Source organism: Triticum aestivum, chromosome 2B (genome assembly GCF_018294505.1).
Source record: "Triticum aestivum cultivar Chinese Spring chromosome 2B, IWGSC CS RefSeq v2.1, whole genome shotgun sequence".
NCBI lineage: Eukaryota > Viridiplantae > Streptophyta > Magnoliopsida > Poales > Poaceae > Triticum > Triticum aestivum.
Window position 1 is genome coordinate 11,533,243 of NC_057798.1, and position 72,089 is coordinate 11,605,331.

General features: G+C 45.4%; 2 non-coding genes and 1 pseudogene across 2 annotated transcripts; 2 read left to right on the top strand and 1 right to left on the bottom strand.

Annotated features, from left to right (window-relative positions):
- The first annotated feature begins 20,124 nt into the window (after positions 1–20,124).
- LOC123038733 (uncharacterized) lies at positions 20,125–34,741 on the top strand (annotated as a pseudogene).
- A 24,026-nt stretch (positions 34,742–58,767) lies between these two features.
- TRNAN-GUU (transfer RNA asparagine (anticodon GUU)) lies at positions 58,768–58,839 on the top strand. Its single transcript has one exon. It is a non-coding gene; the product is annotated as a tRNA-Asn (tRNA).
- A 632-nt stretch (positions 58,840–59,471) lies between these two features.
- Positions 59,472–59,545, bottom strand: TRNAD-GUC (transfer RNA aspartic acid (anticodon GUC)). Its single transcript has one exon. It is a non-coding gene; the product is annotated as a tRNA-Asp (tRNA).
- Positions 59,546–72,089: the final 12,544 nt, after the last annotated feature.

Sequence of the window (72,089 nt, forward strand, 5' to 3'; positions counted from 1 at the left end):
AGTGAGAGTGAGAACATAACGAAATCCTCCGCGAGCCTCAACGCTCATTGGACCGCACACATCGGTATGTATGATTTCCAACAAGTTGGTTGCTCGCTCCATAGTTCCGGAGAACGGAGTCTTGGTCATCTTGCCCATTAAGCATGGTTCGCACGTGTCAAATGATTCATAATCGAGAGACTCCAAAAGTCCATCAGCATGGAGCTTCTTCATGCGCTTGACACCAATGTGACCAAGGCGACAGTGCCACAAGTATGTGGGACTATCGTTATCAACTTTACATCTTTTGGTATTCACATTATGAATATGTGTAACATTACGCTCGAGATGCATTAAGAATAAACCATTGACCATAGGGGCATGACCATAAAACATATCTCTCATATAAACCATTATTCTCGGATTTAAATGAGTAGCCATCTCGTATCAAACGAGATCCAGATACAATGTTCATGCTCAAACTTGGCACAAAATAACAATTATTAAGGTTTATAACTAATCCCGTAGGTAAATGTAGAGGTAGCGTGCCGACGGCGATCACATCGACCTTGGAACCGTTCCCGATGCGCATCGTCACCTCGTCCTTCGCCAGTCTCCGTTTATTCTGCAGCTCCTGCTGTGAGTTACAAATATGAGCAACGGCACCAGTATCAAATACCCAGGAGTTACTACGAGTACTGGTAAGGTACACATCAAATACATGTATATCAAATATACCTTTAGTGTTGCCGGCCTTCTTATCCGCTAAGTATTTAGGGCAGTTCCGCTTCCAGTGACCCTTCCCCTTGCAATAAAAGCACTCAGTCTCGGGCTTGGGTCCATTCTTTGACTTCTTCCCGGCAACTGGCTTACCGGGCGCGGCAACATCTTTGCCATCCTTCTTGAAGTTCTTCTTACCCTTGCCCTTCTTAAACTTAGTGGTCTTATTGACCATCAACACTTGATGTTCTTTCTTGATTTCAACCTCTGCTGACTTCAGCATTGAAAATACTTCAGGAATGGTCTTCACCATCCCCTGCATACTGTAGTTCATCACGAAGCTCTTGTAGCTTGGTGGGAGCGACTGAAGAATTCTGTCAATGACCGCCTCGTCCGGGAGGTTAATGTCCAGCTGGGACAGGCGGCTGTGCAACCCAGACATTTTGAGTATGTGCTCACTGACAGAACTGTTTTCCTCCATCTTACAACTATAGAACTTGTCGGAGACTTCATATCTCTCGACCCGGGCATGAGCTTGGAAAACTAGTTTCAGCTCTTCGAACATCTCATATGCTCCGTGCCGCTCAAAACGCTTTTGGAGCCCCGGTTCTAAGCTGTAAAGCATGCCGCACTGAACGAGGAAGTAATCATCAGTACGTGTCTGCCAAACATTCAAATCGTCTTGTAGTGCTGGGAGAGCAGGTGGGTCACCTAACGGTGCTTCTAGGACATATGCTTTGTTGGCAGCTATGAGGATGATCCCCAGGTTCCGGACCCAGTCCGTATAGTTGCTGCCATCATCTTTCAGCTTGGTTTTCTCTAGGAACGCGTTGAAGTTCATGTTGACATGAGCGTTGGCCATTTGATCTACAAGACATATTTGCAAAGGTTTTTAGACTAAGTTCATGATGATTAAGTTCATCTAATCAAATTATTTAATGAACTCCCACTCAGGTTTGACATCCCTCTAGTCATCTAAGTGTTACACGATCCGAGTCGACTAGGCCGTGTCCGATCATCACGTGAGACGGACTAGTCATCGTCGGTGAACATTCTTATGTTGATCGTATCTTCTATACGACTCGTGTTCGACCTTTCGGTCTCTGTGTTCCGAGGCCATGTCTATACATGCTAGGCTCGTCAAGTTAACCCTAAGTGTTTTGCATGTGTAAAACTGTCTTACACCCGTTGTATGTGAACGAAAGGATCTATCACACCCGATCATCACGTGGTGCTTCAGAACGACGAACTTTAGCAACGGTGCACAGTTAGGAGAGAACACTTCTTGAAATTGTTGTAAGGGATCATCTTATTTACTACCGTCGTTCTAAGTAAACAAGATGCATAAAACATAATGAACATCACATGCAATTATATAAAGTAGTGACATGATATGGCCAATATCATATAGCTCCTTTGATCTTCATCTTCGGGGCTCCATGATCATCTTGTCACTGGCATGACACCATGATCTCCATCATCATGATCTCCATCATCGTGTCTTCATGAAGTTGTCACGCCAACGACTACTTCTACTTCTATGACTAACGCGTTTAGCAATAAAGTAAAGTAGTTTACATGGCGTTCTTCAATGACACGCAGGTCATACAAATAATAAAGACAACTCCTATGGCTCCTGCCGGTTGTCATACTCATCGACATGCAAGTCGTGATTCCTATTACATGAACATGATCTCATACATCACATAATATCATTCATCATTCATCACAACTTCTGGCCATATCACATCACATGACAATTGCTGCAAAAACAAGTTAGACGTCCTCTAATTGTTGTTGCATCTTTTACGTGGCTGCAATTGGGTTCTAGCAAGAACGTTTTCTTACCTACGAATAACCACAACGTGATTTTGTCAACTTCTATTTACCCTTCATAAGGACCCTTTTCATCGAATCCGCTTCAACTAAAGGGGGAGAGACAGACACCCGCCAGCCACCTTATGCAACTAGTGCATGTTAGTCGGTGGAACCGGTCTCACGTAAGCGTACGTGTAAGGTTGGTCCGGGCCGCTTCATCCCACAATACCGCTGAAACAAGATAAGACTTGTAGCGGCAAGCAAGTTGACAAGATCTACGCCCACAACTAAATTGTGTTCTACTCGTGCAATAGAGAACTACGCATAAACCTGGCTCTGATACCACTGTTGGGGAACGTTGCAGAAAATTAAAAATTTTCCTACGGTTTCACCAAAATCTATCTATGAGTTCATCTAAGCAACGAGTCAAGGGGTTAAGTTTGCATCTACATACGACTTGTAGATCGCGTACGGAAGCGTTCGAGGGAGCGGTGATGATGAAGTCGTACTCGACGTGATTCAGATCACCGATGACCAAGTGCTGAACGGACAGCACCTCCGCGTTCAACACACGTACGGTACGGGCGACGTCTCCTCCGTCTTGATCCAGCAAGGAGGAAGGAGAGGCTGAGGAAGACAGCTCCACCGGCAGCACGACGGCGTGATGATGGTGGAGAAGCAGTACTCCGACAGGGCTTCGCCGAGCTCACAACGGAGGAGGACAGGTGTTGGGGAGGGGAAGGCTGCGCCTTGGCTTGTGGTGCGGCTGCCCTCCCCTCACCCCTCTATTTATAGGGAAAGGGGCAAGGGGGGCCGGCCCCTCTAGATGGGATCTAGAGGGGGGGCAGCGGCCAGGGAGGGGTGGCTTGCCCCCCAAGCAAGGGGGGTGCGCCCCCCTTAGGATTTCCCCCCAACCCTAGGCGCATGGGCCCAAGGGGGGGCGCCCAGCCCACCAGGGGCTGGCTGCTATCCCCGTGCAGCCCATGAGGTCCCCCGGGAGGGGTGGCCCCTCCCGGTGGACCCCCGGAACCCCTCCGGTGGTCCCGGTACAATACCGGTATGACCCCGAATCTTTCCGGTGTCCGTTTGACAACTTCCCATCTATAAATCTTTACCTCCGGACCCTTCCGGAACTCCTCGTGACATCCGGGATCTCATCCGGGACTCCGAACAACATTCGGTGGTCACATACAAGTCTTCCTAATAACCCTAGCGTCACCGAACCTTAAGTGTGTAGACCCAACGGGTTCGAGAGACACGTAGACATGACCGAGACGGCTCTCGGGCAATAACCAACAGCGGGAACTGGATACCCATGTTGGCTCCCACATGCTCCTCGATGATGTCATCGGATGAACCACGATGTCGAGGATTCAATCAACCCCGTATGCAATTCCGTTTGTCAGTCGGTATGTTACTTGCCTGAGACTCGATCGTCGGTATCCCAATACCTCGTTCAGTCTCGTTACCGGCAAGTCACTTTACTCGTACCGTAATGCATGATCCCGTGACCAGACACTTGGTCACTTTGAGCTCATTATGATGATGCACTACCGAGTGGGCCCAGTGATACCTCTCCGTAATACGGAGTGACAAATCCCAGTCTCGATCCGTGTCAACCCAACAGACACTTTCGGAGATACCTGTAGTGCACCTTTATAGTCACCCAGTTACGTTGTGACGTTTGGTACACCCAAAGCACTCTTACGGTATCCGGGAGTTACACGATCTCATGGTCTAAGAAAGAGATACTTGACATTGGAAAAGCTCTAGCAAAACGAACTACACGATCTTGTGCTATGCTTAGGATTGGGTCTTGTCCATCACGTCATTCTCCTAATGACGTGATCCCGTTGTCAATGACATCTAATGTCCATAGTCAGGAAACCATGACTATCTGTTGATCAACGAGCTAGTCAACTAGAGGCTCACTAGGGACATGTTATGGTCTATGTATTCACACGTGTATTACGATTTCCGAATAATATAGTTATAGCATGAATAAAAGACAATCATCATGAATAAGGAAATATAATAATAACACTTTTATTATTGCCTCTAGGGCATATTTTCAACAACGCTGCCATTTAAAAAAAATCCCCACTTCATCTAAAAAATATTCTAAAAGCTTTCTTCCCGTGGCCAACTAGCTTGCGTCATGTGGCATAACTGGTTGGCCGCCCTTCCCATGACGCTTAATGGGTTTAATGTAGAACGAAGCGAGACTTCCTTGCATACACAGAGGTGTTCCACTCATGTCTTGCCAGCTAATCTGAGTGTTGTATCCATTGGTAATAGTTTTGTGCAAGCTTTTATGTACTCTGCTCTTAGTCTTGCTCACACTAAAGTCATTTTGCTCTGTTCTCTGCTCCTCTTTCGAAGATACTCCCTCCGTAAACTAATATAAGAGCGTTTAGTGTGATCTAAACGCTCTTATATTAGTTTACGGAGGAAGTATCTTACAGCTACTACATGTCTAGCTAGCTATCTGTTCTGTTTTTTTAGGTTTGTTTCTATTTACAATTTGTTTATATTTAGCTAGCTAGCTTTATTAGTAACCCAGGGTGAAGAATAAGTAATTAATCACCCCGGTCCAATTATCCCCCGTGATGTAATTTTACGTGAACGTCAAGAGCCCATTCCGTCCCAAGAGGGAAAAAAAGGCCACTCCCGAGGTGAAAAAAGGGCCAACTCTGTCATCCAATTCTAATCTGGGGTGAGTCATCTCAAAAAAAATCAGGGGCGGAGTGGATGAGGGGTGCGAAGGCCGAGCGGCGGTTGGGCTCCGGCGTCGTGGAACACAACATGTTGTGACGTCGGTAGTACTTGGCGTCAGGGCTGCTTCATGATACGGGGGCTTCTCCCGTGTGGACGGGGCCTCGTCGGCCGAGTTGTCGGCGACGAACACTTGGCCGAAGACGGGCCCACTCCATGAGCCAGGGGCTGGTGGAGTCGTTTCTGCTGCTTGAAGAGGTACTTTGATGCTCTCCGATAGATGCCCCAGTCCCAGCGATTCGCTTCAAGATCCAGCTCTCTCTGTTTGATTCATTTTGACGAGAGTTTTTGTTTGATTCCTTCATTCCTACAACTTCTGTATAGATTGCTTTGTTACGCCCGACTACTCGACTAGAAGGAGATCCTGCCAGTAATTCCCAAAGTAAACAAAACAAAAGATTGGGCATAAAATTAATTCCCTTGCCCAAATTGCCACCCTGTCGTTAGGTGGACGGCCGGCGGCACGGGGACATCGTACCTGGACCATCTGGGTGAACTGGTAGCGTATCTGCAGTGGCTTTCGCACTATGTTGCCCCGCGCCTGCCGCTGCTTCCGCCGCTCGACATCTCTGCCAGTGGGAGAGGGCTCGACGGGTGGTTTTGGATCGGGTCGCAGCGGGGTGTGTGGTGTGGGGGGATGCCGGGAGCCGCCATTACTCGCGACCTCGGTAGCCGATGGGACACACCATCAATGGTGTCCCCCATTATAACCGGCGCGCAATACACCGGTTGGTGTGTACATACGGCGCGTGCGGGCGTTCACATGGCGGGCTGTACACTAGACAGCTGGGCAAAACGTACGGCGCGGGGGTCGGGTATATACGCCGCGGGGCAGGTGGGTGTGTAAGTTTTTAAATAAGACCATGCTTTTTACACTGATGAGGTATCGGCTAATCTCAGACCTCTGTTTGTTCAGGGGTTGTACCAGAGAAGAAGTGAACTATAGTACTCCCTCCGTTCTGAATTACTTGTCGTAGAAATGGATGTATCTAGATAATTTTTAGTTCTAGATACATCCATTTGCTGCGACAAGTAATTCGGACGGAGAGAGTACATGATACAGTGAATTACAAACAGCCACTCGAACGATAAATGGTCAGTCCCTCTGGAGATGATTGTGGTTGTGGATACCGCAGCAAAAGACAAAGACATGATACCATAAGAAGTAAAACTGACTGATAATACATATACCCTTCGCTAAATGGATTAAGGCCCTGCTTGGATTATCGTTTCATTTCAAAATACACCTGTAAAACTTACAGACGACCTATGCCCGTCGTTTTGATTTCCGGCTAGAAACAGCTGTTGGCCGGTAAGTTACATTTGTAAGGATAATACACACCCGTAATCAATTACACCGATGCCAAGCGCGGCCTAAATAGTACACCCACAGTAGAGGATGATTGCCCATTTGGGGGCAATATGTTGGAGCTTATGCTTTGGGGTCTGAAGGTGGAAATCCTACCATTTTGTCACCTGATGTAGTTTCCATTGAAAATGGCAGTTGACAAAAGCCAGACAATGGTAATGAACTCACCGCCATTGTTGAGCTGCCTGGCGTGTGAATCCCTGCTGCAGTGGTGCGCCGCGTAGCACAGCATCTCCACCCACACCCCAAGCAGTACCGTCCCGACCGCCATGTTGTCCAGGTCCCGCGCATCATTATATATCAGCCTTTCAACAATCTCGGCTCCACGGACTAAGGCGGGTGGATGTAAACGTACCGAAAGCAGGTTCTCCTTTCCTCTCTCCAGCACCTGCACCTCCTCCCTTATTGTTTCCAACTCCTCCCTTATTTTTTTCAGCTCTCTAGCATGCCATCGATCCCTCTTTGTTTTCTCCAGCTCCTCTCTTCTTTTGTCCAGCTCCGCCATTCTTGTGATGCGCTTAATAAAGGAACCCACCACACAATGCAAATTAAGCTTTTGATATGCTGCTTCAGCATTGGCATATGGTACGGGGCGAACAGGGCTAGGCAGCATGTACGGACGTTCCAAAAGGAGGAATATCATGTATTCGGACAGCGTATCGATTGCCTCCACAACTGGCTCTAGCTGCCTTGGTTCCACGTGAAATTGGAAGAACATTTTGGTGGCAAAGTACCAGGCAAGGATTTTGTCATCAAAATCAATGCCAGCGCGTGAGGTGGGATCCTCAAAGGTTACCTGCCATCGACTCAGCGCGCACTGACCACTGTAACTCCTCATGACATCCTCTTGGCCATGGCATTCCTCCACCATTCTTGCTACATGTCTCATCACCAACTCCTTAGTACCATATGAAATGACAGGTAAGGAGCGGTGCAGCTTCTTCCACAAATCTTTGCAGTGCTTCAATTCAAACCACTTGGCAACTTCCCGGGTCCAGCCACCCCTGTCCTGTCCATGTCCGATGCCAGTGGACGGCCTGGGCTGTCCAATAAAACCTGACCATCTTCTATTTCTTTCCGCAGCCCTGACATGTTGTCGAACAGATACGACCATGCTATGAAGCCGAACCCATCTTCTAGCACGCAACAATGTGCATGCCCATGTTGAACCCATTGCCTTCAACAATGATGTCATCTCTAGGAGGACAGCCCCAGCTATTAAGATATATGTGACAATGATATCACCTCTGCTGAAGTCATTCTTGCCAATGCTTGATTGAAATAGGAAGAAAGCACTGATGGTGGCAACCAATGATATCGCACGGATGGAGCATCCATACCATGTGAAGACCACCGCCGCCTTGGTGTACAGGACGTCGTGCATCAAGGAGAGCTGCATCTCGATCAGCTCATACAAGCACCCCTTGCGCTTGAATCGGCAGTTGGCTTGAATCTGCAACCGGGACGGCAAGAACTTATAATCGACAAACTGACCCATGCAAATGGGTAATAGATCATGTGCTCCCTGCAGTACTTCTTCAGAAGCTAACTTATCCTCTTCGCCCCACTGTGCAGGCAGAGGGTAGGGCCGTTCTTCTTCTCGTTCAGCCTCCTTCACCACCCTCGGCTTCTCAACCTCATCAAGGAACTTCCTGATGCTGTCCAGCTTGGAGTTCCTGAGCGCCCATACTCTCTCGCCATACTTAAGAACACCGGCCACAAATACCAGAGCTGCGGCTGTGAACAAGGTCCAGCTACCAGCGACATACTTGTAGAAGACATAACCTACTCCTAATGCCTGCACCACCAGAGAGAGCAGGTGGCGCGGCCACAGCTGGTTGTCTTCTATGGAGTAGGCGGTGATGGTATCCTGGCCACCGAGATGCACCAGCAAGAACGGCGCCCAGAACGCCATGAGCTGTTGCTTCTCGTGGGACTTGCTGCAAATTGACATGTGGCCGAGTATGTATATCACTGTGGAGTCAGCCAGGAGGTATGCTAGCCATAGGAGGGTCCGTGGGACGACGGAGATGTTCTGCCGACGCCTCCCTGCGAATAGGAGCAGGAACACTTGCAGCATGAAGCTTGCAAGCATTAGGATTTGGACCTCCCACTCGTTCCATAGGCGCACCACTCCAGCCATCAGTGACCACTGAATGCACACGAGAGGATCACCATATATTACAATCAAATTAGTTGAAGTAGATACATATATTTCCTTAAAAAGGAGTACACATGCAATAAACCATGGGGACAATATCGCAACCAACATGGCAGTCAAACTAAGCCATTAAAAGTGACCACATACTAATAATCGAATGTAAATGGTTATACAAGTTTCTACCACGAAGGTCGTTAGGGAATCCACTCTTTGTCGAAAAATGAAGGTCGTTAGAGAATCTTATCTTCTTAGAACTACCTAGCGGAAAATATGGTCCAGGTGGGGTGAATTAGTTGCTGGAGTGTACATGCGGCAGTGTTCGGGACTCATACTCTTTAGCCATTTTCAGAGGAAAGCCCTGTACGTACTTGATCCGATCTGAAAGTAACAGAACACGAATTCATTACCTTGCTTGGTTCAAATTCAATAATACAGCAATCCAGACTCCACCAGAGTAGTAGATGTCGAACAATAGCATATGACTGAGCAGCAACTCTCCTCCTCCAGATCACAATCTTCTTTCAAATGGATGCAGTGACAACACAAGGCAAACCGGTAGAATCGAGCGCTGAATCACAATAATCCACGCATAAAAACCACAAGAAAAGAACAATGACAAAAGGTCGCCCTGAAAGGAAAGAACTAAAAAGAAAAAAGAGTTGTGCACTGGATAGATCGAAGGCAAACGGCAGACAGGAGATGAGTAAACTGTAAAAGAGTACCTTTTGCGCAGTCGCTGGTGCTCGAGCCGCTGCTGTTGCGGAGGAGACGTGGGTATCTGTATTTCTAGTCCTCTTGGTCCATCTAAATTATACTCCCATCTCTAAACATTTTATAACATGACACCCTCGTAGAATACACTTTGTTTAAACGCTAATGTCACTCCTATTTCACGTTCACAAGATGTCCTCGTATCAGCCTAGCCAGCATCATGAGGTACTCCAACGGAACCTTTTTGCACTGTGCGTGATGCAGATTCAAATTAAGCAAGGAACTGTTTTGAAAACAACTGTCCCTTTTCACATCCCCATGAAATTTTGTATATGGGATGCACGACCTTTACTGTAACCCATCAAGGAGAACTCCATTGAATACCACCCTAACCTAACCAATACTAGAAATAACTATCATTAGCCTGTAAGGTTAAAAGGCTAATTAAGACCGGCCAGCTAAAGGCACAGTGGTGTGCAATTGTTTGCGTCAAAATCGAGTACCTTGATTATATGTCGTCGACGAAGAGAACATGCCCCATCTCTTCCGTAGACACCGGATGAATGTGTTGTGCGGCGCAATGCTATTTCAGTAACCGAGATAAAGTAACACTTGCCACATATTTGATTAACAGACTGGAATGACTGGATTGCTAGTGGGAGAAATTAAACTTCATTTGATGGCAGAAGAAATGAGAAAGAAGAACTCTGTTGAAAGAAACAAGAAACTCAATAGGAAAGCATCATTAATTTCCTCAACATTTTCCTTTCTTTTATGAATGAGCGGAATATGGGACGGTCAACAACGAAGTAGATGGTTATAATTAACTGAAAATTTTATGCACAAAGGTTCATTGTTGATGTTATCACTAGTACTAGACAGTCAATAGGAAAAGGAAAAAAAGGAAAGAGGTTTTTTGCTTCGTGCTAGGAATCTGCACCCATGCCATGTGCAATGTTTTTTGGTTATATTTAGTTCCTTGTCCCCGGTTGTGCTTCGAGGGTGCCAGTTTGCAGATTGAAGCTAAACAATCCTAGTACTCCAGCTGGTCTGAAAGATGGCCTCGTTGACCGTGTACTCTTGTCTTCTCACTCTTGCATGAGCATGACCGGGCTAGTTTATGATCCATTTTCTTAAGTTATCTCTTGATTGGATACCGCACAATGAGTAGGGCATATCCATATCTTGGATGCAATATGGCTGTTTCGTTTGGGGATATAGGATGACTAAAGAGCACTGCTACCCTCCTTTCACACCTCTCCATCCCCTACAAGTGTACCCTTAATGGTACACTTTCTTGTAATACTAGTGGTTTGGGCGCCACCATCTGGCGCCGCTTGAGAGAAAGTTATACTCATGTTTCCATCTCAAAAAAATACATAGTCCATGCCTCCGTCTAGAGAAACATCTCAGAAAAAAATCCTCACCTGCCTGCCGCCGCTTGTCTCACCTTTCTGAGCAGGATACAAATCCTAACAAATCTCAAAGGAACGACTAACAACGCAGCCCTCCCGACGGTCCTTACCAGGATCCACCGCGCCCCCACGGCCCTTACCAAGGTGGCCGTTGATGCTGGCTTGCCACACCCCTCCCGGCGGGCTGAACCCTGCGCCGTACGTCACCGTCGCCACCAGCGTGGCTAGCATCAGGAGGTACTTCCGCAGGATGTACTCTGGTGGAATCTTTTCGCAGTTTACTGCCATTGCCACTACCTCAGGCGAGCTTGAGCTTGATGCCAATCCCTCAGCAGTTAAGCTACCTAGTGCACTGCTACTACTCTCAATCTCTAATGCCATGAAGAATGTGAGTGCCAACTAGCTTATGCAGTACTAAGTACTCCCTCCGTTCGGAATTACTTGTCTCGGAAATGGATGTATCTAAAACTAAAATACATCTAGATACATCCATTTCTAGGACAAGTAATTCCGAACGGAGGGAGTAGTACTGATTACGCCGTTCCTCCACCTCGCGTGATGCGGCTTCAAATTAAGCACGGAGCTGCTTAAAAAACAAACTGTCTTTTCCTCACATCTCGATGAATTTTTAAGTGGGCTGCAGGCAAGTGTTGTAAGTCTGTAACCCATCAAGGAGCACTCCATCTCGGATACCACCCTAAGCAATACCAGAAAACTACCAGTAGACTGTAATAAGATTAAATGCTAACACCGGCCAGCTAAAAGCACTTTGGTTTGCCATTGTTTGCCCCAGGATCGAGTACTTTGATTATATGCCGAGAGCGGAACATAGGCCCAGTTCTTTTGCCAGAATCCGACCCTACCCAGTTTCTCTTAGAATCTTTGAGCCCTATTCGTTTTCCAATCCTATCTAGTTAGACCCTAACTAGATAGGATTGTAAAATAAATGGAGCTCAAAGATTATGGGAGAAGCTGAGTAGGGGGGTAGATTCTGAGAGAATCCTTAGATTCTGGTAAAAGAACTGGGCCATAGACTCCTATTAAAAGCTTGTATTGCTTTGTGGCTGGGCTGTGACACTGCGGGCCTGTTTGGCTACCTGCATGATGCTCATACAGGCTCCAGAGGGCCAAGTTTTTGCTGTTTGCTTACCCGCATGCTTGCCTGCAACTTTTTTTTTGAAAAGAGGGACTCCCCGACCTCTGCATCAGAACGATGCATACGGCCACTTAAATAAATAAAATAGGTTCAACAATGTTATAAAGTCTTGAAATAAAATAAAGGCGAGCTCACAAAGAGCCTCGATGCCAAAACAAGAAAAGGCCATAAAGCCACAACCGGCTGGCAAAATAAAGATAGGAAAACTAATTGTCTATCCTATTACATGACCGCCATCCAAACCGGTTGAAGATATCCCGCGCTACCATCTCCCAGCGGACAGATCCAGTAACCAAATGCTCCCTGGCCTCCGTCGGAGTGAGTAAGGACCACATACGGATCAGCGTCGTAGCACGGAATACAACCTGCAAAAAATGAATAGTAGTTATTCTGTTAAAAGCCAAATCATTTCTGTAGTTCCAAATTGCCCATAACAACGCACAAACTCCTACACGAATATGTCTAGCTGTATCAGACTCTATCCCATCTAGCCACGTTCCAAATAACGACCCGACAGAACTCGGAGGAGTAATGTTAAAGGCAATTTGCACGGTGCGCCACAAAATTCTTGCCAACAGACAGTCAAAGAAGAGATGCTTAATGGTCTCGTCCTGATCACATAAACTACACCTAGTAGATCCTGTCCAATTGCGCTTAACCAAGTTGTCCTTTGTTAAAATAACCTGTTTACGGGCAAACCACATAAACACTTTAATTTTCAAAGGAACTTTTACTTTCGAAACATGTTTGGAACTAGAATGACAGTCGAGTTAATAACATCGATGTACATCGACTTAACAGTAAATTGTCCAGACCTAGTAGTTTTCCAACACAACTGATCGGGCTGATGAGCTAGCTGGACTTCCATCAGTCTACGCACCAGATGAAGCCAAGCTTCCCATCTATTACCAACAAGCACCCTCCGAAACTGAATATTAAGGGGAATGGACTGCATAATCGTTGCAACTAGCGCATCACGTCGCTGGACAATACGATACAGGGTTGGGTACTGTAGTGCCAATGGTGTATCGCCCAGCCAAGTATCCTCCCAGAACCGTGTATCATTGCCATCACCGACAATAAACTTTGTTCTATTAAAGAAGGCTGCCTTAACTATCATAAGCCCCTTCCAAAACGGCGAATCAGTTGGTCTCACTGTCACCTGTGACAAAGTTTTTGAATGCAGATACTTGTTGCGGAGAATCTGCGCCCAGGTTGCGTCAGTCTGAACTGAAAGTTTATACAGCCACTTACTAAGCAGACATCTGTTCTTGACCTCAAGATTCTCGATACCCAAACCCCCTTGGTCCTTTGGTCGACAAATAACATCCCACTTGGCGAGTCTATACTTTCTCTTAAGTTCATCACGCTGCCAAAAAAATCTTGATCGGTAGAAGTCCAGCCTTTTCCTAACCCCCACTGGAACCTCAAAGAAAGATAGTAGGAACATCGGCATACTCGTGAGCACCGAATTAATAAGAATTAACCGGCCTCCATATGACATAAGTTTGCCCTTCCAGCAACTAAGTTTCTTTTCAAACCGATCTTCGATGCATTTCCACTCTCTGTTCGTTAGCTTACGATGGTGAATGGGTATACCTAGGTAAGTAAAAGGTAAAGCCCCTAATTCACATCCAAACAATTGCCTATAAGCCTCTTGTTCCTCATTGGCTCTACCAAAGCAGAACAACTCGCTTTTGTGAAAGTTAATCTTTAACCCGGTCAATTGTTCGAATAAGCATAACACCAGCTTCATATTTCTCGCTTTTGTCAGGTCATGCTCCATAAAGATGATTGTATCATCAGCGTACTGCAGAACGGACACACCCCCATCAACTAGGTTGGGCACCAAGCCACCCACCTGATCGGCCTCCTTTGCCCTACCTATGAGAATTGCCAACATGTCAACCACAATGTTGAACAAAATAGGGGACATTGGATCTCCTTGCCTCAGGCCTTTGTGTGTCTGGAAATAATGCCCTATATAATCATTTACTTTAATTCCAACACTCCCTTTTTGCATAAAGGATTCTACCTGGCGTCGCCAAGCCTCATCAAAACCCTTCATACGCAAGGCCTGTTGAAGGAATGGCCATTTGACTTTGTCGTACGCTTTTTCGAAATCCACTTTGAAAACAACCCCATCCAGCTTTTTCGTGTGGATTTCATGGAGCGTTTCATGAAGGACCACTACCCCCTCAAGGATATTCCTGTCCGGCATGAAAGCAGTTTGGGTAGGCTGCACAACAGCATGCGCGATCTGTGTGAGCCTATTGGTCCCGACCTTGGTGAAAATTTTGAAACTAACATTAATAAGACAAATTGGCCTGAATTGCTCAATTCTCACAGCCTCTGTTTTCTTAGGAAGAAGGGTGATCGTTCCAAAATTGAGCTGAAAAAGATGAAGCTGTCCAGCAAACAGATCATTGAACAAAGGCAACAAATCCCCTTTAATGATATGCCAGCATTTCTTATAAACTCCGCTGGAAATCCATCGGGGCCCGGCGCCTTGTTATTTTTCATTTGCGTAATGGCCTCCAACACCTCTTTTTCGGAGAAAGGGGCCGCAAGAATATCATTCTCCACCGTAGTGAGTTGAGGAACATCCTCAACCATGGACTCAACCAGCGACACACGGTTCTCTTCTGGAGGGCCAAACAGCTGCTTATAGTACTCAGTAATGTACAATTTTAGGTTTTCCTGTCCTACAGTTGTACCCTCATCTTGCTCAAGCTGAAAGATCCTCTTCTTTCGATGCTTACCATTAGTGATCATGTGAAAGAATTGAGTGTTCGCGTCCCCCTGGACTACTCGCCGGACCTTGGCCCGCAACGCCCACTTCAACTCTTCTTCCCTAAGAAGTTCTTTCAGCCTCAATTCCACATCAAGCTTGGCATGAAGCTCCGTGGCCGGCAGCATCGTGGTTTCTGCTTTTACATCCAGGGAATGAATAAGGGAAAGGAGCCTTTCCTTTTCGACCTTATAAATCCCGCTAAGATGCTTAGCCCACCCAAACAGGAAACTCCTCAAATGCCTAATCTTATTCTGCCAGCGCTGAAGCGTAGTCTTCCCTCCTGAATCCTTAGCCCACTCTCTGGCCACGAGATCAAGAAAGCCTTCTCGTTCAAACCAAGCCAACTCAAAGGAGAACACATTTTTGCTCCCCAGGTGGGTGGGCTCACTAGAGTCCACCAATAACGACGTGTGGTCAGAAATACCACGGGACAAGGCCTGGACTGTTACTAGAGGGAACTTCTGTTCCCAATCGACACTGGCCAACACTTGATCCAACTTCTCATACGTCGGATTTGGCAGCGTGTTAGCCCAGGTGAATTTTCTACCCGAGAGCTCAATTTCTCTTAGGTCCAAACTTTCAATGATAGTATTGAACATGAACGACCATCTGCCATCAAAGTTATCATTGTTCTTATCCTCACGCCTTCTAATTATATTGAAATCACCCCCACCAGGATAGGCAACTGCTCGGAACCACCAATCCGAACGAGATCAGCCAAGAACTCGGGCTTGAGCTCGGGTTGCGCAGCACCATATACTGCAACCAGAGCCCAATTAAACCCATCTTCCTTCGACCGCACCCGAAACTTGACTGCAAAGTCACCCATAACCACACTGCAAACCTCAAGCGCTTCGCACCTAACGTCGAGTAAGATTCCACCCGATCTCCCTCTCGGCGGCAAGCAATTGTGAAAACCTCCTCGCTGCCGATGACCCGGATCAGAAGGCCCCTCAACGAAGCCGCCTGAAGGACCCAAGAATGGCCTCTCAACTGACCCATCACTTTGCCAAGCATAACCACGACCGTCACCCGTGGACGAAGAGCCACGGTGCTGGCCAGTCCCATAAGCATCGTAGCCATCATCCCCCCATTGACCTCGGGGTGCAGCCACAAGCGCAGTCGGCGGCGGCCTCGGCGGAGCAGCACTGCGCCCCACAGCCATCGGCAGAGTAGCAGTCGGCGCCGGCGGCCGGAGTCCTTGAGCACCACGCCCCACAGCCATCGGCAGAGAAGTAGCCGGCGCCGGTGGCCAGAGACCTTGAGCACCGCGCCCGGCGGCTGGCACGGCCCCCACTGCCTTTGCAGGTCTCGGCCCTGGCGGGGTGCCTCGTCCGGCCGCAGCCGTAGGTCGCGGCCCCTTTGGCTCACCACGGCCAGCCGGCAGCACCGGACGCTGGCCTTGTGCAACACCGCCTCCAAGGGCCGCCGGTGTCACTCCGGCGAGCGCCTGCATGTTGGGGCCGGAGGCCGCAACATCCCCCCGTCCCGCCATCAGGGGAGGGATCCGAGTCGCCCGGCCTGGACCACAGCAACGGAAACCTGCTGAACCCTCGCGACGCCTGGAACTGCATGACACGAAGCTCAAAGCACCCTACGACCAGGCTTTAGAGAAAAGCCTAGATCGATCATTTTCTCATATGCAGACTCTTCTACTGCAATTTACACTACGAGAAGGATACGATTGGGGTAAATGTAGGCAACCAAATAGGCTCCACTGGGCTGAAAGTATGCAGGTAACAATACACCTCGAGGGTGAATGTGTTGTGTGGCGCAGTGCAGACTGGAATGCTGGTTTACCAATCGAAACTTAGGGACAACAATAGTCAGTACTCCCGCTCCCCCGCCCCCTAGGGTTCCCCGCCGCCGCCGCCGGCTCCCCCGCGCGGAGCCGCCTCCGCGGCGGCCGGAGCCCGCCGCCGCCGCCAGCCCCCTCCTTCCCCCGTTCCCCTTCCCCCCTCCCTCCTCGCCCCTGTACCCCCACGCCGCCTCCCCGAGCGAGGCGGCCAGGGGCCCTGCCTCCGCGCGCATCCCTCCCCCCGCCGCCGTCAGCCTGCGCCGCCGGCCCTCGGCCGCGTGATGCTGGCGGCGGTGGGCTTGCCCTTCCCCGCGCGCGGTCCTCCCCTGCTCGGGCGGTGATGGCCGGCGGCGGTGCGCTTCGGCCGGTGGCGGTCCGTCGTCCTGGTGTGGAGGCCGGCGGTGCTCGCCTTGGTGGTGCCGCCTCTTGGCGGCGGCGTGGTCCGGTGGTGCTGGCCGGCCGGGGCCGTCCCCGGTCCAGATCTGGGCCCGTAGGGTTCCTTCTGGGTCCTTGCGGGTCGGTTTCGGCGCAACCGCGACGCTCTCTGTATGAGGAGGCTGGGGAGCGGCTTGGACTGGGTCAGCCACGCCGGCGGCGTACCAGCTGCTGCGCGGAGGCGGGAGCTGTCCGGGCCTTTGAGGGCCCGGCCGGGCCTGTGGGGCCACGGGCCCGGTAGGCTCCTGCCATGGCGTCCGGTCGGCTACCGTCGTGGACGGTGGAGGTGGGGCCCTCCCGTATGCCGATGGTGCTGTTGCTCTAGTGCCGGCTCCTCTTCTCCGTTGTGCAGACCATCTTCGCGGTGCTGTGGTGAGACAGCGTGGGAAGCTTCGTGTTCGTGTTGGCGCAGGGTGGTGGTCGGTCTGGTGGCGAGCTCCGGAGTGCCTGAGGGAGAGGCTGGGATCGGGAGAAATCTTTGTTGGCTTGGCCGACACCGACGCGGTGGCGCCTGAGGGTGCCGCCGGACCTTCTTGGAGGGCGTCGGGGCTACCCTTCCTCTCTCCTCGCCGTGTACCGGGGGAAACCATTGGCAGCAGCATCGTCATCGTCGCGTCCCTTCTTGGAGGTGTTGTTGGGTACAGGCACTTCGGAGTCTTGGAACTTGGTGGGTGATCTCTGGTGGACGCAGCGGTCACGAGGCTTCGTCGTTTTTGTCGATCCGCCGTTATCGGCATTTGTTTCTTTTCTTTTTTCTCTTTCTTTTCTTTTTGGGCGTGTTTGTGCTGCTTCCGTCCCAGCCCCTATCGTCGGTTGTATCGGTTGGTTGCTTTGTAATACAAAGCGGGGGGAAACCCTTTTTCGTTAATTAGACTTTTATTTGGATATGAAAGTAATGGGAAAAAAATGGATGAACTCAGTTACTCCTTGTGATTCATATTGATTGTTGCTGACTTAGTACAACTTTAGAGGAGTAAAAGAAACAAGAAACTCAAAAAAAAAATCTGCAGCATTTTTTCTTTTTTCACGCACAATGGGTATATGAGACTGTAAACCGCGCGGCATATGGTTAATTAACTGCTGGTCTTATGACTAGTAGTACACTGTCAATTGAAAAAGAAAAAGGAAAAAGTTGTGCTGCTTCAAGCCGGGGAAATCTGCACCCACATGCACGTCCAATTAATGGTGTTTGCTTACATTCGTTTCTTCATTCCACTTGTGCTCGGAGGTTGCCAGTCTGCAGATCGAAGCTAAATAATCCTAGCTTGTCGCAGAGATGGCCTCGTTGACCACCGTGCACTCTTGTCTCTTCTCTAGCATGAGCATGCATGCATGGCTAGGTTAGTTTATGATCCCTTTTCCTAAATTATCTCTCCTGTCGTCCCGCTAACCCAAGACAATAATACGTATATGCATCATCGTAAACAGACGATTTCTCTCCTGTTAATTAACACATCACTGTACTTTTCCGGTTGGGCGATGAGGATGCGTTTGCTACTTTGGCTGAGTGCATATCACGTGATGCGTCAGGTATATCCATATTTTTTATCCCAATCACCCATCAGGCAGTTTGATTCGGTGATAGAGCGACTGCTACCCTCCGAAGAAGCCAACGCGAAGGTGCATGTTGCAGTAGAAGAACACCATGTACCGGAGGTTGTTGGTGCCACTCCGGACGTTTGGTTCGCCGGCAAGGTGGTCGTCAATGCTATCTTGCCACACAGACACCCCCCGGCGGGTTGAACCCCATGCCGTATGTCACCGTCGCCACCAGAGTTGCCAGCATCAGGAGGTACTTCCGCAGGATGTACTCCGACGGAACCTTCTTGGTTTGTATAGGGGCCTCCATCGCCATTTCCATCACCTCAAGCGAGATTGCGCTTGATGGCATCCTCTCAGGAATGAAACTACCTAGTGTACTGCTATTCCCAATCTCTACTTCCATGGTAATTGAGGGGGTAGTAGCTTTGGTAGTTTGTTCGCAGTGTGTGCGCCCTGAGCCAGATTTAACGACAGAACCGTTTGAGAATAAACTCCTCGGTCGGGTCCTTTTTCACATGTCTATGAGTTTGTGACATGTGGTGGATCTAGTTAAATTACCTGAAGATACCTCGTCCCCTCCACGCAGTTGCTAGGTAGTAGCATGGTTTCATGCATGCTCTTCACTATTATTGTAATGCTATTCTTAGTCTCTAACGCGATGAATGTACTCTTGTCTTTGTCATTTAACTTCAGGTGTTGTTTGGATAGCTGGATTAAACAGAATCTAATTTATATATCTATAAACAAGGAAAACATCTAAGAATAAATCTAAGTTTGGCTACTCCAACCAACCTGTGGATTTAGAAATTTTGGTCCTCCAAAACCTAGCTAGAATTCCAAAACCCAGACGGAGAATAGTAATATCCGGTATCCAAAGTTCCAAACAACCACTTAATGATCGATTTGATTTACATGAGTTGTACTGCTTCCTTCACTGTTGCGTGCACTTAGCTCGGGTGTGATGGAGATCCCATTCTAGTATACTAGTACATACAATTATCGAAGAGACGTTTTGAAAGTTAACCCTTGCCGTGCCTTTTTTGGGCATCTCGATGAAATTTATATGCTCCAAGGCTGCAGGGTTCTGTGTAACCCCGAGGAGCACGTGCAATCCACCTAATACCACCCATATTTCTACATAAAGCAGCCTCAGCAGTACAATTATATTACAAGCAGATAGTACAGGCCAGTTAGATTAAGACGGCGGGCAGGCCAAAGACACCATGGTTTCCTAACTTTTGCGCCAACAGTTTGACTATATGTCGTGCAGCGGAACATGCACCGTCTCTACCACGTAGTTGCTAGCTACTAGCATGGTTTCACTCCTAAGAATCTTTCAATGGGTGTCTATGGTTCGTCGATCCTTCTTTTATGGTTTACAACGGATGGGCGCACACCATTGAACGTGAAAAAAGTGTAACAGCTCCCGGCTGCCTGAGACACGCGGTAGGATGGCGTGCGACACGCGGTGGCGGGTGGCGTACGCGGCCGACCTGGTGCACCGCACCGCCACGTTCCACGACGGCGAAATCTTTCTCCGCTGCGACATTCATCGGCTCGTCCTCCTCGACTCGCGGGGGTGCACGGTAGATGCACGCTACTGTGAGCACCGATCGCACACACACACACACGCGCGAGAGAGAGAGCTCAGGGACAGGAGTTTGCGTTGCGAACACTTGCAACTTTTCTGTATTCCATCTTCTCCTCTTATTCGGTTACAGAAAGGAAACGAGGCCACTAACAGCCTGAGAAAACAGCCTCGCCGAGCCACAACGATCGCGCCATCCCACGATCCAGCTCGTGCGGGGTGTGGACTACTTCAAAGGAAAAAAAAACTTCCTAACAAACTTATCTACTCAGCTATCTAAGCAACGTTTATTTTCCTGCTAAGACTAAACTGACGATCACACAAGGTTTAAGTCCACAATCACTCCCTAAGCCTTGTGTGCCTCGTTGAGTTCCACCATCCCGATCTTCATGCGCTCCTCCTGAAGCTTGACTCGCCCGAGTGCTTTAGTGAGCACATCGGCAAGTTGATCTCCGGACCGAACGAACTCGATCTGAATCTTCCTATTCTCCACGCACTCCTAGATAAAATGATACCTGATCTCAATGTGTTTGCTCCGGTCGTGGTAAACAGGATTCTTACTTAGTGAGATGGCCGACTTGTTGTCGACGTTGAGCACCGCCGCCTTCAGTTCTTCGTCTTTTATTTCTCCCAGCAGCCGTGCGAGCCATATACCTTGGCATGCCGCCGTGGTGGCGGCCATGTACTCCGACTCGCATGAGGAGAGGGCCACAACCCTCTGCTTCTGTGATTGCCAGCTGACCAGGTTGCTGCCAAGGAAGAAGGCGACGCCGGTGGTGCTCCTGCGGTTGTCCACATCGCCGCCCAGATCGCTGTCGCTGTAGCCGATCAGGGGCGCATCGTGGTCACCGCGCGTGTACCACACTCCCCAGTGCAGAGTCCCGGCTACGTAGCGCAGAACATGCTTTACTGCCGCCATGTGCTCCGTCGTGGGCTCCTGCATGAACCGCGAGACGTACCCGACGGAGAAGGCAAGATCCGGCCTGGTGTGGACGAGGTAGCGGAGCATGCCCACGATGCTCCTGTGTTCGGTGACGTCCACAGGCTGTGCCGAGCTCACCCTGCTCAGCTTGAGGCGCGGCTCCATGGGCGTGTGACTGGGGTTGCAACCCGTCATGTCCGCCTTGTCGAGGATCTTGGCAGCGTACGCGGCCTGACCAAGATCAATGCCGCCGTTGTGCTGCCTCACCTCGATCCCAAGATAGTAATGGAGCCGTCCCAGGTCGCTCATGTCGAAGAGTGCTTGCATCTCCTTCTTGAAGCCATCGATTTCTCCCTCGTCCGAGCCGGTGATGATCAGATCATCAACGTAGACGCCGACGACCAGGCGCGAAGATGTAGTGCCCCTGGCGTACACGGCGTGCTCGGACGGGCACCTGCTGAACCCAAGCGAGCCCAGACTCGCATCCAGCTTGGCGTTCCATGCCCGCGGGGCTTGTTTCAACCCGTACAGGGCTTTCCTGAGCTTGAGCACCTTCGATTCCTCGCCGGCGGCCGTGAACCCCGGCGGCTGCACCACGTAGACCTCCTCCTCTAGCTTCCCGTTGAGGAAGGCGGACTTGACGTCCATGTGGTGCACTATCCAGCTCGCGCGCGCGGCCAGAGCGAGCAGGAGGCGAACGGACTCGAGCCTGGCCACAGGCGCGAATACTTCATCGTAGTCGATGCCGTGCTTCTGGACGTACCCTTTCGCCACCAATCTCGCCTTGTACTTCACCACCCTGCCATGGGCATCTTTCTTGGTTTTGAATACCCACTTGAGGCCGATCGGGCGGTGCCAGCAGGCAGGTCCACGAGCTCCTAGGTCTGGTTTGCCTCGATGGAGTTCATCTCCTCCATCATCGCGTGCTGCCAGCACGTTTCGCTTGCTGCTTCCTCAAAGGAACCGGGCTCCTCGCCCAGCGCGAGATGCAGCTCGTCGATGAGCTCGTCGTCGTCGATCTCGCCGTCAGCATCGTCGGGCTCCTCTAGCCCTGGAGGAGGCGCGTTTTGAGCTGCCTTCTCTGGCGTGTCCATGTAGCGTTGGTTGGGGAGGAAGATGCCGTCCTTGCCGCATGTCGTCATCGGGTGCACCGGCGCGAGGTTGCCGGTCGTGCGCGCGCGAGCCGGGGAAACCGAAGGGACATGAGTGGGTCCCCTTGTTTCGACGGTTGAGGCCGCCGCTGGGGTGTCGTCGCCGCGCGTTGGTGCTGTTGTCGTGGATGGCGTCCTTGTCGGGGACGCCGTCTGCGCTGGTGACTGCGCGGTACCAGGCGATGTGGAAGAGCATGCCGCAGGTGGCGGCCCTCCGGGGGTATGGACACGGGCTCTATTATGAAGCTCATACCTGCCTGGTCCGTGTCGTTCTTCTCCCAATCCCATGCTCGCCTCTCGTCGAAGACGACATCACGAGAGACATGGATGCGCTTGTTCGCCGGGTCGTAGAGCCAGTACGCCTTGCTCCCCGGTTCGTACCCGAACATGACCGTAGCCTTGCTTCTGTCCTCGAGCTTGGTGACGTGGGGGCGCGTGTCCTTGACGGGCGCCAGACTCCCAAACACGCGCAGAAAGTCGACGGCCGGCTTTCTGCCATGCCAGGCTTTGAACGGCGTCTTGCCCGGCACGCTCCTGGTGTACGCCCTGTTGAGCACGAAGACGGCCGTGGACACGGCCTCGCCCCAGTACTGTGGCGGGACTCCCATCGCCTTGAGCATGCACCGGGCTGTCCCGACGACAGTTTGGTTGCGCCTCTCCACCGCGCCATTCTGTTGGGGAGAGTATGGCACGGTGAGGTGCCTTTGGACTCCAAGGTGGGCGAGATGTGCGCTGAACTCGCCGGAGTTGAACTCCCCTCCGCGGTCCAAGCGGAAAGTACGCAGCTTCCGCCCTGTCTCGCGCTCTGCGTGTGCCTGGAACCGATGGATCGCCTCAGCTGCCTCGTCCTTGCTCCGGAGCAGGTACAGCCACATGAACCTGCTGTGATCATCCACAAGCAACAAAAAATATCGCTTGCCTCCCGGAGTGGACGGCGAGATAGGCCCGCAAAGATCACCGTGCACCAGCTCGAGCGGCTCAGTGGCGCGGTAGTTAGCCTGCTGAGGAAAAGGCGCTCTCCACTGCTTGCCCACAAGGCAGGCATCGCAAACCTGCTCGGAGTGGTGGAAGAGAGGCATGCCCTTGACCATGCTCTGACGCGCCAGCCTCTCGAGCCCGTCGAAGTGCTAGTGACCGAAACGTGCATGCCAGTGCCACGCCTCGTCGTCGGAGTGCACAGCGAGGCAGACGGGGTTGGCGAGTTGGAGGCGGGTAATGTAGAGCCTGTTGCGGGATCGCGGCACTCTGGCTAGGATGTGGTGCTGGCGATCACGCACCGTCATGACACCGGCTTCGACGTGCGTGGGGCAGCCGTTCTCGTCGAGCTGCCCGATGGAGACAATGTTGCTCTTGAGCTGAGGGATCCAGTACACATTGGAGAGAGCACGGTGCCCTTCATCGGCTGCGGCAAACAGGACAGTGCCCCGCCCTTGAATGGGCACGAGCGAGCCGTCTCCAAACCTGACCGAGCCGCGAATGCCCTTGTCCAGCTCGGCGAACGCCGTCTCGTCGCCGGTCATGTGGTGCGACGCGCCAGTGTCGAGGTACCAGGCTGCATCATGATCTCCGGGAGCGCGGCGAAGCTCCACGCGTGCGCGTGATTCGTTCAGGAAAACGACCTCCTCGCTTGCTGAAGCACACGGCACGACAACTGTCGTTGTCAAGGAGGCCTCCTCGATCATCAGCAGGCCCAGATCGTCGTCCTCGCCTGCTTGGCCTTGTGCAAGGAGGGCCTGTTCCTCCTCGCGTTTCTTCTTGCGGCAGTCACGAACCCAGTGGCCCGCGTTTCTGCACTAGTGACATTTGTCACGATCCGCGTCACCGCCGTTGTTCTTTCCGCCACCGGCGTCAGTGCCGGCTGGAGACTTGCCTTTTCCGCCGCGTCCACCACCGCGGCCACGCCCTCGCCCGCGCGCCTATGCGCCTGACGAGTTGCTGCTGCTGCCGTTGTTCGCCGTACGTTTCTCGTACGTGCGCCAGTCCTCCAGGGTCACCAGAAGGCGACCGGCGTCCTCGCCTCCGCCGTCCTGGTCCAGGCGCTCCTCCGCCACCTTGAGTCGTCCGGTGAGCTCCTCCACCGACAGGGTGTCGAGGTCGACCATCGTCTCGATGGAGAGCGCCACCTGAGCGTACTTGCGGGGCACAACACGAAGGAACTTACGTACCACTCGCGCATCCCCGACGGGATCACCATGGATGGAGAGGTTGTTGACGAGCCCGGTGAGCCTCATCGCAAAGTCGTCGACGTTCTCGCCGGGCTTGAAACGGATGTCCTTGAACTCCCGACGGAGGCCCTGGGCCTTGGCCTCGCGCACAGCGGCAGATCCCATCCGCATGGTCTTGACGGCGTCCCAGGCCTGCTTCGTCGTCTCCTTCGTGGAGAGGACCGCGAGCATCTCCTCTGGAACTGCCCGGAGAACGGCCTCCAGGGCAGTACGTCGTCGTGGTAGTCGGCGGTTCCCGTGGTGACGGCGTCCCACAGCCCACGCGTCTGCAGGATGGCCTTCATCAGGAGAGACCAGCTGCCGTAGTTGCTCCGGGTCAGTGTTGGGAACACCGTTGGGAGGGCCACCTCGCATCTCTGCGCCACCGGCGCGGCGATCTCGCGCCCGCGGATGGTGCGGCTATGCCTAGCTCTCGGAGACCGCGACAGTGTGCGCCCGCGCGTCGGCGACGGAATCCGGGACCCATCGCCGGAGCCCTTCTGTGACTCATCACCGGAGCCCTTCCAGGGCCCCTTGCTTCCCGCCATGATCGTCGGATCGTACTAGCGGCTCTGATGCCAATTGAGAGCACCGATCGCACACACACACACACACACACACACGCACAAGAGAGAGAGAGAGAGCTCAGGGACAGGAGTTTGCGTTGCGAACACTTGCAACTTTTCTGTATTCCATCTTCTCCTCTTATTCGGTTACAGAAAGGAAACGACACTACAAGAAATATGCTCATTCATGACCTTCTCGTAGTGACCGTGGGTGAATTAGTCATAAATCTATGACCATTTGAGACAAATTGGTCAAAAGCTGTTCGGGGGGGGCTCCAAACGCTGAACAATAACGACCATTTTGGTCAGAAAGGTCGTAATTTCCTTATACGAAATGGTCATAAAGCAGACAGTAGTAGTCCGCTGCCTTATTTCTAGCTGATCACGACCAATATAGATGGTCATAGCCTTGTAAATTGTGGTGGGCTGCTACGACTAGGCGCCACGTCATCAGTTTTGCCTATGTGTCATGTCCATGTGTCAATTTTTGCCCTAGGTTGTGAAGCAACCTATATTTCTGTCATTCCCAAAATTCCCAAAAAAATCTCATAAATTCTTTGGGTCATTTCTTCATCAAATATGTGAAAAACCTTCCTTGCCTAGTTCAAAAATAATTCGACAATATTCATTTTCCTATTCTATTCAGAACAACACTTTGTGAAGGAACTACAATTTATATATTCTTGATTGCCCTCAAAAATTTTGGGCACTATTTCCTATCCAAAGCATTGCCTCATGACAAAATTCAGCTTCATTTGCCCAGTAAATCTTCCTTGGCAAATTTCCAAAGTTTTTGTTCACCTAGAACCTTTGTGAAACAAGTACTAGCTATGCATATCCTAATGAGTTGAATTTTTGCCACATATTCTTTATGCCTATGTAACTTACCTACACCAAATTTGAGCTCAGTTCATTTAGCCAATTTCTCTCACTAATTTTCCAAATTTTCTGTCCAGAGAAGAGCATTGTGAAGGAAGTGCTATTTATCAATTCTCGGTTGCCCTCAAAATTTTTGGGCCCTCTTTCCTATCCAAATCATTGCCTCGTGACAAAATTCACCTCCATTTGCCCAGTAAATCTTCCTCGGCAAAGTTCCAAAGTTTTTGTCCACCTAGAACCTTTGTGAAAGAAGTTCTAGCTATGCATATCCTAATGAGTTGAATTTTTTCCACATATTCTATATGCCTATGTAACTTATCTACACCAAACATGAGCTCAATTCATTTAGCCAATTTCTCTCACTAATTTTCCGAAGTTTATGTCCAGAGAAGAGCCTTGTGAAGGAAATACCACTTTGGCATGTCCAAGTGGTATCCATTTTCTACAGTGCTTTCCTATGCCCAAGTAACCATCCTCCACCAAATTTCAGCTCAATCCATTCATTATTTTGAGCCCAGCTTTAACATTCGTATTTATGTCCAGTGGGTACTTTGCAAAGCAAGTACCACCTAGGGTCCTCCTTTTGAGTTGAAAATTTGTGAAGACAGTGTTCTTAGTAACTGACCTTCCTTAGCAAAAACTCACGCCCATTAGCTATGTGCATTTCCTGTACCACTAATCAAACACTTGGCTTCTAATTCATGTTTGAGCATAGATCTGTCTCCTCGTGAGAATATTATGTTGTAATTTTATTCTTAGGACCTACCTAGGGAGTGCCCAACCCACTAGACATGCCTAGGCTGCCCAGAATGCATGGCAACGCCACGGTCACGAGGTGACCACGCGGCGGGCATGCGAGTTTACGCGCTCTGGAGTTGGGGCCCTTGGCCACCGTCCAAACCTCGATGTATCGCCACCAAACCATGTATTTCTGATTAATTAGGTACTTGTGTAACTAGAAATGATTTTTGGAAAAAATAAATAGCAAACTATAAGGCAACTGCAGTTCAAATTTGACCCGCTTCCAACTGAATCGGCGGAAATTTATCTTTTTCACGAGAGGTGGATCAAAACTTTTGACACCCAACCATTTTGTCAATTGTGCATTAAATATGTCCTAGTATTTTATAAAATTGATTTGGTCCAATTTTGCAACAAATATATGGGAGGTTCTTCACAAAAAGAATTCATTTTGGGCACTCAAAAAATGGAAAATGAAATTTTCGTCCAAATAAAATGAAAACCTCCTTAGGCAACATTGTTTGCCATTCCAAGATGCACCCTTATGCATCATATAAGATCATTTGAACAAACTATGTCATGAATGTGGCCATAAGATTGAGCATTTGGGTTGAAAGCCATGCATCTTCACACTTGATAGCTCGTTTCTGAAAACACTTTTTTAAAACAATTGCCATATTACAAGTTTATAATTTTTTGCTGGTAACTTGGTCACATATAATGATACAATGCGAATGTTTTCCAATTTTTTGAATTTTTTAAATTTTTTATGCCCGTTTCAAAATGCGGTCAAAACGGCGGGAATGGCCGTTCCTAGCTAGTGGTTGAATCTTGGAATTTTTTTTGGTGTTTCTATGATAAAATAGATACTTATGTACCTAGAAATTATTTTTGGAAAAAATAAAGAGCAAACTACAAGGTAGCTATAGTTCAAATTTGACCCGCTTCCAACTGAATCGACGGAGATTTGTCTTTTTCACGAGAGGTGGATCAAAACTTTTTACACCCAACCATTTGGTCAATTGTGCATTAAATATGGCCTAGTAGTTTAGAAAAATTATTTGGTCCAATTTTGCAACAATTATTTCGTAGGTTGTTCACAAAAAAATCTCCTTTCGGGCACTCAAAAAATGGAAAATGGTTTTTTCGTCCAAAGAAAATGAAAACTTCCTTAGGCAATATTGTTTTCCATTCCAATATGCATCCCTGTGCACAATATGAGATCATTTAAACAAACTATGCCATGAATGCGGCCATAAGATTGATCATTTGGCTTGAAAGCCATTGATCTCCACACGTGATAGCTCGTTTCTGAGAACACTTTTTTAAAATATTTGTCGTATTACAAGTTTATTATTTTTCCTGGGAACTTGGCCACATATAATGACACAATGCGAAGGTTTCCCATTTTTTTGATTTTTTTTGAATTTTTTATGCCCGTTTCAAAATGCGGTCAAAACGGATGGAATGACCGTTCCTAGCTAGTGGTTGAATCTTGGAATTTTTTGGTGTTTCTCTGATTAAATAGATACTTGTGTACCTAGAAATGATTTTTGGAAAAAATAAATACCAAACTACAAGGCAGCTACAGTTCAAATTTGACCCGCTTCCAACTGAATCGACGGAAATTTGTCTTTTTCACGAGAGATGGATCAAAACTTTTTACACCCAACCATTTGGTCAATTGTGCATTAAATATGGCCTAGTATTTTAGAAAAATGATTTGGTCCAATTTTGCAACAATTATTTGGTAGGTTCTTCACAAAAAACCCTCCTTTTGGGCACTCGAAAAATGGAAAATGGTTTTTCACAATGTTTTTTTGTGCAAAGAAATAAAACCCCCATCCCAATATACACACATGTGCACAATATTGGATCATTTTCACAAAATATGATCCAATTTTTCATCAAAGATTTCATATGTTTTAAAAAAATTATTTTTACACTCAGAAAATGAACTTAAATTCTCATTGGTGGAAAGGTGTGTGCCACGGATCGATGACGTGGCACACATCCATCCATCCATCCACATCCACATCCGGCAGCCCCGCACACCACTCCTCGTACCCTCCTCTCTCTCCCCCGTGGGCCGCACACCCTCTCTCGTGGAGCAAACCTTCGATCCAGACTCCTCCCCTCGCCGCCACCCACCTCTCCCCCGCCGCCACCCACCTCCACCACCCCCTCCCCTCCTCCTCGTCGAGCCTCGGTCTGGCCAGATCCATCCAATCCACACACGGATCTGGCCTAACCATCCCGCGGCTGCGGCGGCAGGTCACCAGGACGGCGGTTGGAACAGACCTCGACGACGGCGGGTACCAAGAGTCATTGTTGCACCAACCGCGCACGTCACAACGGAGGACGGGGCTTGACGGATCACCACCTCACCGATGTGGTCACTGCCGCCTCTGCCAGAGCAGCAAATGTTGTGCTTGTTGCTGGACCAGCGGGTGCTGGGTGAGCCGCATCGCATGACTGGGTCAACTCCAATGGCCCTGGTGCTGCCGGCGATGAGGCGTCGGACGATCGGCCCGTGTGGCGGGCGGCGGTGCTCGCACTGGCAAAGGAGATGCGTGCGTTCACGCGCAAGCCCCCCCCCCAGGAATCCTGTGTACACGGCCAAGATGACCACGCCGCTCGCAGCCCCGTCCGGGCCATCCTCATTACCGTCCTCGCCTTAGAGTTCAGCATCGGTCAGTCTCTTTCTTTTCTTTCTGAGAACTATCGATCGATGAAGGTGTTTGTGCCTGCTCAAATTAATGTCTGAATGTGCCAAATCTGCTGCTATGTATAGGAACTAAAACCTGCTGCTCTGAAGGTGCCAGCATCAGTGAGGGAATTTATCAATGGTGGGTTCAGTACAATATCTGCTACTATGTTATTTGCAGCCAGAGAAGATATATGTTCATGCCATTTTCTTAACTGTGTCACCCGTTTTGAAACAAACAAATTATAGGCATGCATGAGTAGTGCACCGACGCATGTTAGTGTATCTTACCAGAGATGGACAAAGTCTTTTTGCGTAATTATGCCTGAACATGATGATCGTGTGGGTGCAAATAAATGGAAGTCAAAATGCTTTTGGCTGTGACTTACTATTCCTTAGCCTATATGCATGTCTTAGTTAAACTTGAAAATAATTGTTTTCTCCTATGATGTTATGTGATTCAGTAATAAATTAGTTGACTCGAATATTTCTTGTTTTGATCAGTCTTGTTAAAAATATGACCTTCATTGAATACTCTACTCTTTATATGTCGCTCAAGGATTCCCCGTCGTAGCTTTTGTTCTTGTTTTTGTTCAATATACATTTATATGTTAGTCTAGTTATTAGATTGATTTTAGAATGTTCATCCAACTTTTGTTGATCTAAGAAACATCTTGCATGCTATAGAAGTCATATTAGCTAAACTTGGCTTGTAGTTGTCTCTATGAAAGTGGTTGTATTTTGATTTTATCTATTGGTTTGCTGCAGTGGAATGCTCATCACCTCGTAGGGAAGATCTGAACCAAGTGAATGCAAGGATGTTTTGGCAATGTCTAGCTCAATCTCACCTTCGAGAAAATGTAATATTTTTCCTTCGGAGTTAGTCTACACTATCCAGGTTGTATGCTACTACTAAGATCCCATCAAGGTAATGCTCTTCCCCCACATCTTAATCTGCAAGAAAAGTATAAACAAGATTCAAGTGAGCGGTCTTCATGGGGTTGCTTGTTCATATGATTTGTTCATGTGCTTCATTTTGTAATTCCAGTCAAGTAAAGGCTAAAGAAACATGCTATCCGCAAACTGAAGTTTTGCAACCATGTTAATATTTAATTGCCAAGACTCTTCTGGGAGGATTAAGTTTATCTCTGTAACTAGCTGTTAGCATTTTCCTGTTCAACAATAAAGGTTGACTCACTACAGGAAATGGTTCTGATTGTTACTCCTTCGATTCAAACTCGTGAATTAAGTTAAAGTCTACATATGAGGTTTTGTTTCAGCCATGCATACTTTGTGTGAATGTGTTATTTGTGTTGAGGTCAACTTATAGTTTGCAATGATCAATGTGGTTTGGTGGTATATGAGCTGTGTTGTGTTGCGGTGCTCATGTCGGTGCTGTTTATTTTACTGTGTTAAAGATATATGATTCACATCTCTTCATGTTGGAAGTTATTAATGTGAGTTTTTTTTGCACAAAGTGTTGAGCTAACACAAGAATAATCTTGCAATTCCTGAAATTTCTATGGGAGCATGTCTTAGCCTTGTGTTAATTGCTGAATGTAAAACCTCCATTTATATTTTGTTTGCTCATATTTTGTGTGCTTTCTTATGTTTGATTGTTCCAATTACCAGGATGATCTGAAGCACTAAGAAGAAGTGAATGGCAGAAGAAGCTTTGTTTCTCATTGATGTTATGTGTGATCAACTAAAATTTGCCCATCTCGTCCAATCTTTGTAGAACTATGTTGTGTGCGCCTGTGCACTTGTTGGGTCTTTTTGCTGTGCACTTGTGCACTTGTTGGACCTTGGACCTTGATATGTACAGGAGTTAATGGATGATGTATTGTTTTTCATGTGATGTGTTACTGAAATGAAATATACAATTTATCTGCAATATTGTATTCGTTTGTACTTGTTTTCATACGTGAGATATGCATGCTTATGAAAAAAATGCATCAGCCCAAATAATCAGACCATTTCAATAAAAAAATAGGTATTGGGCCATGCCCATGTGGGCTAGATTGGTGGACTGGGCTATGAAATTTATGATGATTCCATTTGGTCACTAACAATGCCACGTCAGCTCAGCCACGTTAGATCCTACGTGGCTCAGTCAAGTGGGTAGTGACCTTTCTGAAATTTTGGTCGTTAGTCTAGCTACGACCAAAACTCCAAAAAAGGTCAAGTTTGTTCGTTCTTGACGGCCAATTGTTGACCCTCTGAATTTGGTCAAAAAAAGGTCAATAAACGGTAAATATGACGAATCAACGACCAAAATGGGGAGTCATAATTGATTGTATTTCTTTAGTGCGAGGCCACTAACAGCCCGAGAAAACAGCCTCGCCGAGCCACAACGATTGCGCCATCCCACGATCCAGCTCGTGCGGGGTGTGGACTACTTCAAAGGAAAAAAAACTTCCTAACAAACTTATCTACTCAGCTATCTAAGCAACGTTTATTTTCCTGCTAAGACTAAACTGACGATCACACAAGGTTTAAGTCCACAGCTACGTGCACGAGGGGGAGCGGATCGATGTAGGGTGTTTTGTCTCCTTCCGTGCCACTTCGCCAGGATTGAATATCGTCTACCGGTGATCGGCTCGTCTCGCGGTGTTCCGACGAACGCTGATGAGGCGGCGGGGCGTATGGGCCGTGCAGATCAGGAGAAAGTAGCTGCGGTACACGGGGACAAGGTGGATATGGTCGTGCACGGGCCACCTCGACCGCCACCACGAGCGGACGCAGGACCAGGGGTGCTCAGGTGTAACCCCGGCCGCCATGACCTAGATCCTCGGCACGTGGGAGCGGCGAACATCGACCTCCTAGATCTTCCAAAAGCTAGGGTTTCAGCCTACGCCCGAGGTACTAACTCGCCGCTGCCGTGCTCTCACTCCGCGTTTTCAGATCTGGACGAGTGCCTGCTCCATCTCTGGGAGGCGCCGCAGAGGAGAGAAACTAGGGTTCATCCCTCTTTTTCCTGGTGGGAGGGCAAGATTCACGGCGACGCACAATCCTTTGCTCTTGTCGCCGCTTCCCCACCTCCACCAAAACTTCCAAATCCCAGACAAGGTCATGAAGGCGGTGAGATGAGGGGGAATGGCTTCGGCGCTGGCAGGCATGGTCGCGGGGCGGGGCGTTTCAACCACGGCGGCGGCCGTGGCCGGGACAACAACGTATGGAAGCGCAAGGAGGACGTGGTGCTGTCCTCGACCACCAGGACATCTGGCTCCAGCGACACGGGCTTCGACAAGTAGAACGCCACGGTGGGAGCAGGTTGATCTGGGACGACGCGTCCAGATCACTGGTCAGCTGCTATCGACAGCGACGGCGGGGACAAGACCACACGCCGGCCTCAGGGGAAGTCGCCTGCGCCTACTGCGAGGCGAGACCCACACACCCACGCTGGTAACCCTAAATCTACCCCTGATGCGTGCTAGATCTGCAATACTGCTGGTCATTACACTGCTAGATGCCCTCAGGCCTTGTGCTAGCATTGTAAGAAGAAATGCCATTTGTCTGTGATTTGCACTGATTTACTGCCTTGGGATTGCATTCCTGCTATGTGTGGTTTCTAGTCTAAGGGGCAAGGTTTATGTTATTTTCCTGATTATAGTGTGGAGGGACAACCACAGAGAGAGAATACCAATGTGCTCATCACTATTGTAGAGGGAGTTATATCTAAGCAAGATTTGCAGGATGATATGGGGGTGTATATTGGGCAGGGTGGAGATGCTCTCCTCATCCCATAGCCCCTAACAAATATGTCATGAGGTTTCCTAATGTGGGAGAGGTTGAGCGTGCTCTTTTTGTGGAGTACATAAATCTCAAGAAGCACTAAACAGTGGTCAGGATCACTCTATGGTCTGATGACATGGATTGTGAGGGTTTACTTGAGATTGCCTTGGTCAAGATTAGTAAGATTCCTCTGAATAATAGATGTGACAAGAACGTGGCCTTTGCTGGTGGCCTTGTTGGGGTGACTCTTGAAATTGATATGTCACCAATTAAGCGTCCCTCGTCAGTCCGAGCTAAAATTGGGTGCTGTAGTATTGCTAATCTTCTTGGTTCTGCTGAGGGTTACATGGTGGGGGTGATTTTAAAAATTCCAATACGAAGTGGAAGAGGTCCTGGTGAGAAATCCAGCAAGGGAAGAAGATATTGTGCATATAAAAAATGATCAGAAAGATAACCTGACCTCTACCCCGAAAACAAAGAGACAAGATCAGGTTACTGAGTCATCTAAGAGTACTCATGCTCCTGCTGAGCATGGTACATCTGCTTTCAGGCGAGGGAAGGCTTGTCACCTACTTCCTCTTGAAAAAGAGATCGAAAAAGAGGAGGATAATGAGCTGTCAGACTCCTATGAAAGCGACGATGATAAGACTCTGTTTATTGAAAAGTTGGCCAATGAGAATTCTTCTCAAGAGGTACATGAATTGAAGTCAGATGAAAAAACAAGCTTTGATCGTGAGGAAATAGTGCCTGACATGGGTACTAATATACAGACAGTACAGGTGAATATAGTTACTTCGACAAAGAAAAAAATTCTTATGCAGAAGTAGTAACTAGTGTTTCACAGGTCTCTGAAGTTACAGGAGAGGTGGATCCAAAGCTGAAGGTATCAGATGACTACCTGCTACACTTACCATCTCATGATTGTGATGATGAAATCATCCCCACGCCGCAGTTAATCCCTGAGATTAACCTCGGGTTCGGTGTTCGATGTGGTCAGTGGGGATAGGGAGACATGATGGCAAAAGCTATGGATGTGGTCAAGAAGAAAATTTTGGAAGGTAACTCTCACAACCCTAGAAAAAATTTGTTTGCTGCTTTGGGGGATGCTGAGTTAATTAGTAGAGCTATTAAGATGGGGGTTCTCATTCCAGACGATCATTTTACTTGCATAATTATTCTGCATGAGATAGATGATGTTAGAGAAAATCTGTTAAATAAACAAAATAATATTGGTAAGGAACATGAGAAAGAGGATGACCTGGTGGTCACTAATGGGTTGGGAAAGCAAGCCAACTTAGCCTATCTTGGTTAGAACAAGATGAATATTGTGGTGAGGATTTCTGTTCTTCTAAATATGGGAGAAGAAACAAAAAAGGCAGGTCAGCTGTCAAGCTATCTAGGCCTGTGACTAGAAGCCAAAAGAAAATGACAGCAGACAATAAAGATATTGGTAACTCTGCCCTGGCCCCTGGCAGGGTTACCGGGTCCAAAAAAAAACCGTTCCAAATGAGAGGTCTCATTTGGAACTATAGAGGGGTGGGAAAGAAAGGAATGGCCACCTGCCTCTCTACTTAATAAGTGACCATTCCCTTGATTTCCCGGGTCTCCAGGAAACCATGAAGAAAAATTTCTCCCCTAAGTGTATGAGAAAACTTGATCCTTTTAATAGCTTTGAGTGGGTCTGGATCCCCTCATGTGGCAAATCTGGTGGAATTATAGCAGGAGCTAGAAGAGATATCTTGGACATAAAGACTAGCAAAAAAGGGAAGTATATGATACATCTTGATCTGATTGATAGGAGAAAGAAGACTGACTGGAGCCTACAGGTGGTGTGTGGCCCATCTCATGAAGATATGAGGGAGGAGTTCCTTCTAGAACTTGCTCAATTCTTCTCTGATATGGACAAACCTTATATAGTTGGGGGAGATTTTAACATTTTGAGGCATGGGTGAGAGAAAAATAAAAAGCTACATGGACATAAATCTATGGACATGTTCAACTCTGTTATCAATTCTTTTGCCCTGAGGGAGATTTACTGTAGTGGATGGAAGTATACTTGGACTAATAACCAGACCCATCCCACTTTGGAAAAACTAGACAGGATCTTGATGTCTAGTGACTGGGAAAACTTATTTCCATTGGTGACTGTTAGAAAGTTGGTTAGAGAACTATCTGACCATAATCCTCTGCTATTCTCCTCAGGAGACATGGGCAAGGAAGCACCTAAGCCCAGAGTTTAGGTTTGATTTGTCCTGGCTTAAGAATGAGGAATTATTGCCTTTGGTAGAGAAAATCTGGAACAAAGTTGTCAAAGCTGATGATCCTGTAGATATCCTCAACATTAAGCTGAAAAGGTTCAAAACTTTTTTTAAAGGGTGGGGCTCTCACAAATATGGCTATGGCAAGAAAAGGAAGGAGGAGCTCAGAGTAGAATTATCCACCCTTGAGGAGCTAGAGGAGGAGGGACCACTAACCCATGAGATGTATAACAGAAAAGTGGATATTAACTTTGAACTTCATGAGATTCTGGTGAATGAGGAGATTTTCTAGCTCCAGGAATCCCATGAGCGCTGGCTGCTCAAAGGGGATTTGAATACAGACTATTTTCATAAAATTGCAAATGGGCGGAGAAGGAAAAATACTATCCATGCGCTCAAATGCGGTGACATGGAGATAGAGGGTACTGACGACCTAATATCACATGCCACTGGGTTCTATAAGAATATTTTTGGCCCAGCGCAAGGCAACATTTTTCACATGGATCCTGCTTCATGGGGGGAATCGGAAAAGCTCACTCAAGATGATAATGAGGACCTGACTAGGGCTTTCCCGGAGGAGGAGGTGAACGAGGCCCTATTTGCCATGGACGCTAATAGAGCACCTGGCCCCGATAAATTGTCAAAAAACACATCATGCGGTTGTTTAGTCACTTCCATGCTAGGACGCTTGATGTGCAGCGTCTTAATTATGGAGTGATTACTCTTCTTCCTAAAGTGTCGGGAGCTGAACGCATACAGCAGTTCTGTCCAATCTATCTTCTTAGATGTCCTTATAAGTTGATCACAAAAACTATGGATCGAGGAGTGGAAAAATATGCTGGCAAGCTGATTAGCTTGTCACAAAATGCATTTGTCAAGGGGAGGAATACAATGGATGGGATCATGACGCTCCATGAGCTCCTCAATTACACCCATGTCAAGAAAAAAATAGGGGTGGTGCTTAAATTCGACTTCGAGAAAGCATATGACAAAGTAAATTGGGGGCTCTTGTTGGATTGCCACATAATGAAGGGGTTCAATGAGAATTGGTTTGGATGGGTGAAGCAAATCTTGTACAACGGATTAGTTAGTATAAAGCTAAACAATTCTGTGGGCCCGTACTTTCAAAGTGCTGAGGGAGTGCGTCAAGGAGACCTCCATTCCCCCTTCCTGTTTAACCTAGCTGTAGAATGTTTAAAGAAAATGATTAGCAAAGTACAGCAGAATGGTCTCCTAACTGGGCTCGCAGCTAATCTTATCCCAAACGGGGTGGATGCCTTGCAGTATGCAAATGACACGATCATTTCCCTTGATCACGATGTGAATAAGGCAATTAATCTGAAAATCCTTTTATACATGTTTGAATTGATGTCTAGGCTGAAAGTGAACTTCCAGAAGAGTGAGATTCTGACTATCGGGGGGCATACTAACATAGACAACATATATGCTGAGATTTATAACTGTGAGATTGGACACTTCCCAATCAAATATTTGGGTATGCCTGTGAGTTTTACCTCTCTAAAGGACTCGGTGTGGGAGTTTATTATAGACAAGTACCTAAAGAGTTTTGGGACCTGGATTGGTCATGCTGCATCTAGTGGAGGCAAACTTACTTTGCTAACCTCGTTGATGTCACAGCTCTTGCTCTATCCCATGTCCATGTGGCTTATGAGCAAAAAAATTATAGAGAAACTGGATAAGCACCGTAGAAAATGTTTCTGGCAAGGATGCAATAAGAAAAATAGGTATTATCTAGTTAAATGGATGAGGGTCTGTAGATCGAAAGATAAAGGAGGGCTGGGTGTCAAAGATCTTAGGAAGCAAAATATAAGCCTCATGGTGAAGTGGTGGTGGAAATTAGAAACCCAGGCTCGGGTTTGGCAAGATTTGGTGAAGGCCCGATACTTGTCTAGCAAATCTATGACAACTGTGAATCCTAGGCAATCTGACTCTCCATGTTGGAAAGCTCTTTTGAAAATCAGAGAGCTGTACATGGTGGGGAGGATGGTCAAATTAGGGTGCAGCGACCTAACCAGGGTGTGGACAGACCCGATTGAGGGGCTGCCTCCTCTTAACTTGGTGTTCCCTCAGTTGTTTGAGATCTGTACAGATCAGGACTGCACGGTTCAAAAATTTGGCGAGGTGGTGGCTTCGACCTTCTTCAGCCGGCATCTTTGCCCTAATCTGAGTGGTCAATGGGATAAGATGCGGGAGCAAATTTTGGAGCTGAAAACTACAACCGGTAAAGATGTGGTGTTTTGGGGTTTGAGCAAGAATGCAAAATACTCCACTAGATCTATGTATAAATGGATGGAAAAGCCTCTTTAAGGATGCAATTATAGATGGATCTGGGAGGCAAAGCTGCCTCTTAAAATTCAGATATTTTTGTGGCAAATGGCACAAGATGTGGTGCTTACTAGAGCGGTAATGAAAAGAAAAACTGGTCGGGGAACCCTGTGTGTTCCTTCTGCAACAACGTTAAAACATCGTCTCACATGTTCTTTACCTGTCCTGTGGCGTGTGTGGCCTGGAGGGCTATAGGGGTTGTGTTGGGGACTGAACTATGCCCGAATAACTCTTGGTAATTCTATGTGTGGTGCAATATATTCTTACGTGATGGGTCTAGATTCTATACTGTTGGTTTGGCAGTAGTAACTTGGGCTATCTGGCTCGTGTGAAACAAAGCTGCCTTTGAGAAAAAGTTGATCAAATATCCTTTTGAGATTGTGTTCTCGGCTTGTTCTTTCCTTTTGTATTGGGCAGGTCTGTAGCCGGAGGGAGAAGCAACAAAGATGCGACAACACTAATAGAAAACAGGACCTTTGGTCCAGGCCAGATAAGCCATTTAGTTCCGGTTCAGTCATGAACCGGGACCCATGGGGGCATTGGTCCCGGTTCGTGAGGCCAGGGGGCCTGCCGGGCCTCGTGGGGGCATTGGTCCCGGTTCATCTGGCCCCTTTGGTCACGTTTGGTGGGACAAACCGGGACCAATGCGCCTCGCTCCTGGCCCACCACCATTGGTCCCGGTTGGTGGCACGAACCGGGACAAAAGTGTGTCCTTTAATTCCGGTTCAAGCCACGAACCGGGACCAATAATGTGCCTATATATACCCCCTCACCGGCGAGCAGAGCACTCCACACTGCTCTGTATTTTCTGGCCGGCGAGGGGAGGGCTTTGTGGTGCTCTAGCTCACCTCCTATGCACATGAGGTGTTTGATGGAATGCCTGAGCCACACTACTTAAGCTTTCTCCTCTCCAAGCTCGACCTCCAAGCTCCATTTTCCTCAATATTTGTCTAGGTTTAGCGGTCCGTCACGTCGCGTTCGCATGTTCACCGCCGTCGATCGCCCGCGCCGATCTCGTTGTGCGGCACCACCGTGGTGAGTCTCTTGTTCTTATCTTCTTTCTGAAAGGAAAAAAATCTTACTTCTATGTTTAGATAGATGCTACGTCTTGAGCTTGTGTTGGTTTCCCTTGAAGAGGAAAGGGTGATGCAGCAATAGTAGCGTAAGTATTTCCCTCAGTTTTTGAGAACCAAGGTATCAATCTAGTAGGAGGCTCCTCACAAGTCCCACACACCTACACAAACAAACAAAGAACTCGCAACCAACGCGATAAAGGGGTTGTCGATCCCTTCACAGCCACTTGCGAAAGTGAGATCTGATAGAGATAATATGATAAGATAAATATATTTTTGGTATTTTATGATATAGATTGGAAAAGTAAAGATGGAAATAAAGGTAGATTGAAAGCGTATATGATAAAAGATAGACCCGGGGGCCATAGGTTTCACTAGAGGCTTCTCTCAAGAGAGCATAAGTAATACGGTGGGTGAACAAATTACTGTCGAGCAATTGATAGAAAAGCGAATAATTATGAGATTATCTAGGCATGATCATGTATATAGGCATCACGTCCGTGACAAGTAGACCGCCTCCTGCCTGCATCTACTACTATTACTCCACACATCGACCGCTATCCAACATGCATCTAGAGTATTAAGTTCATAAGAACAGAGTAACGCTTTAAGAAATATGACATGATGTAGAGGGATAAACTCATGCAATATGATATAAACCCCATCCTTTTATTCTCGATGGCAACAATACAATACATGCCTTGCTGCCCCTGCTATCACTGGGAAAGGACACCGCAAGATTGAACCCAAAGCTAAGCACGTCTCCCATAGATCAATCTAGTAGGCCAAACCAAACCGATAATTCGAAGAGACTTGCAAAGATAACTCAATCACACATAATAGAATTCAGAGGAGATTCAAATATTTCTCATAGATAAACTTGATCATAAACCCACAATTCATCGGATCTCGACAAACACACCGCAAAAAGAGTTACATTGAATAGATCTCCACAAGAGAGGGGGAGAACATGGTATTGAGATCCAAAAAGAGAGAAGAAGCCATCTAGCTAATAACTATGGACCTGAAGGTCTGTGGTAAGCTACTCACAACTCATCGGAAGGGCTATGGTTTTGATGTAGAGGCCCTCCGTGGTGGATTCCCCCTCCGGCAGAGTGCCGGCGATGGCTCTAAGATGGGATCTCGCGGATACAGAAGGTTATGGTGGCGGAAATATTTCTTCGGTGGCTCCCCTGATGGTTTCGGGGTACATGGGTATATATAAGAGGAAGAAGTACATCGGTGGACGCCCGAGGGGCCCACGAGACAAGGGGGCGCGCCCTACAGGGGGGGCGCCCTCCACCCTCATGGCCGCCTCAGGAGCTTCTTGACTTGCACTCCAAGTCCTTTGGATCACGTTTGTTCCAAAAATCATGCTCCCGAAGGTTTCATTCCGTTTGGAATCCGTTTGATATTCCTTTTCTTTGATATACTGAAATAGGAAAAAAACAGCAATACGGGTTGGGCCTCCGGTTAGTAGGTTAGTCCCAAAAATGATATAAAAGTGTAAAGTAAAGCCCATAAACATCCAAAACAGGTAATATAATAGCATGGAACAATCAAAAATTATAGATACGTTGGAGACATATCAAACATCCCCAAGCTTAATTCCTGCTCGTCCTCGAGTAGGTAAATGATAAAAACAGAATTTTTGATGTGGAATGCTACCTAGCATAATTCTCAATGTATTTCTCTTTATTGTGGCATGAATGTTCAGATCCAGATGATTCAAAATAAAAGTTCATACTGATATAAGAAATAATAATACTTCAAGCATACTAATCAAAGCAATCATGTCTTCTCAAAATAACATGGCTAAAGAAAGTTTATCCCTACAAAAACATATAGTTAGTCTATGCTCCATTTTCGTCACACAAAAATGCTCCCATCTTATACACCCCCGATGACAAGCCAAGCAATTGTTTCGTACTTAAATAATCTCAAACTTTTTTAACTTTCGCGCAATACATGAGCGTGAGCCATGGATATAACACTATGGGTGGAATAGAATATAATGATGTGGATTGTGTGGAGAAGACAAAAAGGAGAAAGTCTCACATTGACGAGGATAATCAACGGGCTATGGAGATGCCCATCAATTGATGCCAACATGAGGAGTAGGGATTGCCATGCAATAGATGCACTAGAGCTATAAATGTATGAAAGCTCAACAAAAGAAACTAGTGGGTGTGCATCCAACTTGCTTGCTCACGAATACCTAGGGCATTTGAGGAAGCCCATCGTAGGAATATACAAGCCAAGTTCTATTATGAAAAATTCCCACTAGTATATGAAAGTGACAACATATGAGACTCGCTATATGAAGAACATGGTGCTACTTTGAAGCACAAGTGTGGAAAAAGATAGTAACATTGCCCCCCTTTTTTCGTTTTCTTTCTTTTTTTTCTTTTTTTTCTTTGGCCTTTCCTTTTTTTTCTTTGGCCCTCCCTTTTTTTCTTTTTTTTCTTTGGCCTTTCATTTTTTTTGGCCTTTTTTTTCTTTGGCCTTTCTTTTTTCTTTGGCCTTTCCTTTTTTTTCTTTAGGGATAATGCTCTAATAATGATGATCATCACACTTTTATATATTTACAACTCATGAATTACAACTCGAAACTAGAACAAGATATGACTTCTATATGAATGCCTCCGGCAGTGTACCGGGATGGGCAATGAATCAAGAGTGACATGTATGAAAAGATTATGCATGGTGGCTTTTCCACAAATACGATGTCAACTACATGATCATGCAAGGCAATATGACAATAGTAATGTATGTCATGATGATAAATGGAACAATGGAAAGTTGCATGGCAATATATCTTGGAATGGCTATGGAAATGCCATAATAGGTAGGTATGGTAGCTGATTTGAGGAAGATATAAGGAGGTTTATGTGTGATAGAGCTTATCGTATCACGGGGTTTGGATGCACCGGTGAAGTTTGCACCAACTCTCAAGGTGAGAAAGGGTAATGCACGGTACCGAAGAGGCTAGCAATGATGGAAGGTGAAAGTGCGTATAATCCATGGACTCAACATTAGTCAAAAGAACTCATATACTTATTGCAAAAATCTACAAGTCATCAAAAACCAAGCACTACGCGCATGCTCCTAGAGGGATAGATTGGTAGGAAAAGACCATCGCTCGTCCCCGACCACCACTCATAAGGATGCACAATCTAAGAACACCTCATGTTTCAAATTTGTTACACAACTTTAACCATACATGCATGCTACGGGACTTGCTAACTTCAACACAATCATTCTTTAAATTCATAATCACCCAACTAGCATGACTCTAATATCATTACCTCCATATCTCAAAACAATTATCAAGTCATAGCATCAAATTCACTTTCTATGATAGTTTTTATTATACCCAACTTGGATGCTCACTATTCTAGGACCAATTTTATAACCATAGAAAATACCATGCTGTTCCAAAAGACTCTCAAAATAATATAAGTGAAGCTTGAGAGATCAACAATTTCTTCAAAATTAAGCCACCGCCGTGCTCTAAAAGATATAAGTGAAGCACTAGAGAAAAAGTTATCTAGCTCAAAAATATATAAGTGAAGCACATATTCTAATAAATTCCAATCAAGTAGGCTTCTATCAAAAGGTGTGTACAACAAGGATGATTGTGGTAAACTAAAAAGCAAAGACTAGCTCCAAGCAAAACACATATCATGTAGCAAATAAAAATATAGCTCCAAGTAAAGTTACCAATGAACGAATACGAAAGAGGGGATGCCTTCCGGGGGCATCCCCAAGCTTAGGCTTTTGGATATACTTGAATATCCTTGTGTGCCTTGTGCATCTCCAAGCTTAGGCTTTTGCCACCTTATTCCATAGTCCATCAAATCTTTACCCAAAACTTGAAAACTTCACAACACAAAACTCAACAGGAAATCTCATAAGCTCCGTTAGTGCAAGAAAGAAAAACCACCACATAAGGTACTAAAATGAACTAATTATTTATTTATATTGGTGTTAAACCTACTGTATTCCAAGTTCTCTATGGTTCATACCCTTACATACTAGCCATAGATGCATCAAAATAAGCAAACGACACACGAAAGGCAGAATCTGTCAAAAACAGAACAGTCTGTAGCAATCTGTAACTTTCGTTTACTTCTGGAACTCCAAAAATCCTAGCAAAATAGAACATCCTAAGAAATTTGTCTATTGATCTACAGCAAAAATAATCAACACAAAAACACGTTTTTGTGATTTATTGATTTGTTTCTCCTGAGTGCAAAGTTTCTGTTTTTCAGCAGAATCAAATTAACTCATACCATAGGTTATCCTATAGGTTCTACTTGGCACAAACACTAAATAAAACATGAAAAAACATCTAAACAGAAAGTAGATGCAAAATTTATTACTAAACAGGAAAAAAAACAAAGAACACAAATAAAATTGGGTTGCCTCCCAACTAGCGCTATTGTTTAACGCCCCTAGCTAGGCATAAAAGCGAAGATAGATCTAAGTAGTGCCATCTTTCACACTTGGAAATAAAAGAGTGAATTTCCTTTCATTGGCGTTCATTCTTATATTTTGGGAAATCACATTACCATTAATGGAGGAAGTAAGATTAAGCACGTTATGGAAATTTTCATCTAAGCTAGCCTTCATGTCCTTGATAAATTCGTTCTGATAAAAACATAAGAGGGTGGTAGATTTAACATTATCATTCATGGGGTGCCCAAATATAGTTTTCATTTTTTCATAATTTTCTATAGCATCCCCTTCAAGAAAACCCCCTTCAAAAATAGAATCTAGAACTTGCTTGAAAGAAGCGGGCAAGCCAACATAGAAACTTTTTAAGAAACCTCAATTTGATACTGTGGCACATAACTGGCCCGAATTCTTAATAACCTATCCCAAGCATCTTTTAACGACTCATCAAGTAAATAACAAATGATTCTGGAGTCCTCTTTATCAAAACTATTTAGGTTCTCATTAGTAGCCTCAGTAGGTCTTTCTAAAGCATTGTTATTAAGGAGTTTAGAGAGAACAGAGGGACTATCCAAGGTACTAGAACTTGGAAGCACACCCTTAGCTCTTCTTGACTCAGCCATGGCAACGAAATAAATAACTAACACACGAGCACACAAAAAGGCAAGTGAAAGAGAGAGGAAGAAGAAGGTAAGCGGAAAAGAGAGGAGATCGGGAAAGAGAGGGTGAATAAAACGGCAATGGTGAAGTAGGGGAGAGGAAAACGAGAGGCAAATGGCAAATAATGTAAATGGGAGGGAGATGAGTTTGTGATGGGTACTTGGTATGTCTTGACTTGAGCGAAGACCTCCCCGGCAACGGCGCCAGAAATCGTTCTTGGTACGTCTTGAGCTTGCGTTAGTTTTCCTTGAAGAGGAAAGGGTAATGCAACAATAGTAGCATAAGTATTTCCCTCAGTTTTTGAGAACCAAGGTATCAATCCAGTAGGAGGCTCCTCACAAGTCCCACACACCTGCACAAACAAACAAAGAACTCGCAACCAACACGATAAAGGGGTTGTCAATCCCTTCACGGCCACTTGCGAAAGTGAGATTTGATAGAGATAATATGATAAGATAAATATTTTTTTGGTAGTTTATGATACAGATTGGAAAAGTAAAGATGCAAATAAAGGTAGATTGAAAGCGTATATGATAAAAGATAGACCCGGGGGCCATATATTTCACGAGAGGCTTCTCTCAAGATAGCATAAGTATTACGGTGGGTGAACAAATTATTGTCGAGCAATTGATAGAAAAGAGAATAATTATGAGATTATCTATGCATGATCATGTATATAGGCATCACGTCCGTGACAAGTAGACCAACTCCTTCCTGCATCTACTACTATTACTCCACACATCGACCGCTATCCAGCATGCATCTAGAGTATTAAGTTCATAAGAATAGAGTACCACTTTAAGAAAGATGACATGATGTAGAGGGATAAACTCATGCAATATGATATAAACCCCATCTTTTTATCCTCGATGGCAACAATACAATACGTGCCTTGCTAACCCTGCTGTCACTGGGAAAGGACACCGCAAGATTGAACCCAAAGCTAAGCACTTCTCCCATGGCAAGAAAGATCAATCTAGTATGCCAAACCAAACCGATAATCGAAGACACTTGCATAGATAACTCAATCACACATAAAAGAATTCAGAGGAGATTCAAATATTTCTCATAGATAAACTTGATAATAAACCCACAATTTATCGGATCTCGACAAACACACCACAAAAAGAGTTACATCAAATAGATCTCCACAAGAGAGGGGGAGAACATGGTATTGAGATCCAAAAAGAGAGAAGAAGCCATCTAGCTAATAACTATGGACCCGAAGGTCTGTGGTAAACTACTCACAACTCATTGGAAGGGCTATGGTGTTGATGTAGAGGCCCTCCATGGTGGATTCCCCCTCCGGCAGAGTGACGGCGATGGCTCCAAGATGGGATCTCGTGGATACAGAAGGTTTCAGTGGCGAAAATATTTCTTCGGTGGCTCCCCTGATGGTTTCGGGGTACATGGGTATATATAGGAGGAAGAAGTACGTCGGTGGACGCCCGAGGGACCCACGAGACAGGGGGGCGCGCCCTATAGGGGGGGCGCCCTCCACCCTCGTGGCCGCTCGGGAGCTTCCTGACTAGCACTCCAAGTCCTCTGGATCACTTTTGTTCCAAAAATCACTCTCCCGAAGGTTTCATTCCGTTTGGACTCCTTTGATATTCCTTTTCTTTGATATACTGAAATAGGCAAAAAAAAACAGCAATACGGGCTGGGCCTCCGGTTAGTAGGTTAGTCCCAAAAATGATATAAAAGTGTAAAGTAAAGCCCATAAACATCCAAAACAGGTAATATAATAGCATGCAACAATACAAAATTATAGATACGTTGGAGACCACTAGTAGAAAAAGGGTCAAATGTGAAGCACATTAGTGCCGGTTTGTAAAAAAACCGGCACTAATGTGATCAATAGTGCCAGTTCGTGGCTGCGATCAATTGTACCGGTTCGTGTTGAGCCTTTAGTACCGGTTCGTGCCACGAACCGGTACTAAAGGGGTAGTGGCAGGTTGGCGTCAGGCCGGGTCCCCACGAGCCCCTTTAGTACCAGTTCGTGCCACGAACCGGTACTAAAGGGGCCAATTTTCAAACTCCCCCCCCCCCCGTGTATCGCCATTTCAGTTTTGAAAAAATCAAAAGAAAATGATAAAAACTTAAAAAAATAAAATCCTTCGAGAGGTAGTTATATTACTATATCTACTAGTTAGGAAAATTTGAAAACTTAAATTTGGACATGTTTTGCAAAAAGTGTAGGAAAAAATGTAAAACGGCTATAACTTTTGCATACGATGTCGGAAAAAAACGTATAATATATCAAAAAATTCAGCACGAAAATCCACATCCGATGGACAACGCCTATGGCCTGTTTGGAATTTTTTAGAATCCTCAAATTCGAAAAGGAAAAAAAGATATGGTCAAATTTCAGTTTTTTTAAAAAAATTGGTTAAATTTGGTCAAACTACTTATTCAAGAAGTATTAATGTTACTACATAATTATTCAAGAATATTAGTGGTACTAAATAATTATTTCAATTTTTTGAATGTTGGTCAAACTATGGTCAAACTTATTCAAGAAATATTAGCGTTACTAAATAATTACAGTTTTTTAGAATAATAGTTTCAAACTCAAACGGTGAAATGTGTGACTTCATGCTCAAGCTAAACTCCTGAGGGTTAATAGGATTGACATCTTACTATTGTCAGGAAAACAACAAGTGCAGACTCGGAAACGAAGGAGAATAGAACCCGAAAGTTAAGCGTGCTCGTGCTGGAGTAGTGAGAGGGATGGGTGACCGGTCGGGAAGTTAGATGATTTGGAATGAGTGATCCACACTTGAGAAGTTAAGAGAGGTGATTAGAGACTAAATCATCAAATAATTCAGAAAAATTAAAAATAAAAAAATCAAATTTTTTTTCCAAAATTTTCAAAAAAAAGAAAACCTTTAGTACCGCTTGGTAACACCAACCGGTACTAAAGGTCCCCCATACTATGGCGCGAGCTCACGCCACGTGGTGGAACTTTAGCGCCGGTTCGTGCCGAACAGGTACTAAAGGGGGGGGGCTTTAGTGCCCACACTTTAGTGCCGGTTCCATAACCGACACTAAAGGCCCTTATAAACCGGTTTTAAAGCTCCTTTTTCTACTAGTGGACGTATCAATAGATACTTGTGTAATTTTCTTACTTTTATTATTGCTTCTTATTATATAGTGTGATGGTTTTGGTATCCGGCCCCATCAGCCCTCGTCATGTCTATGATTCGGATGTGGTATATATTATATTTTTAACTATTTGGTTCATTTATTGTTTATGACAATTATGCCGACCAACGTGACATAGATTTTATTTATCTAGGAGGTATGTGAACCAAAAATTCCAACCGACCCTATTGTTGAGAGGTTAAATTTAGTTGAAGAAGAAAACAATTTCTTGAAGGAAAAAATAAAAAAAAATTGAGGAGGAGAAGATGATATTGGAGTTGCATGTTGCGGATGTCGTCGATGATCACAAGATCAAGATGGATGCAATGTGTTTGTAGATTAGAAAGATTAGAAAATGTGCCATTCATATCGAGGCTTGGTACCTTGGTTGCGATTATGATCACATTTTTTCGTATTGAAATGTTTGACATAGTTTGAATGTATGGTTTAATTAATTAGATGCTCTGGAGACCTAAATGTTGTTCAATGAGAACTATGTATGCACTTTGGTTTTAATGTGATGATGAACTTCTATTAATTTGGTCACTTAATTATCTATTCATGATGTTCTGTAATGGTTTTTGGCACACTTAATTATATTAATGCACGCAGATGAACTAGCAAAGGATGTACGGTGACAGACACACCTCCGAGTACATTAAGGGCGTGCATGATTTTTTTGAAGTGGCTGAGGCAAAAGCAGAATGGTTTTATGTGTTGTCCATGCCCTATGTGGGAATACGAAGTCCTACTCCGACTCGAAAATCATTCACACCCACCTGCTTTATAAGGGTTTCATGCAACACTATAATGTTTGGACCAAGCACGAAGAAATAGGGGTTATGATGGAAGACAACGAAGAAGAAAAGGACGATGACAACTATGTGCCCCCTGAAGACGGTGATGCTACAACGGGGGAAGCTATTGTAGATCAAGAGGAACCATACGATGTGCCCGATGATGATCTCCGTCGTGTCAGTATTGATGCAAGGAGACAATGCGAAAGTGAAAAGAAGAACCTGAAGTTCGATCGCATGCTAGAGGATCACAAAAAAGGTTTGTACCCCAATTGCTAAGATGGCAAAACAAAGCTCGGTACCATACTGGAATTGCTGCAGTGGAAGGCAGAGAATGGTTTGCCTGACAAAGGATATGAGAAGCTACTGAAAATATTGAAGAAGAAGCTTCCAAAGGATAACGAATTGCCCAACAGTACGTATGTAGCAAAGAAGGTTGTATGCCCTCTAGGATTGGAGGCGCAGAAGATACATGCATGCCCTAATGACTGCATCCTGTACCATGGTGTGTACGAGGATTTTAACACATGCTCGGTATGCGGTGCATTGCGATATAAGATCAGACGAGATGACCCTGGTGATGTTGACGGCGAGCGCCCCAGGAAGAGGGTTCCTGCCAAGGTGATGTGATATGCTCCTATAATACCACGGTTGAAACACATGTTCAGAAACAAAGAGCATGCCAAGTTGATGCGATGGCACAGAGAGGACCGTAAGAAAGATGGGAAGTTGAGAGCACCCACTGACGGGTCAAAGTGGAGAAAAATCGAGAGAAAGTACTGGGAGGAGTTTGCAGGTGACGCAAAGAACGTATGGTTTGGTTTAAGCGTGGATGGCATTAATCCTTTTGGGGAGCAGAGCAGCAATCACAGCACTTGGCCCATGACTCTATGTATCTATAACCTTCCTCCTTGGCTGTGCATGAAGCGGAAGTTCATTATGATGCCAGTTCTCGTCCAAGGCCCTAAGCAAACCGGCAATGACATTGATGTGTACCTAAGGCCATTAGTTGAAGAACTTTTACAGCTATGGATTGAAAATGGTGTACGTGCATGGGATGAGCACAAACAGGAGGAATTTGACCTGCATGCGTTGCTGTTTGTCACCATCAATGATTGGCCTGCTCTAAGTAACCTTTCAGGACAGACAAACAAGGGATAGCACACAAGCACGCACTGTTTAGATGACACCGAAAGTATATACCTGGACAAATGCAGGAAGAATGTGTACCTGGGGCATCATCGATTCCTTCCCACCTACCATCAATGTCGAAAGAAAGGCAAGCATTTCAAAGGTGAGGCAGATCACCGGAAGAAGCCCGCCATGCGTACCGGTGATCACGTACTTTCTATGGTCAATGATTTAAAAGTAATCTTCGGAAAGGGTCCCGGCGGACTATCTGTTCTGAATGACGCTGAGGGACACACACCCATGTGGAAGAAGAAATCTATATTTTGGGACCTATCCTACTGGAAAGACCTAGAGGTCCGCTCTTCAATCGACGTGATGCACGTGACGAAGAACCTTTGCGTGAACCTGCTATGCTTCTTGGGCATGTATGGGAAGACAAAAGATACGTCGGAGGCATGGGCGGACCTGCAACGTTTGCACGAAAAAGATGGCATGCCTCCCAAGCAGTATGAAGGTCCTGCCAGCTTCACTCTTACCAAAGAAGGGAAGGAAATCTTCTTTGAATGCCTGCTCAGTATGAAGGTCCCATTTGGTTACTCGTCGAATATAAAGGGAATAATAAATATGGCAGATAAAAAGTTCCAAAACCTAAAGTCTCATGACTGCCACATGATTATGACGCAACTGCTTTCGGTTGCATTGAGGGGGCTTCTACCGGAAAACATTCGATTAGCCATTGTGAAGCTATGTTCATTCCTCAATGCAATCTCCCAGAAAGTGATCGATCCTGAAATCCTACCAAGTTTAAGGAGTGATGTGGCGCAATTTCTTGTTAGTTTTGAGCTAGTGTTCCTACCATCCTTCTTCAATATCATGACGCGCGTCCTAGTTCATCTAGTCGACGAGATTGTCATTCCGGGCCCTGTATTTCTACACAATATGTTCCCCTTTGAGAGGTTCATGGGAGTCCTCAAAAATATGTCCGTAACTTCTCTAGGCCAGAAGGAAGCATCTCCATGGGCCATGAAACAGAGGACGCCATTGGGTTTTGTGTTGACTTCATTCCTAACCTTAAGAAGATAGGTCTCCCTCAATCGCGGTATGAGGGGGGACTGGGTGGAAAAGGCATGCTAGGAGGGGACTCAATAATATGTAGGGACGGGCATTCTTGGTCTCAAGCATACTACACGGTTCTACAGAATTCTACCTTGGTGACCTCGTATGTCGATGAACACAAGAACATTCTGCGCTCCAAACACCCGGACTAGTGTGACGAATGGATTACATGTGAACACATCAGGAGTTTCGACAGTTGGTTCCAAACAAGTCTTACGTGTGACAACACTATTTCTGATGACCTGTACTCGTTGGTGAGAGAACCATCTTCGACTGTAATGACTTACAAAGGGTACGAGATAAATGGGAATACATTTTACATGATCGCACCAGATCAAAAGAGCACCAACCAAAATAGTGGTTTTATCTTTCATGGAGCAACCAAGAGGGGAAAGGACACATATTATGGTTACATAGTGGACATATGGGAACTTGATTATGGATATGATATTAAGGTCCCTTTGTTTAAGTGCACATGGGTCAATCTGTCAGGAGGCGGGGTACAGGTAGACCCATAGTATGAAATGACAACAATGGATCTGAACAATCTGGGGTACACAGACGAACCATTCGTCCTAGCCAATGATGTGGCGCAGGTTTTCTATGTGAAGGACATGTCTACCAAACCGAGAAAAAGAAAAGATAAGGAAGCGGATACATCATATGATGAGCCAAAGCGCCACATAGTTCTTTCAGGAAAAAGAGACATTGTGGGATTGGAGAGCAAGACAGACATGTCTAAAGATTATGAAAAGTTTCATGAAATTCCTCCCTTCAAAGTCAAGTCTGACCGAAGCACCATGTTAAACGATGAAGATTATTCATGTTTACGGCGCAATAAGCAAAGGACACAAGCAAAGAAAAAGTGAAGACTTTCTATCAACAACTATTATGATGATGCCTTTGATCTAGAATATCACTGCAGTTACATGTGAACAAATGAAATCCCTTTGTAACAGATGAGTTTTCGTCCGAAACTCTGATACTTCCAAAGGGATTGTCTGTTTTGTACACAAAGTGCATCAAATTTTTGTCGTAACCCTCTCAACTTTTTAGCACATGCTATGTGGTAAAATGATGATACCATGCCAACTTTCCACCTTTTCAGAGTTCATTCGTAGTGCTTTTCAATTTAAGTGTCATTTAGCTCAAAAAAATCAGTACATGCATGAAAAATACCAAATGAAGTCAGAGAGGGTTGAAAATTGATGATGTGGCTTTGAATTGTGCATTTTGAACACACAAAAAGTATGGAGTTTAAATAAGTTCCAAAAAAATGGAAGCCCTTTTTAACAGATGAGTTTCCGTCTGAAACCCTGATACTTCGAAAAAGATTGTCCATTTTGCACACGAAGTGCATCCAGTTTTTGCCATAACCCTCTCAACTTTTTAGCACATGCTATGTGGGCTATTTTGGGTACGATGAACTTTGTTATTTATCCTTATGATATGTTGCTTTTATTTTTGCCAAGTCTTCCTTTTTCTGTTGCTCAACTATATATGTTGCATATCTTCGACTCATGTGATGATGCAAGTGCATACATCATCGATGGCGAAGAAGTGCTACGCCAGGAGTACACGACGAGTGGCCGGAGTGTCAGGCCCAGGTGTACCGATTTTCGGTTTCCGAGTGACAGCCAGTAGTTAGTTTAGGTTCACGCTAGTGCGAGAGAGGGATACGAACTCATGTACTGCATAGTTCCGCTCTCACTCATAGTGATAGCTCTTCTCGCATATATAATTGTTTAGATGGATAACGATGTAGTTGCAAGTAATCGAGACTTGTATCGCTATTTTTAAGATGATGAGGAGAGACCACCACTACTAGGGAAAATCCTAGCAGCATCGCGGGTTTTAGGCCTATCAGTAGCGCGGGTAGGAGCGCTACTAATAAGGCACTACAGCTAAAGCTTAGCAATAGCGTGCCCAGACCCACGCTGCTGCTAAATTGACTTAGTAGTAGCGCTTCTCCAGAAGAGCGCTACTCGTAATTAATAGTAGCGCTTCTCCTTGCCCGCTCTACTACTATTATTTAGTATTTTATTTCTTTTTTATTTCATGTTGTATTCATACACCTTTACACAAGTTTTCATACAACAGGAATTTAGAGATTGTTTTACATCATAATGAGTTATTACATCACGGGGTGAAAGAACCATGGACTAGTTTCAAGTGGATGTCCATCCACTTGAAACTAATCCGCGGTTCTTTCACCCAATGATATAATAATATCATTATCATCATCATATCATTAACAACTTATCATCATAATACATCATTGTCATATAACACCTCCTCAAGATCAACTTAGCAAATTGGTCACTAGTCGTAATCACAAGTACTCCTCATTATCAACTCTAACACATTACCACATAATAAACATATTGTACCTCATAGGACCTACTACATTCGATTAAGACCTACTACATTTTCTAAGGTAAAATAGCAAAAAACAAGATAGCCCATGACTCTCCATTATGGAGAATGGAGATTAGTCTGTCTCCAATTCTTGCCTTTCCCTGAATGTTACTTCCAAGAACCTCCTTGCGAATGTCCATACACTTCTTCCATTATTTGATGAACATGTGTTCACCGGTTTTAGAAATCCGATATGCACAGGTGAGCTCCCTAGATTTACCTGGCAGTATGTTCAGAACTGTAAGGCGACCATTCAGATACATTAGATGAGGCACACAATCCATCGGGACTTTCTGTTGAAAACATAGCAATAACTTCGTAGTTAGCAATGATGTACTAGTTTTAGAAGTATGCAAAAGATGCACGGATGTCGTAATAGTAAAAAATCTTACCAGGGTATCTCCAGAGAAGCTACCGTGGTTCAATATGTGCACTAGTGTCACGTATTCACCATAATTTGGAGGAGTTCGATAATAGTTATTGTAATCCTCAAGAAGAGTACAAAATGCGATCAAATGATTTTTCTCCTTATAAGTTAATTCGGAGCCATCGGTGTAATGGGTTTTGTCTACCATCTTCCGCACAGTCTTTGAAGAATCAAAATAAGCTGTCGATGGAAATAAGTTGTCAACTATTTTGAAATAAACAATATAAATTAGTTAATAACTATGTTTGAGAAACTCACATAGCGGTACAATCGGAAGCGTATCAACAAGGACCCAAATGTACATATTGTCTTGCTCGATGTCAGGATCACCAAGATCCATGGTGACAATCATACCCTCATAAAAACCATACATTTTGCAAAGTGCTTCCCAATTTTGGCAACCAAAATGGGTTATGCTCTGAGCATTGCACAAATTTACTTCAAAATCCATATCATGATGGGTCCTTAGGTGTATTTTTTTTGTTTCAAAATTTTCATGGTCTTCCAAACCCACCCTCTCCAAGACATAGCGTCTTGCATGGCATGGGATAAGATAGTCAAATTGTAAAAGATGAAAATTAGACTTTGAAATAGTTGAAGTCATGCTTAATTACGAAAAAAAACACTTGTCGTTGTTGTGTACCGTTTCAACATTGAAGGTCTCCTCGAGCTTAATGCTGAAGCACCAATCTTCATCCAGCTCAACGAACCTGTCGCACATACCTCAATCGTCGTGGCACCAGCTGCACTCCCCTAGGAGACTGTCGTCGTCCGAGTACGACATTTCCTACGTTCATAATTCAAATATTAAACTTGTACATATTCTAGCACAAGTCATGCCAGAATTCACGGAAAAATTCGGCATGACCTTTGCTGAAAAAGGACATATCAAGCGCCTGAAATTTGCCGGAACAGAAATTAATCAACACTCTGGCAAAACATAGGCCACTCGGAGGTGTAACCAAAACATGAAATAATTGCTTAAACTAAAAAATAACAACAAATATGACATGTTCAACTAGTTCTATTAATTCAACTATTTCTTACTAAATATAAACTTACTATAAATAGAAAAAAAACTAGTTCTTTCTAAAAATAAAGTAGTTCAACTAGTTATTAATTTACTTACTAAACTAGTTCAACTAAAACTAAACTAGTTCAACTAAAACTAAACTAGTTGAATTAATTCAACTCGTTCTTACTAAATATAAACATACTATAAATAGAAAGAAACTAGTACATCTACTACTACTAATTAACATATACTACTACATCTACTACTAATTAACATCTACTACTTCTAAGTATACAACTAGTTTACCATCACTACTACTAATTAATATCCACTACTACTAAAAATCATTATCTATGAACCCTAAATTAACATTTACTACTACTACAATCATCTACTAACTAAGCAAAGAGAGAGGGGGTGGGGGAGGGGTGGGGGGCTCACAGAGGAAGAGATGGTGGCGGGGAGGTGCTCGGCGACGGAGGTAGGGGCGGCGAGGGCGGGCTCAGGCAGCGGCGGTGAGGTCGAGGGTGGCGGCGGCGGTGAGGTCGAGGGCGGCGACAGTGTGGTCGAGAGCGGCGGCGGGCGGCGGCGGTGAGGTTGAGGGCGGGCTCGGGCGGCGGCGGTGAGGGAAGGCTTGGGCTCGGGCGGCGGCGATAGGAGTAGGGGAACAAGCCCGGGGGGGTGAAAGGAGAACTTAGCGAAAATTTAAGTCGGGGGGTGGTTAAGTCAAACTAGCAGTAGCGCTCATAAGGAAAACGCTCTATAGCTAACTTATCTATAGGGCATCTTAGTGAAAAACGCTACTGCTAATGGAAGCAGTTATTTCTTTTGTTTATCCCAATATCAGTAATGCTTTATCCTGAAAAAACGCTCTAAGTCTAAGCAATGTAGAAACATCAAAAATATACATTGGTCATCATTGATCTTTTTGTGTAGAATCTAAATAGTCAACATGAATCCTCGCTATACATGTATAGGTACAGGCGAGGATTCATATTGCAGCCACAAATCATACACATATAGTTCAATGAAGACCAAGTGCTCGAGATAGGTTGTGAAGTAACATATTTAAGGTGGTAAACACCTTGTTCGCTTAGCAGTATGGGACTAAACTTCATTAGCTGAGGTGATACTTAGCAGTAGCGAGTTTTGAGGAAAAACGCTGCTACTAAGTACTTTAGCAGTAGCGCGTCACTTGGAAGGGCGCTACTACTATATCTAGCCTGGAGGCAACACCGTGGCAATTATAGTAGTGGCGCTCGTTTCACCTAGAGCGCTACTACTACTTAGATATTAGTAGCGCTCTTTTCTGAAGCTCGCTACTGCTAATTAGCAGTAGCGTCTGTTTTTAAACCACGCTGATGCTAAGATTCTGTGTATAAGGTTTTCCCTAATAGTGCACTTTGTGTTGCATGATGATTATGATGAAGACATGATATGATGCTATGAGTACATTTGTATGAGTATGATATGCTAAAGATTATTGTATAAATCCTGTTCAAATACAAAACAAATATGCAGAAAAACAAATGCTAATAAAACTAACAGTAGCAGGGGAGTAGAGTTAACAGCAGTGCGCTCTTACCAGTAGCGGGCCCTAGATAAAAGCGCTGCAGATATTAGCAGTAGCGCGTTGCGCTAACGCTCGCTGCTGCTAGCTATGTATACCAGTAGCGTGGGTCAACACGCACTACTGATACATGTTAGCTGTAGCGCCGTATCAGTAGCGCGGGGCCCCGCGCTACTGATACACCTAATATGCGCGCTACTGCTAGGCTTTTCCCTAGTAGTGGGAGAATATCATCGGTAATTGATACGGGTTTTTCGTAATTAGATATAAGGATAGTAAGAGATATTATATTGTATATATGCATGAATGTGTACTATATGTAGTAGCGTCAAGTATATATATATATATATATATATATATATATATATATATATATATAGGGATTGACTATTTGTCACCCTGGGTGAGGAATAGTTATTCTTCACCCCTCTCTATTTTACCATCAATGCACTGTAATTTTACTTCCGTAATTTTTTTCTTATTTCTGATGTAAAAAGAGACCGTAAGAAAACATATAGTCACCGTAAAAAATATTTTATGTTATGTAAACTTACAAACGTAAAAACATAGTGTAAAATATACATGAACTACAATTTTTTTTGTCTTATGACCTACATTTTTATTTTCTTATGCCAAATTTGACGTAGTGAATCAATAAGAATGTAACTTTTTGAATTTCAAACGTAATTTATTTAGGAAGCGATCGTAAGATTACCTCGGGTGAAGAATAACTTATTATGCACCCTGGGTGATGAATAGTAACACTATATATATATATATATATATATATATATAAATATATATATATATATATATATATATATATATATATATATAGTACAAATGTTTCCTACAAGCAGTGGTAGTTACCAACACTTGCGTTTTGTATGTTGTATGTAGTATCTAAAGAAACCGAGAGTATGCACGTGTAGCATGTAGTATATAACAATAATTAGGTAGTATATATACTAATTTTTAGGTAGTATATACCATGTTTTGAGTATGCTCTTTTTTACGTACAAATATGTACGTATTTCACAAATATAACAAAAACTATGGGCTCATATGCAATTTTTTCATGTAACTTGCTTTGAAATATCTTAGATATAGTATATGAACATATTTAAAATAATAAAATAGTATATATAGTATCACATGGTAGTATATGAGATATGTGGGGTAACTAACACCGGGTGATAGGATGGATTTTCCCTAAACTAAGGGCACTAAGGCGGAGCACGGAAAAGCAAATTGGGCACCCATGTTTTACCAGTCCCAGATCTTAGGGCCGTTTTGCCAACCGCCGACATGAACGAAATCGAATTTCATTGCGGGAAATTAGGATTTCATGAGGGAGGAAAAGGGGGTGGAGAGTCGTACAATGCATTGGTGGGATGAAGGTGCTAGCTTGGCTGAGATAGGAAGTTTGGATGTGTATGTAGATTTGGTTCTAGTGCCCCCACCCTTTTCAAGATCTGTCAGGATTAGCAAGATGTTCTGGTGTAAACTATAGAGAAATGGAATGAATGAAATGTATCTAAGGAGAAAGGAAGCCATGCTCCATCCTGTTTCTAAAAAGAACATCACCTCCCTTTTTGGTTAGATACCGCTCCGTTAGGTACTAATGCTTCTACCTATCACCCGGAGGGTGAGTTTGAGAGCTGTGTTTTTTTCCAACGTTAATAGCATTCCGCGAGAAAAGTCATCTACTGATGTTGTCAGCGGAGTCCCTCGTCCATCCATGTATGAATAGCGGTATCCCCCATTTTGGACAGTGATGAGGTAGTCGACGCAATTTGCATGTGTATTTGCGTTCGGCTTTGCTACTTTCCTTCTAGAAAAGAATGTCCGCGGAAGGGAATAGTCTACGTGGCCCGGGGTAGTCTTTCAATTCCTTTATCGGGTGGGAGAGTTTAGAACCAGTTAAGCCAATAGCTGCTGCTTTAGTCACACTAGCTACATCAGTTGATCATGGATTTAGCATACCACCTCAGAATAGTCTACGTGGCCCCTTGTTTTTACTACAATTTGATATAGTGAATCCAGTAATGCAGACAGCCCTTTTTAAAGCGCTTTTAAAGCCCCTGACTCTCAAAAAGAGCTGGAGGTTTTGCCTCAACTCATTCCATGAATGTTGTTTCATTCCCCACGCGGCTGAATCCAACTCAGTCTTTATCCTGCCTTGGAGTTCTCTCTCATAACTGAAGCCAGGAGGTATTCGATTTATCGGATTTCGAGCTAGCTGCCCTTTTCTTGCTCCTTGCCATTAGCGCAGCCCTTTTCTTTTTCTTAGCTAGCGTAGTTTTTCACCTTCAAAAGAAGGCGCCAGCGCTTTTGTAGTGACCCCGGAGGGGTCCCGGGTTGCTTTGGCGCGCCCCACCCCGTCAGTCCTGTGTTGTACTTGACTTGACTCTCCCCCGCTTGCTGCTTGCTGATCGCAGTGTTCAAAAATGACACGAAGCTGGATATGAGTAGATGTTGTTGGTCGAAAACGTCTTTCATTCACAATGAAACAGAATGGTCTCGCTCGATGCGTCATTTTAGAATGTGTATTTTCATATTAAGAGTTCTTAAAAGTTCTCAACTCAAAGCCCAACCGTCAAAAGGATGCTACAATGTTCGAAATTATCAACTTAACATGCCCCCTTACTTCCTTCGTGACCTCCCACTACTTCATCTACCGAAATGATTAGGCAGATCTCGTTTTTTCTAGCATTAAACCTGCTCATGATCCTTTATAGAGCATGGAGCAGACAGAGAGATGAAAGGACCACCTTCTCCTGCTTGCTTGATCGGAATCTATTCACATTTAGAATAGCGGAAGTGCTACTTAACTTCACTTAGTAGTTGAAACTCGGAGAGACAGAGAGAGTCCTCTCTCATACTTGCCAATTCCAAGGCTGATCAGCAAGGGAATTGGCAGGAACCAACCTTAGTTGCCCCTCGGTAGAGTGAGTCTACTTAGCGAACTGGCAGGACGCGGAGATCGATTGATCAATATGCATATCGAGAGTTGATGGTTGACCGCCGCCCCCCTTGTCCTGCCCCGGCCGGGGAGGCAAAGGGGATTGCTATCGTCACCCTTTCTCCCGGTGTATGTGAAAGAGAAAAAGTGACGCACTTTTTGGATTTTCGGTCTGCGGTTGGTTGGGCCAAAGAACGAGAGTCAGCTTCCTTAAGTCCGTTCTTCCTCAGTAGCTCAGTGGTAGAGCGGTCGGCTGTTAACTGACTGGTCGTAGGTTCGAATCCTACTTGGGGAGATTTGATTCATTCAGAATTCGAATTGATAGTTATAGCTTTTCTGACTAGCGACCCCTGTCCTTCTCCTTTTTTTTTCTAAAGACGCAGCAGAATCGTCAAACGGGACATCAAAAGTGGGAAGTTGATTGTAGGATTTCTATTCCTCACTCTCGTATAGGTGAACTTGGTTCGTTCAATGAAAAGGGATAAGAAGGATCCACTGGGAATGAATGGGAAGACTGGGGTAGTATCTTCATTAGCCGGAAGGAATTAGTCTCCACTAGCGTAATTCGAAGAACGAACAAGAAAAGGCGTCTTTAGGTAGGAGGATGGATGGATGTGGTCCAATGGCTAAAGCTCTGCCAGCTTCTTGTAGACTGGCAGTCTCCGAGAGGAACCTTAACCCCCCGGGTTAGGCCGGGTGGGATGGTATACTTTTTTTTCGCCACAAGTGGGAACTCAGTCCTTGGTAAGACACAAGGGGGGAAGGAAGATCTTCACTCATTCATTAAGTAAGTGCCTGCGGTGAGACCCACAACAAACGAAGGGGGTGGAGGGAGACCGAAGAAGGAACAATTGTCTTGAATGCTACGCTGGGATCAGCAGCTTCCAGTGTTTTCAAAATGAGTCGGGCAGGAAGAGGAAGATCGGGCGGGGAAAACGGGGTTCGAACCCGCGACTTCTGGCGTGACAGACCAGCACTCTAACCAACTGAGCTATTTCCCCCTTTCGTAACTACTGTCGATTCAACAGTCACCTACCGGTTACCTTTGTAACTATACCAAAGTAGCTGTACAACAGAATGCCCTTCGCCTTTAGTACTTTTCTTTTTCTTTTGACGACAGTAGAAAGAAATGGCTCTGCTCGCTTAGAGAAGGGGCTCCGCGCTCTATCAGCTATCAGTTAGTTGGCGCTACGCGCGACTTCAGTTGACAAAAGCGAACAAGATAGCGCTAGCGCCCGCGGAGAACTTTCGTTTGTTCGCCTTCTAAAAGGCCTACTGACCTGCCGGTGAAAAGCCGGTTACAAAACAAATAATAAGACGTAGTGAAAAAGTACCAAAACAACTGAAGCCTACATCCCACTACGTCTGGGTTCCCCCTTCCTATGAACCTTGAGTCAATAGGTAGGGTCAACTATACCAAAGTGGAAGGGCCACTATCTAAGCTATTAGTGGGCTGGTTTGAACTATTGATTTACTGAATCGAGTGAAGCTGTGTTGCGTAACATATAGGTCGCCAAGGCCTAGAAGTACAAGTGGTCGCCCTAACGGTCACTCTCAAACTCACTACTTGAGTGACGAAAGTCACTTAGCTTCTTTAATAGGGCTTGCCAAAGAACCCCTCCGGGGCCCCGGGAAGAGGAAGAAGGAGATAGAGCAAAGGTCTCCTCTTTCTGTCCGCTCTTCCCGGCATGTAGAGATCCGATTGGGCTTATAGTTAATTGGTTGAAACGCACCACTCATAACGGTGATATTGTAGGTTCGAGCCCTACTAAGCCCATCTGACCTGCTTAATCAATGACTCTGGTAGTCACCTGAACCACTCTCTCGGATAGCCCACAGCCTCTCTTCTGGATGCGAAAGAAGATTCGATCAATGTACAAGGTTTGCCTTCTTGTGAGAAGGATGGTTCTGAATTGTGTTCTCAGTGCAAAGGGAGTCTTTGAGAAGGTTCTGTTTTTCTGAAGAGAGAGAAGATCAATAGAGCAGTCCGGCAGCTGTTCGGGGGTCAGCTTTGGGATTTGCCTGATCGACCCCTACCAGTGTATTAATCTACAAAAATGAAGATTGACATTCGTCAATTTACTGGATCTATCCTCTTCTACTAACTTTACAAAATAAAAGGGAAAATGTGAAGACCAAAGATGTCAACTACTAAGCATAGTCAATTGCAAATCTGCCGGTTGGTTTGCTTCCCTCCAAGTATGGGAGATTTTCCAATCTTCAAAAGATGCTCGTACTTTCTTGATCTTATGAAGAAGGGGCTTTCCTTAGCTGCGGGGAGAAGGGTCATCTTGTGGAGATCTGCAGAAAAGAGGCGACCCGCTTCGTTTGTGGCGCCTTCGGCCACAGATCCTTCTACTGTCCTAGGTGAGGGAGGCAAGGTAACCAAGTAATCCTCTTTCTTGTGCTTCAGCCCTATGAGGATATGGTGAGAAACGTGGAACATTTGAGAAAATGTGCTGTGTCGTTGAGGGGAAGAGCTTTTCTTTCGAAGGCATCTTTCTGAAGGAAGAGTGTCCCCTCCATTTGGATATAGTTTCGATTGTTAGCTAGAATATATGGGTGTATTGTCATTCAAGTTCTATAGATGGTGTCTGTCTCACTATCTGTTTGAGTGCTGTGTCGTTGAGGAGTCGTTCTGTGAGTTGTATTCAAGCTCGCCCTTAGACCGAGTCAAGTTAGCGATAAGAGTCAGCTACTTTGGCCTTGTCATTCGCTTTGTTGCCATATAGATAGGTTGGAGTGCGGGTGGCCACTAACCCAACGAACGAACTTACGTGTAGGTGTGATCCTATCTGCTCTTCCACTATAGGACTAGAAATCCAGTACAACCATGTCCCTTTCTTAGGGGAAAAGCCCTCTTTGAAGGAGAATCCACTTCTGAGCACCAAAGGCGGGCATCCGACGTCACCAAAAAGAAGGAGAAAGGCATTCAGGCACCGCAAATCCAAGAAACTCCGAATACAGGCCGGCACGAAAAGCGAAATGACCAAAGGGATTGGGGCTGTTTTGGCAGCAAAAAAAGTGTCACTATGCTAAACACATCGAATATCAGTCTCTTTATGTGGGAGCGAACCATCTTCGCTTACGGGTCTACCGATCCTATACCTCCGATATAGATTTAAGTAACTTGGCAGAAAAAAATGCGGAAAAACGGTTTTGGATAGAAGAGGTAGATGAGAAAGACTTTCCACTTAGAGTCAGAAGTCCATGCTAGATGACCGATCTTTATGACCTTGAGGAAAATTACCTATCTAGAATTAATACAAAAAAATCGGTTATTTCAATCGATCCACAAAAGGAATTGATCACCATGATAATATGACGCAAGGCAAAATCTGTAATCAACATCGGTTATGTGAAATAGGTCATTTGAGAAAAAAAAAGAGAATAGGACAATCTATATGTTTAACACAAGCGGTTAAGTCGATAGCTTTCTTAAGGAACAGCTAAAGAAAACGCTCTCACGAATTCTATTTTCTGATTATGTATGCCGCGACATTACGATTTGGAGCTTTGATCCGGCCATGTAGAGCACTCATAGAGGTCCGGCTTCACGTCAGTAATCTACCACACCCATGCTGGAATTCAGTAGAGTCCCACGAGTCAATCGACAAAAGCGACAAACGAGGTTGTTCGACAAGGCTACGGTCTAACTTTTTCTTCCTAGTGGAGTTCAATACCGAGCTGGAATTGCCATAGCTTATGGTTAGAGCAATAGGAAAGGGCCCAGAAGAGAGAACAGTCAGGATAACAAGAGCGGAGCCCACTTGGCAGGCGGAAGGAGTAGCGGGCAAGTGCTTGCTTGGTAGGCCAACAGCCCTGTGAACCGGGCGGGGCACTCGACGAAAGGGGGGCACGCTGAGCAAGTACGCAAAATTGGCCCTGCGGAGCTTTCAAAAAGAAAAGCAAGGACCACTACGGGAGGTCGAACCACGGACCGGAGGTAGTAGAACGTGATCCGCACCGGTCAATATTGGATCAAACAATAGGGGACCGTAGCACTGACCTTTTTTTTTCAAGACAATACGTATTGTTCCCTACCGAGACAAGGGACACACTCAACGGATCCTCCACGCGCTGGGCATACCATAGTTCTTCCGTGCGTCTTTATCGTGGCGGAAACAGGACAAGAGGGAAAGACCCGGCCGACTCGCCCAGGGCTCGAGGGCGAGCCATACGAGAGTGAGTCGAATTCTGTTTACGTTCTCGGTTTGGGTTCGGGCCCCTCTCGATCTTCTGCGTATAAGGGAAGGGGGAAGGAGTCTAAATCTATGGACATTAATGAACCACCATTGATGGACGTTGCACATGACACGAGAAATTCTACTCGATGGTCCGGTGCTAATAGAAGTCGCTTACTCTCCGTCTAGCGAAGGTGCCAGATCCTTAAAGTAAAGTATCTATCAGCCTAGTGTACCAACCACGTGGTACGACGGGCACTCAAAGACCTGGCGAATGAGGGCCCACCCCACCCAAGAGCGCTTATGTCATATGGGAACTCTCGGCTGGAAACAATCCTTATGGTTTTTATATCCGGTTAGAATAATAAGAAAGAATCAAAGTCCAGGTTGGTTGGTGAGCCTAGTGATAGGAGACTATCTAGCTTGGTTCGGAGAGCACTTGTTGGGTTTCAGATTCGTTTTTTGCTAAATGTTACGGCCTAAATGCTGAACTATTGACCCTACTTGTTCGGATGGGTGTTCACCCCAAAGTGTTCCCGGACTGCATGCATACATCCGTAAGTAACTTAGTGCAACATGGCAAATTTCATTGAGAGGAATCAGCAAAGAAAAGAAATCTTCTCCGGGTGACAGGGCCGCCCCGGCAGCGTGGCTTCTCTGCCGAGCAGGAAGCCACAAAAAGCATTGTGCTCTTGTAACTGATCTTTTAGTAGGCTAAGTTGCCGAATTCTGAAATCACTACAGGCACAGTGCAGGAAATTGTGGTCCTCAAAACAATGTGTCCCCATGATCATTTTACATCACGATATCTTTTTCTTCTGGTTATGCGTTTTCCTCTGCACTTTTCTTTGTATTTCATTTATGGAATCGTCCGGGCAGAAACGGGCAAGAATCTCTTCTGTCGTAGAGGCCTCGTCGAGTGCTTCCGCTACGCCAGGAGATGATGATCCAAGAAAAAACAAAGTGGGACGGAGAGACGCCGATGGAAAAGAGGAGTTGAGGTCAGAGCCATCCACAAGCCACACCCCGCCGAACCCTTTTCCTGAAGCACCATCTATTGATTTCTTAAGGAAACGCATTAAAACGGTTCTTAAGTCCTGTCGAAATAGGTACCCGGCGGATCGCCTATTACGCTCTACTTACTCGGATCTTCACCTTGAAACGGCGAGCGCGGAGAAACGGATCAAAATCGCCCAGGTCCTCGAAGATATGTCCAAGCGAAGCCAAGATTTTCGGAGTAACAAAAGGGAGCAGCCCCATACCGACTTGATTATTCAAATCTGCGATTGGGAGCAGGATCACCTACGAAAAAGAAATTCACTGGTGTAGGTTTCTCTGCAGAAACCGAGGCCCCTACTTTCCTTCTAAGGGTAAGTCGGGGGAAAGAAGAGCGGGAACGAGGGCTTCTTTCACTGTTTCCCTAAGTTCAAAAGTGAATGTGGAAACGCTGTCTATGGTCTGGTTATAGCATCCCCTTTCTCAATTCCTTTCTGGTCAATAAGGATGGTTATAGCCAGCTTAGAAGGGAATTCTAAATGTAAGAAGTTGCTGGATGGTTTGCTCCAATGAAGAGGTACACCTAGGTAGGAGGGAGGGAGCTTTCCCACTTTGCAGACGAGTAGTTCTGCCGCTCCGCGTTGGATAGGAAAGGGGTGGAGAAGGTTCATTTATCAGGAATCTACTTGTTGCATAATGCACATGCCACAAACGATAAAGTGGAAGCACACTCAGATGAAGAGGATGGTGAATTGATCAATAATCCCATGTCTTTTTTTGCTGAGAAATCTTGGATCAAGACATACAAGGCAGCATTGGTCAAACATAGGACTACCTAGGCTAGGTCATTCATTGCTTGGTCCGCTATATTCGTTTTGTCTTCTAGTTCTCCACAGGGACTTCCTACTACTCCGCCGAATCTCTCATCTGAGAAAGTAGGTCACCTGGGTCGGGTAAAGCAGCGTAGATAAGGCTGGAGTTTATGAACAAGTTGATGTCTACTAGGGCATTGACCGTACAAGCAGGTAAGTATAGGGCTCGGCTAGGAATTCGTTTATGCTTATATTTATAAGCTTTCTTCTCACTAGGTAGGGCGGGCAGTTGGTCTTATTGCCCTGCATCATATGAGAAGGAGTTCTTCCACGAAATAGAGGTCGTCTATGGTCTTTGTGGCATTGATGGATAGTACTGGTCTGTTGTCAACAAATAGACTGGCTAGGTCACAGTCTGCTAAGTCTACTAGTGGGATATGAATATGCATTAGTAGTAGTTATTGCTGCCGGATTGGTATTAACAGTTGGTCAAGTCTAACGTAACGTTTTTTAAGTAGAAGGATAGGGCATTAATTACCTGGGGTCGATAGGTACACCTTTATAATAAATTATTAGCACAAAGCTCTCATCTCACTTTTCATAGGTAGGCGAAAACTCTATAGTGATAGTTTAGTGTATATTGGCTTGGATTCTTTCTATTGTTATGGGAAAGGCATATCCCCACCCAGTTCTTCTTCGTCTTAATTAATAACTCCTTCCTGAACTTCAAAGTACGATAGAAACTTACTTATATCTCGTAGGAAAACTAGAGAATGAGCCATCTCCATCTCGTAGAGAAACTAGAGAGGTGCTGGGCGCAGCTGAAAGGAAATCCAAGAAGAGTCCATGAAAGGCTAGCACGATTAGGATCCTTTGTAGGGTTTATCTCGGAAGAGAAGGCTATGAAGCGAACATCTCTTCTTTGGGAGAGAGGGGAAGATCTATGCAGGACACTTAACCCGTGCCGGAGGACTGCACACAGCTGGTACAACCTCGTGTGGTACATTTTACATGTTCTTACAAGTCCGATGGTACAGTTGACCTAGTATCGAATTATTATAGATTCCGTTGGCAGCCATTGCCCCCCTGCATGTCGTCTGACACGACCGAAACGAAACTTTACACCCCCTAGCAGCCCCCTGTCGGCATCGAAAACGGAGGGAAGTGCGCGTGCTGATGTTTAATCATGCGATGCCAATGATGTAAGCGCGGGCCCGCAGGTGCAGACAGGTTCGTCGGGGGCAAGCTTCAGAGGTGGGGGGTACGATTGTGGAAGATCGCGTGGAGGCAGGGGTTGGAGATGTGATGCAAGGGTGCGGGGAATTGGGTGGAAGGACAGTCGTTAATGTGGAGTCAGGACGGGCGTGAGGCAAGAAGTGGAGGGAAGTGGGATCTAGATTAGAAGAGATAAATACGATATTCCTGATACCCGCGGACGATCCCTAGCCTAGCTTGGCAATCCCTTGAAAATGCAATGCATTTTCCCTTTAGATGAAATTGCTTTTTCGGTGGCAACTAAAAAAAACTCTCAAATCAACTCACGCATATTCCATTGCTTCTGTTAACTACGCATATCTCCTGTTTCTATACTTGCTAGCTAGCAACCTCTTATCACACAGAAAGCGTGACATGAATGCATACCCCCGTGTATACAACTCCTTACTATCTCTAATATACCGTGGCTTGTTCGGCGCATAGACCTATTATTATTATCGGTCAGGCTTTCCTTTTGGCAGGTGATTACTATATATAATATAGCGGGCTTTCCCTTATCCCTTCACTTAGGTATCTGACTGTGTAGCGTAGTTCGCCGATTCCCAGGGCCGGCACGGCACAACCGGATCCCCATCCTTAGCCAAAGTTCGTACTTTACCCCGTTCCTGATCCCCAATGCCAGGGTTGAATAGTAGCCAGCCATGAGATCTATACTTTATCCATTGGTCAAGTATCACGAACAGCGCATCCTAGGACAGATAAATATGTATCATCCCTTTTGGAGATGACTACACTACCGGGGAAAGAATCCATAAAATACTAGTGTGTTCAATTGGAAGATCATAAGTAGGACGGATAATATCCAAAGACACCAGTCCATCCAATTCCCTAAACTTCAATCAAATCAAGAAGAAACTAAAGAAACCGCGGAAGAAAAGCAATGGTTGTTCGGGGATAGGTCCCGCAATGAAAGTATTAATTAATCTAAAGTAGATTGGCAAGAAAGAGCAGTTGGTCATCTCGGAAAGATAGATAAAGCTAAATCTAGGAAAGCAAGCTAGGAAACCCTAGATAGGAGCAATCCGTTCCACCACTCCTGAGAATTTAGGGCATAATCACCCGCGGAGCAACTGGGGTACTCAACACTGTAGTAATACAATCGGTTGTCTTTCTCTAGCCAATAACACGGCAAGAGGTGGACGGCAATGAAGTTGAGGGTAATGACAACAAACTAAATCCCAACACTTAGAATCTGACCAGTAACTATACCTTATGAAAAGTAAGCACTAGCTATAGACAGAACTATATAGTCCCGAGTAAGTGGCGCGGAGCGGATTGCAATAAAGCAATAGAGAGTTAGCTACATATATTGAAGTTGAATCTATGCTCTTTGCAAGGCAAAAAGCTATCCAAGATAGTAAGTACTCGGCAGTATACTCCTGTAGCTCCTTGATTCCTTACGCAAGTTAGAGCCTTATGAAAGAGGGAAGACTGCTTATTAATAGGCAACTTTTCTTTAGACATAAAAAAAGACTGCTATTTGAGGGAATGCAGCATGGGCCCTATAACTTGCTTTTCTATTTCCAACCAAAGCTAGAAGAGCAGCGCGTCTATCCTGAGTTTTCGTGTCTAGCTTGCTTGCTCACTTCCTATAACGGCAATCAAAGAAAATCTTGTTCTGATCCTATAACTTAACTAAACTTAACTAAGTAGTAAAGAGAAGATTAGGATGAGTAAGCCCTGACTTCAAGTCTATGTATAGCAACTAGCTATATTACTACTTATTAGTCATACTTTATCTCGATGGACCTATTGCCGCCTATTTAGAATAATAATAAAGTCTTCTATAGTTACTAGCATATTACTCCCATCAGTGAGAATTGTATACGTAGGAGAGAACCTTGCGCAAAAAGGTCTTTGCTTTATGGTATATATTAGGAATTGGAATAAGTAACGCTAATTAAAAGAGAGAAGAGGGTCTACAGTCATTCTATCTCAACACTGAAGAATAAGACGTCTATCCTTACTCTTGCATTAAATAGAATAATATTAAAGGGAGGGGAGTATATCGAATATAAGGCTGCCCTCAGGCAAACCCATAATAAGGCTGATGAAAGCGAAGCAGAATTTAAAACAAATAAGGTACACTCTTGATCCTTACAGCACATCTTTACTATGACTAAAAAGTGCCGGAAGGAGAAAGTCAAAGAAGGACTCGAAACTTGCAGATAATGAATATAAAGATGAAAGATTGAATGCTTTATCAGAGATATATTTTGACTTGGGCTTGAACAAAGCCATTCTTCGCCTTTCTTCGCTAGTTCGCTTAAGTACATAGGTTATGGCAATACAACATTCTATCTTTTGCTTAGGCTTGAAACACTTATTTTCTTATTATCTTTTTTATTTTCTTTCGCCCTAGGCAATCTCTTTGCTTGCTGACATAAACTTTCAACATAGATCAAGTTGTTTTTTAGGAGTTTTACCTCTTCTTACTTCTTGACATCAGAAAGACAAGCGCTTACCTCCTTCCTAGCAACCTACATATCTATCTGCTCAAAGCACATTCGGAGTATAGTTGACTATTCCTCCTTTACATATCTCAGCCAAAGCCTACTTTATTCTCTGCGAGCTAGGTAGTTAAGGAATTAAGTAACTAATTTAGACTGATTGGTGGCAGGCTCCGACGAAAGCTTATGGATTCAGCACTTTGCTATAAGAAAGAAGCAAGGTTGTCCGACAAAACTAGAGTTTTAAGTAAGCAAGAGATTGATTGTGTGGTAGGAAAGAAAGGAAACTACCAAGCGAGGGATTGTTTGCATATTATATACTTATTAACTTCCTATCAGTAAAGTACTAGTTTTTTAGTTAGTAGTGTGCAATACTGTTTAAGAAATGCATGCAATATGAGACTTCAGAAAATGTATACTTGAGTCAAACTACACTAGAATAGTCAGTGAAAAACTACACTGAATTAGAAAGGTCTTTTCCTTGAAAGAATAGGTTTTTTGCATCAAGAGGTTGTGAGGAAATAAGTAACATAGTTAATGAGGAGGGGGTATGCATCTTATCATCTTCTATTCGAGAATAAAAAACGATCGAGAAAGGCTGCACATGAATCTTACTCTAGAAATGCCTGTGGAATGTCCATCATCGAGAAGAAGTCGATTCGCTGCAGCATAAAAGAGAAGGAAGAAGAGATCTTATTAGTTTAGTTAACCATTTGGCCAGCCCTTAGCATCTCAAGAATGCGCTCTTCTCAAGCGAATCCAAATAGGTGTTGGTTTGCGCAAAGGAAGCTGAAGCTGATAGACCAATGGAACTAATCAATCACTTGCTTTCCCGAACTGGACAGCAGGATTTTATCAGCACTAGACTGGAATCGCGTCGATGACTCTAATTTTTAGAGACAGAAGCAGATGGGAGAAGGTTGGATATGGATCATGATCAAGTCTATCTCGTAAGCCACTTAAAGATCTTTGAGCAGCTCGAGAGAGAAATCCGTCTTCATTGGTACAAAATAACCTTCGCCCCCCTTTTTTGTTATGGGATGGTGGTTCCTGTCTATCAACTAAGGTTATAAATTGATTCTATAAGAATCTAGTAGATCACGCACCTATTGTATTTAGTGTGATCTTGTGGGAGAGTAAGGAATCGCACCCTTAGCGTGAGGGGAATAGCCGGTTTCCTTTCCTTAACTAGACTACCTTATGGTAGCTCGACTGGGCACGTCAACGTATGTATTCTGTCTTCCCAATCAAACATTAGTCATTGCAGCTATTTCATCTGGTCTACTAGAGTAGAGAGATCTCTCACTTCACTGCACATAGCACTAACTAATAGCTAGCCGCCTCACGGATCACCTTATTATGTGCAGCTAAAGCGGGGTGTGTGCATTGTTCAACTAGAGCCGAGGAGGACAAAAGAATAAGGAACAATAGGTTCGCTACCCGATTTCAATAGTTTCCTTGATTTGAAATCAATCCAATATCCTTTCGAGAATCTAGAGTGATATCAACAACCTCCTAGTTGAAGTACAGACAAGGATTAGATACCCTGGGCCCAGTTCGCTCCCCATAAGCTATGGCAACAAACTGATTTCGTAATTGCTTAACTGCTGAGAGCTAATATCGGGGAGTAGTAAGCCAGCCCACCACAAGATGAATGAGTGCTCCTCTCCTATGCCGACTTACTAGCCAGGTTGAGCCTTTGAGCCATAAGAGGAGGGAGAATCTGGTTGATTTTCCAGGGAATGATTATATGGATTTCAAGGAGGATATTGTTACCTTCATCAGATTGATTGATAACTGGTCGTCGATTGACAACTACTGCTTTTTCCAGTGAGAAAGGAAGGAGGAAGGGGATCTCAACAAGCCATGGATATATAGCCTACAGCCGAGTCCACAAAGAAGACGGTTTCAAAGCTCGAAGAGTATATTTGTGAGGCTGATCCCTAAGTGCAGAGTTTCATGTGACGAACAACGAAACTCCATTTCTTCAAACACAACCCTGTGCCACCGACAAACATTTGACTTTGACTGTGTTTTTTGGGTTATGAAGATTCTACTTATACCCAATGATGGAACATTTTGAAAATATGTTCAACGGGGTCTTAAGAAAGGCAAATTTCAGGCCTGTAGTTTTTAAGATCATCTCGCTAATCGAAAGATGAAGGATAGCGAACACTAGATGGCTAGTGGCCTTATGCAAAAAAGAAGAGGGATGCCTAACCAATTGATCCTAAAAGATCTTATTTGAGATAGGTCAGATTGGACTTAGTGGCCAACGTTAGGGATGGTAGAGTCAATATGGGATGTGGAATTCCAGGATACGTTCTTATCCGCGCTCAGTGATAATGTGAACCTGGTCCTTAGTTTCCTCCAAGTGATTCCTGTTTTTTGGCCTTTTTCAGTAAGTCCTTAATAGCAAAAAATGCTTTGACTCTAAGGGTTACCTTGGTACCTTTATTCGGATATGCTTCTTTTCGGACAGGAGGGGCAGATTGACATTCAGGCAATGGCACATGGATTCTATTGAGAAGGGTTGGCTGCTCTCGATGACGGGGTGGGGGAATGAGATGCTGGGAGATGGGAGTTATTGGTGGATTGAGAGGGGAGCATATGCGTGGGCTAGTTCAATCTTTTTGCTCCTGCCTTCCTAGCCTTATGGACAGGAGTCCTCTGGCCTAGTCCTGAAACTCTTCCTGCAGCCTTCCTTGCCCTTATTGCCCGGCATACCTCGGAAGGCATACCCTGGAACCAATTCATTCATCTGCCCTCTTCGCGATAAAGCTTTGCCTTACTTTGCTTGCTGTCTCTAAGCCCACCTCCTTTACTACACTACACCCTCTCACCACCCCTATTCAGCCCGAAAGGCTTCTAACTTCCCTGAAACCTTACTTATTCAGGGCAAGATTCGGAACTTAGGGTCACTGCCTTTCATCCGCCTTTCTCTCATATGCTTAGAACCTATCCATAGAAATGGAATTCAAAACTTCGGAATAGTTTCGAGGAGAGCCGAGAGGACACGTTCAAGGAGTAGTGTAAAGTAGCAGACAGAGGGGCGCTCCCGCTTAGGCATTAGGCATTATGCACGAGAAAGGACATCGTTCTCGGCCGTCCCTTCCTTCCCGGAAAAAGGCTCTCTTGCATCTTTTGCTTCCCCACCCGACCTCTATTCTAGATTCACCGTCTTCGGATGCATCTGTTTATTATGCTTATGCCTAATCTTAATACTGGCTAGTTACTTCAATTACCTTACCCCACCGCCCCTCCTTTTAAGGAGGTTTCAGAGCACCCAGTCACAACTCGTCACAAGAAAGGATTGATGGTCGAGTCCCCGTGCATGAAGTCAGTGGATTCGAGTGAACTGACCGTACTACAAATCGACATACTTGAGGTAGCTTCTTACTAAACCAAAGAAAGGGCAGTTCCAGTTGTGTTGTCGATTCCCTTCTCCCGAGAGCTTTCACACTCTAGGATGGGAGTCCCTTCCAAGACTTGACCAAAAGCTCCCCACAATTTCTTGATTTGAAGCAGTTTGGAGGCCTTCTCCTAGTTACGATTCGCCCTCGTCTGTCACTATAGATGTTCTAGCTTTAGTCTTTAGTGTCATTTCGAGTTATGCATTTGGAATGCTCCCCTTCCAAGCAAACTAAACTAACCTTGCTAAGTGCTAGCCAGGTGAAAGTGCTTTTCGCTAGTAGTTTTGGTGTTCTCTTCCCTTTAATCCAATTGAATCAATCGATCAGAAGAACAAGAACAAGAAGGCACTGTACTTTTAATAGGCCCTACTTCCGAGACCTCTATCTCTATTTATTTTCATTCTTCCCTTTGGTC